Here is a 67,530-nt window from a genome sequence, read left to right on the forward strand (position 1 = left end):
TTAGATATAGATAGAATATCTATTCGGATACGTATAAGTTCTTCTTATAGCTCTCGAACTATCTAGCTTTCGTCCTAGCGTTTCCGCTATAGGCGACTTAGTACGAATATTAGTCGATTCGCTAAGTCTTATACTAAGTTTCGTAGAAAGTAGATAAAATCTTTCTATATTAGGACGACCTCTTTTCGGCGCGCCTATACTAAGGTAGTAGTATCGATTAGAGACGTAGCCGCTAAGTTAATACGATTCGTATTCGATAGTACTATCGAATTAAGTAGTATAGAAAAACGAATCTACTAATAAATATCGAATTTCTATAGGCTAGCTAGCGAAGTATTTATATATATCTTAGGTTTTCCTATCTTACTATACTTTACTAGACTATTTTCTTATAGGCTTACTAGACGCTTACGAAGAAGTAGTATCGTACCTAGGATATCTATTAAATTATTAACTTATTTATCTCGAAGCTCCGCCTCTATTCGTTATATTTTATCTAGCTATTTCTTTTCTAATAGTCTATATTATAGTTACGCGTAGCGATTTTATACTATCGATATAGGTACGATACTTAACGCTCTAGAGCTTCCTTAAGGAGTATCTACCTTAGTTCTACTAAGCGATAATAGTAGGTTACTCGAGTCCGCTCGAGATCCGCGTATCTTCCGCGCTTCCGCTACTACGCGTTAATTAAAGCCCGATAGCTCTCCTACTTAAGGCGATAGATTTTCTATTTACTCTATCCGAGTTAATAACCTTCTTTAAGTACGCGTTTTAACTACGCCGCTTATACCTTAAGTCTTTTCCTTAGTATAGTAGTTAAGGAAAGTTCTTATAGAATTATAAGAGTATAAGTAACTTAACGAAAATACTAAGATAATCGATTAATTACTATATAGTCCTTAGAACATCGACTATAAGAACTTAAGGAGTCTAAAAACCTCGCATGCGATCCGTATAGCCCCTAAGGTCTTATATACGTGCCCCTTAGTGTTTTAGGACTAGTCTTAGTATAGAATAGGTGCTTCTAGGTTCTACCGTAGTCCTATTCCGTAATATAGTCTATAGACCTATAGGCCTACTATATTTCCTAATTCGGGCTCTTAGTTACGTGTATTAGCCTTGCCTAGCCTTATCGGCACACCTTTCCGTAGATATCCCTCGGTAGGCTAAGGGTACCTATAAAACGACTCGTTTCTCGACCCTCGTAATATATAGGAGTATAGAAAAACTATCGATTATAGTATACTTATAAGGTAGAAAATAGTTACTATAAGAGCTTAGTTATAAAGTATAAGCGTAGGGAAAGCTATCCTTACTATACGGTAGCCCTAGGCTCCCTAGGCTCCTATAGTAAATTAGGTTACGCTAGGCTACGAGCTAAAATACCGATATAATTTCTAAGTATCCTAGGAGTAAACTCGTATTTACGAGTACTCGGCTATTACTCTCGTACTTACGAGATATTACGACGAAGTCTACGCCTATATAATATAGGCCTATACTTCTTTACTTAGATAGACTTTAAGTTATTCACTAAGATAGAAAATATCGATATATTCTACTCTTTTAGCTACTTCCACTATAGATCTAAACCTTATCCACCGGATAGGGTGAACTTAAAATCGTCGTCTAATAGGTCCTCGTTTTATTATAGCGCCTATAGATAAGCTTACGGACTATTTAATTAGGTTACCATCTCGTCTAATATTAAGTCCGATAATATACGCTCTACGGCGAAATTAATAGTTATTAAGTACTATTAGAAGTATAAACGTAATATATTACTTAGCCTAAATTAAGCCTAAGAATTCTCTTTTAACCTAATAGGTTATGAGCCCGGCTCGCGCTTATAGCGTAGTTAGCTAGTGCGTCTTCCACTACTTAGCATTAGCTTAGCGTTTTATATACAGTACATTATGAGATGGGCGCCTTTAAGTTAAGTTAGAAACGTATTGTGACGACTCCAAGAAACGGATGAATAATGCTCCGATTCGCAACATTGGCGCTACTTAGACCGATGACGGCCGAAAAAAACAGCGATCACCTCGATCTTTTCGGTTGAATTATGAAGGTATTTAACGATTCTAAGAAACGGACGAATGATGCTCCGATTTGCAACGTTATCGTTAGCTCTAAACCGATTCCTTCCCAAAAAAAACAGCTGGCACCTCGCGTAGTGTAGTTTAGCTGTTCAGCGATATAGCTTTCGTGCTCGACATCTATATATCGCAATTACTAAAGTACTTATTCCAACCACTACCTGAAATTCACATTTATTAATACACAAAATGTGAATAGACTTATAGAAATCGCTGCTCAATTCTCTATGCCTAAGCGACGTATATTATAGTTTACATACACTCCTATACACGCTTACACTCTTTCCCCCCATAGACATTAAGGCTGTCCAGCAACTTCTTCTCAAACTCTATATAGTCGATAGTTAGACACGAAGGTTTCAAATATGTACAGCCTAATAAGGGGTTCCCTGGTAGGATCCGAACCGCGTAGTAGTACTAACTAAGGTGGTTCCTTAAGGAGTAGGTATTAGAAGGGACTGACTAGTTATAGATCGAAGGGAACTATTCTCTTTCGGACTATCCTAAATGTAGGTAAAGGATTATCTACGAAGTTGACTACGAATAGTCCTATCTAAGAAGAGTGAGCGTATATATATAGTGCTAGTTTAGTCGCACTGTTACGCGGTTGCACTGCCATCAGTGAACCTCAGCCTCGTCTCCTGGCGACCTTTCAGTGACCTAGTTCGTAACATTCTCTTAATCCTGCCTTTTCACTGCAATAAAGTAATCGTTCTCTTTCAGGACTTTCCAGCCTCTTATGCCATGGTTAGACAAATCCCCACTCCACTGTTCGCCTTCGCCTTCCCATCGCCACCACTGGATTGCGACTCCTTTCAGTGGTGCTACTTGATCCTTATGAATTCCCAATGCCGGCTCATCCCTACTGTAAGTGACCTCAATATCCATTTCCCAAGTCACAAATTCGGGAGTAACCCCCGTCGTTGTAGACTTAACAATTTTAAGAGACGACATCATCCCAAAAGTCTCTATGAACATAGCTTTCAAGGTGATATAATCCATTCCAAATTTTCCTAGTGCTGTTTTCGTATTTAGTACTAGTTCAATGTTTGGAGTAGTTGGTAGGGATGTCCCCTAAATAATATGACAGCTCTATCCACTTACCAACATCATCAAAGCAAATTTCTCTGGACTGCCAAGACATGACTTGTTCAATGTCAGTTGTAGCAAATGCCTCCTCTAGAGCAGCGGTGCGAGCTTGAATAAGCCGGTGCACAGCTTCAGCGCTAGGTTTACTGGCCATACTCTTTGTTGTAGAAAGGATGTTATAAGCTAGCTTATATAGACTCGTGTTGTAGTTAGCCTCTATGCACACCTAATAAGAAATAGCACTAAGTCGCCGGGGTGTTCTAATAGGACTAAAGGAGATCCTTTAGATGGTCCTTTTCGAACATATTTATATTCAGAGCAATGCATAAGGAAAATATTAGGTTATTCCGGTTAATTCCGCGAGTTTCGAGCGAATACTCGAGCCAAGCGTATAGGTAAATTTATATTTAGGTTTTAGGCACGAACCGCTTACTAGATTTCACACTACTTACTCGGTACGTCTTTAGCCTATAAAGAATAGGGTGATTTCGGCCGTACTGGTCCGTAGCGCATTACCTATTATATTCGTATAGTATTTAGGAGACTCTACTATTTTTATAAAAGTCTAATTAAGAATAAGGTACTATAGTACCTAACCGTAGTCGTAATGTATATATAGGCCTAGCCTAGCCTAGATCGCATTTATTCACCCCGACCTCTTCTAATTTAGAATATATATATTCTACCTAGTAAGAATTAGGTTTATAAGTTATTAAGACTAAGCGATACTCTATTAACGTCTAGTTACGTAATTATACTTATATAAGCTAGGATTACATAGTATTCCTTAGGCAAGGCTATACTTAAGCCTTACGAAAGATTCTATAAAGCGCCATTCTATTCTATAGGATTAGAAATCACTCAACTTAATTTCTAAGCATCCTAGGAGTTAACTCGTATTTACGAATACTCGGCAATTACTCTCACACTTACGAGATATCATGACGGAGCCTACGCCTATATAAAATAGGCCTATACTCCTTTACTTAGATGGATCCTAAGTCATTCAATAAGATAGAAAGCGACTATATATTCTACTCCTTCTTTCTACGGTCTTCGGCTACTTCCACTATAGATCCTAAACCTTGTCCCCCGGATAGAACGTATTCTTAAAGATCTTATTATTTATATATTCTAATTCTTTTACTAGTTTCTTAAATTTCGAGTAATAATTTACTATAGATTCTATTTACTTAAGGATATATATAGTATAAGAGGCTACTATAGCCTCGCTAATCGTACTATAAATCCATTTAATTATTTCTTCGAACTACGTAAAGTTTCTAAAGTATACCTTAGTTTTATCGTCGAGGTTAAAGAACTCGAGGTAGTCGACCTATATTAGTTTAATCTAATAGAACGCTACTCCTTTAAGGTATATCGCTGCGAATATAATATTATCTTCTACTCGAGTATACTTAGTTAGATTAAGCTTAAAGGTAGTCTTAAGTTATATAAGGAAGTATCCTAGCTTCTCCCTATTTCCGTAGAATAGTTCTTATTAAGGTTTAGCTAGGAATTTAGAGTAATTCGTCTAACTACCGTATAACGAGAATTCTAAAGCTAAGGAGAAAAAAAGAAAAAGAGGAAATCTACCTATCGTACGAATAAAGGAAATACCTCCTACTCTCTCCTATAGTAGATTAATATAGTTTCCTAGGAGATAATCGATAGAGAGGAGTTACGTGGCTTCGGCTGTATAGTTGTACGGGCTAAAGGTGCACTACGAGTAATCGCTCTAGGGAGTACTCTAGAGCTTTATACGAGTTTAACCCGTAATAGTTCTACCTTAATTCTATTCCTAGATATATTAGTAAGTCCTATTACGTTAACTATATTTACGTTTAAGTCTTCGTTAGTACTACTATATTAGGAATACCCTAAGAGGCTTCCTAGCAAGTATATAACTAAAAGGTCCGAGAATACCTCGTACTTCGTGCGAGATTCTAGTCTTTTTAAGCGATCCTTAAGGGCTTACGGACCTATTGCCTGATAACTATAGAGGACCCTAGACTATATAGATAGTCTAGGATAGTCTATAGTCTATACTAGTATTATATATATATACTTCTTTATCTAGATAGAATAGTTTATAGTTAACTTTATTAGTAATCCTATACTTATATTTAGGATATAGTCCGACGATTAGATATTCTCTTTATTAATCTAGTTAATACTCTTATATCCGCTCTATTAAGGAACTCTATCTTAGTTAGAACTACTTATAGCTCGGACTATAATAATATATACCTAAAGATCTCCTCTATAGTAGGCTTATATAGCCTCGCTATTTTTTATTTCGTTAAAAGTAGTTATATATTTAATTTCTATATCGGTTAGTATAGGTAATGTTTTTATAATTATATATTTTCAAGCCTAATATTTTATGTTAGACTTACGAGCCTAATAGGAGGGTATAATTATCTTCCACCGGCTCCGGATTCGCGAAGAACTTTATGTACACTTCCTCATTAGACTAAAGTCGTCAGGGTTCACTAGATATCTATTAACCATGACCACTAATACGAAGGCAGCTTACTCTAGCACGGTTGAGAGGCTTCGAAGTATCTTGCTCTAATGCTGGATTTAATCAGCTTTAAGTATAACTTCGTAGTCTAGTTCCGATCAAGCTCAGATGGGATAACCGCATCGTTTATTCTTTGCCATTCTTTCGCACATTTTCGCCGCTTGTGGATCGAAACCTAGCTTACCCGAGCAGAAGATTCATTATTAATCTCTAAATTAATAGTGATTTGCGCCTAGGCTGTAGACTAGGGGTTAGGTCTCGGATTAGGACAAACACCCACCCGAAGGAGGTCGTACAAAGAGAGTGAACGTAACTTGCTGTACACGCTGCTCAACACTAAAGTACCTCTACGCGCTCAATTCCAAACTTCCTCACTGCAAGGAAAGGCTACGCTCAAACCAAATCCATGGCAAAATCCCGGGACCAGACTCAGCCGCCATAAGCGATGTAGTCCTCTATATTAAGGATCTAGAACAAGCTACCTCCAAACGATTGTCGTCGTCCGCAAGAGGTAGGTGAATGTCTTCCAACGCATGACCCTTTGAGAAATGCAGGAGAGTCAGGGCTACTATCTACGATTTTGACTGACTCACCGATGGAAGCATTTTACAATTCGGACTCAAACGCCCAGACGACAGTACAAGAGAGTTGGACAGCCTATTCCAAGTATCGACTTCGTCCTCAAGTGCTTGTGGATATGTCACAAGTAGATACCAGCACCATTAACTTTAGGCAGACCGTCAACTTTCCGCTTTATATCTCGCCAGCAGGGACTCAGGCAATGGCACACCCAGACGGTGAGCTCGCGACCACCCGTGCCTGTGCCAGAAGACGTGTTCACATGGGAATATCTTCCTTCTCCAACTATTCAACTGGGGACGTGAGAGCTGCTAGATTGGAAGTTGGCTAGATGCAACATACGATGCAAGTACACAGCCTAAAAGACCGCGCAAAGCAGCGAGTCTCGACGATGGAGTGTACTTGTGTGTTCGGATTGTAAATGAGAGGCACTCGACCTGCTAGATTCTTCTTTTTGACGTCCTCTCCTTCGACGCCATTCGAGCCGGCGTCAAACTCAAGAAAATGCGTCTGGTACGGAAGATGAAGTTCCTCGAACATCGTTACAGTCTTGCACGGATTCCGATCTTGGCCTACAATGGAGAAGCATCAGTTGCAAAGGCGAGCGGCGTTGGCCACAGAAAGCGGATTCTACTTACGGTGCGAGTAAAAGGCGAACGGCGTCATCTTCGGTCGACGGTGGGCGTTGATGAGTCGCGACGAAGGTCGAGAAAAGGGTTCGCAGGAGTAGTGCCGAATTCCGTTTCTACTCCCCGTTCGTCTGTACCGAGACGAGTCTGTTCTATATCAGATCAAGTATCGCAAAGTCCAGAACTCGTGCACACAAGGAAACCAGACCTAGATTGAATGGTCTGAGCGAGCACTTCCTTCAACCACGATATAAAGCATGGCCGCTTCATGCGGGCTGATGGAATCACGAGAGCAGCATTGGTCAGCAACGCCGCCTCATAACCAAATTCGCGAGTGCCCATGCATTTCCCTCATTAGGCTGCACTACGACAAAAATTCCGCACCAAAGCCTCCGTCGCAATCCTTGGCGAACCGGGAAGTTGACCCAACCCTTCTAAGCTGAAGCAAAGACGCCAAAGAACGTCTATGTGACGCGACCAGATCTGTTTATCCCAGCGTGCGCCGCGGGTCAGCCGGACCAGGGTGATCGCGGAAACTGCTCACATCGACGAGGTAGGGGCCGTGGTTGCCACTATGATCTGAGGCCGTGTGCTGAATCTTTGCGACAGAGAGAGCGAAGGACCGAAAATACACTCCGAAGGCGGCTGTTGATATGAGCCGCTTGGATGCCATCATATTAGGAATGAGAATGTCGGAGATGAAGAAGCTGTATTTATTGCAAATTTCATCATCGAGACGAAGAAGATAGAAGAGTTAGGCATCCTCCACGCCTTAGTCCAGGTTGATGCGGAGGAAGGAGAGAAAAGGGGGGGATGATCCTTGGTAGCAGGCGTGAGACTCGTTGACCAAGAAGGATCTCAAATGCGCAGATGGATCATATGAGTCTAGTGCCTGTTGAAACTTGTGTGGAGGATGGGCTTTTTAAATTCTCAATCATTCACGACCAATTTTTGCCACCTGCAGCAACGAACACCACTACCACTAAAATCTTGATGCTGCTGTATTTTCGCAGTTACTAAGTAATACCTTCACCAAAGATTAAGGGGCTACGGGAACTTTGCAGACAGGTATTGCCTGCCTCGTGTCTCTACCACTGTAAAATTTGCACTCTTTCAGTAAATAGCGTCTTGACCGATGGTTCGATTCTGGGTTTGTTTCCCACTTTGAAAGAATGAGTCTCTTCTTTAGAAACTAAGTTGACATTAGTCTCTGTCTGATTGTACCATGAGCCACTCCACGGCTGAGAGTTGCCAGACAAAATCCAATATTTCTCCTTGCGGGCCGCACAGCAGATAAGCGAAATGCGTGCCCAGGAACGACAATGACTTCCAAAGTCATTCATTTCCAACTCTCGCGGTCCGTGCAGAGGGATACTTGAATAATTAAAACTTATGGAACAAGAATAAACTAGTTGACTTCTCTTTAGGTTTTTCCATTTGTGGAAAATGATCTCATTCGTTTTCATAAGCTTTCTGAGCCCGAGATGCAAAGTTTGGAGATGTTTTTCCGGACGCTGAACGCGATCTTTCTGATGGCTATTAGATGTATTAGTTGAAGTAGCAGTTTAGCAAATTAAGATGACAGCTTAAAACGGCCAGCAATCTTGGAGTCCCTGGTTCTTTGGTGAATGCAAGATGTGATACCCTTATCCATGGAGGTGATATGGATGAAATAATTCAGAGAGGAATGAAATGCTTAGATGCTGGAGCTACCACTTTATTTGTCTGGGGTGACACTCGAAGAGGAGTTAGTTGACCAGATATTGAGAGAATGGTCAAAGACTTGAACGGTCGCTTGGACCGTGTCACTGAAATGCAGCCGTGGGCTTACTGTCAGCGAATTGGCCCATGTTACAGTCACCCGCACCAGCGTCGGGCCCACCACTCGGGTTTTGGCCATGAAGGGGTATACCAAGAACGCCCATGAACTTGGAACAGGAATGAAATGTAATTGTATTCTAGCGAAGCAGGTGATGGACAGTCCAAACATGAGTTAGGGTTGTCATGTAGAATATGCCGCAGAGCCACAGTCGCCAAACAAGGCAGAGAGCATAACCACCAAATTCAAACACTCTACTCTCAGTTTCTCGACGATGGCGAGATAGGAAAGTGCAATTTGATCATTCTAAATCCATTCAGCATGGCAAGAAGCGAAAGTGCTAAGGCATCTCTTTATCACATCTAAGACTCGAAGCGTCATTGAGTATCCTTGTGCTGTCGTTACCGAATTTACAGTGTGTACACCAGCACAGACAACCAGCATACTTCCTGTGGGCATCGCACCGCACAGCAATCGTCTCATTGCGTCTACACGCATCCAAGCACTCTCTGGCGACTCGGGAGTGATTTGTCGCTGAATGCCATAGATTTCACGTTTGCTGGACTCCATAATTTGGGCTAATTATCCACTAAAGTGACATAGTCTGTTTGTAAGATACTACTAAGTAGCAACTACCCAATTCGCGAACGGTACCAGCGAACTCAGCAACCAAGTCGAGGGTAGGGACATACTTCTGTCATTTCGATAATTGTTGCCAACGATTGAGTTAAAGGCATCGGGCACCCCTCAAAAGTTAGCACCAAAACGTTAATTGTATACTGTAAAGAGAGTGTACTGGTGCTTGTCCGGGCGCCTTCTTCCTGCTCTGTTGCCTATCCTGTCCTGGGTGCCTTAACGACAAAGCAATCGACTATGAGGTTGTTGAAATAAAGACGGTAATAGAGGCGCCATCAAACAGAATTTCTTGGGTGTCCAACTGATCTGCCACAACTAAAAGTACGCTGCGAGAGGCGATTTACCTTCTCCAAATAGTTCACCACCTGCTTCGATCGATAGTTTTGCGGCGCCAGAGGATCTCCTCTCTCCCAAAAAGTGACGTGCTCCTCCCATTGTCATTTTGCTATTCTCACCTTCACGACATTGGGGTCTTCATCGGGATAGCCGATAGCCAACCCACAGATGAAATATTTGTAAGTCTTCGGAGAGACTTATCTCTTCTTTGAAAACTTCAGGGTACCATGCCATAGTCATCTGAGGAATCGATCCCAAGCCTTGTTCCCACAGCAAGAGAATGACGTTCTCCAAGTAGATACTCACAGAAGCCACGTCGGGGGTTGCAAGTGCCTTGTCCATGCAAAAAGGAGCCATGAGGGGTGCTCCGTAGCTTTTGAAGTTCAGTTTAAGCACTTCGTGGCGACCGGCTTTGTCCTCCCGCCGCAATCCCGAAACCCTCACCATGGAGGACTCTTCCTTGCTTTTCAACTCGATCTCGAAATTTTGGAGGAGGATCCGTCATTTCCTTGGGCCTGCCACTTTCAAGGCTCTTGACGAGTTTGTTTTGAACCTTTAGCAACTTGTCATCAGTGATAACCTTGACCTCCCGTGGCTGTATGTTAAAATTTGACGCTGAGTTTTGCGCAACCTGAAGACTTCTTCTAAAGTTTCCCGCGGAACTGGTCGGTCGCGGACGAAGGCGTGGATACTGTGGCGCTGCGCAATTGCCTGAGAGACGGGCAGTGGGCGGGAAGCTCTGAGATTCGACATTTGCAGAGATCATGTTGTTTTGAAGATGGTATTGGATTCCATGATGGATCGTGTCTTAATATACTAATTTTTGACAGGAACAACGCTAAACTCGAATTTGTACTACACACTTCGCCGCGTGCGGCAGAACTCTAGCGTAGAGCGGATTATTTTTCGCCTTACATGCGAATTAGTCACACTGACTGAGTACTGGACTTGCCATGGTAAGTCATTAGGTTTTCTGAGATACATAACCACATCTGTTCGTAAGCTACCAATCTGTCAACAGAGCGTAGATCTTACCTAAACTAGTCGATATCGTTTCGAAGGAAACGCTTCCTTGTAGGTCACTACGCCACAAGCGGAAAGGATGGAAAGGACCCTGGCTCAGTTCTGGACCTCCAGATTTTACTTGGTGCTTTCTACATTAAGCATAGCTGGTTATCAATTGTCAGCAGCGCCTAGATGCTGCGTGCTCGTAAGCAAGATTATGCTTTTCATGTCAGTGCTATTATCGTGGAAACCCTTGAATATGTGTAGACGATCGCTTGATTGGCAAAAGATCACCGTCGATCGCATAATCCACGATGAACAGGACGTCAGTAATAGAGACCATATTTTCGCGCAAAATTCGCTGTTCGACCGCTTTGCTCTCCTTTTACCGCTCCGACAATCTAAATCTTAGTTAATGGATTCCGAACTAGAGTGATATGTCATTCAGCGACATGCTGAGCGAATACGATACGGGGAATATTAGAGCACTGTGGCAATTACATTTTGAGTGTGGACAAGTGCTTTGCCGCTCTTGACACCCGAAATATCACTAGTTCCGTTATGGCTAGCCTGACTAAACCACACGCACAATGACGTCGTGCCATTCCTAATGCTCACGCTTAAATCCACTTCCATTTGGCCAAAGCTCGGTATCGGTTATTGCGCAAGGCCTAAAGCAGCTCACAGTACTTGGACCTTGTCCCGGGTCGGGTTGCGATGGCCCCAACAACAGGGAGCCTGGAGTCACTGTGACCACAGGAATATCTTCAGAACACCGTTCTCTATTCCTCTTAAAGCTCATGTTGGAATTACACTGTCCTATCGATTGCCAATAGAACAGCGATTGAATATAGGATTTCGCCCGCGCAGTTTCATTCGATATATCGCGAACAACTAGAGGACACATCAAAATCTACAGTGAGTGTTCCGAAGATGCAAAACACCACTCACCCGTCTCCTCCCTTCAAGAAGATGAAAGAAGAAGTTACCATGTACCTGAGACGGCTAGTTTCTCCATGCCGGAATCGCTCTCCCTTGGGATTTCAGACGCTCATGACATTGCTCGCTTCAGACGTGTAGTGCTCGGGATCAACGATCTCAGCATGAACATCTGAGGTCAAAATTTCCTTACCTTGGTCGCGATCGGACTGTGAATGATGCTTAAACATGTTCCGTGGCGTTCGAAACTGAAAATATGTCTCATTTATGCGGAACCTTATACGTAGAGACCAGTTTTGAACCACTCTTCAACGGAGCTCCGTCAAATTTTATATTCACCTTCTCCTGAGACCATGTTCCTCTTTCAACGGGAACTTTTCTGTTGGAGCTTTATGGCTTCGGCCTACTTCCATTTTTTTGTTGGCCATTTCAATCACCGTTTGAGCTCGATAAAGTCGGAGCAATCTCTCCATTTCAAGGCTGGGCGACGTAGACAAACACAGCAGATGCGTCAGATTTAGCCAAGGAAATGCGTTCGTGTCGAAGCGATGAAATTATCGCTCGTCAAAATTTTGCCTTTTTCTTTGACCCACGAAGCAATGGCTGTTTTTACCATTGAACTATTTATGTCTATGAGGGTCGCACTCCTTCCCGATTCAAGGCTAGTGTCAGCCTTTCATTGCCGCTCACTGACCCTGCTTAGTCGCCACTGGGGTTCAGAAGGACGGCCTAAATCTCCATCAATGTCGGAAAGCCGGCGACGGCATACCGGAGCCTGGATACTCGCACCTGACTAACGATTGCTATCGTGCTTGTATGAAGGAGATCTCATGCCTTCCAGCCGGCGAGGATTGCACCAATCAGTACTCCTTCAACGTAGATCACCCATTGAGCCAACGCGACATAGCTGAACTCGGCGTTTACCCAGGCTCCAGGAAACATGGAGGCAACAGCCACCTCCTTGACGTGGTTGCGCTTCCGCTTCGCTGCGGCCAAGGAAGCCCGACGCTTGCAACATGTGGGTCGGTGACACCACCCTACAAGATTGCAGAATGATCGGCCATTGCCCGAGGAGTCGTCCCATTGCGCCTGTGAGGCACCAGCTTTGCCTTCGACTTCCGAGAAAAAGCCCAGGAGAACTGCCCCGGCTTGGTACACATACATGTGAGTCAGAGGATTTCTTCAGTGCGCATCTGTGATCGCAAAGAGCCAACTTTCATTTGTCATCTTAACGCAGAGACTATCATCGAATCGCAATTTCTGCGAGTTCTTGATGCTGGAGTTCTCCGGACTGCTCGGGCTCCGTATTTGTTTCGCGACCGGCGGCGAGCAGTAATGTGGTTTCGTTGATAGCCTTGCCGCCAGAGAGAGTCACTTCAAAGGAATCAATGCCTATTTTGCGGAACGACATATCGAACAAGGACAGATGTACTACAACCCCTCTAGCTTCAAGAGCGTTTTGAACTCGCTTTCCCGCCTCTCACCCAAACTTAGGAAGAAGACCAGAACTTGAGCAACCAAATAGATCATTTCCTTGGAAATTTGCTGATGTCCTATCTCTAATGTAGTGCTCTTTGACTATTCGAAGTGATTAGGTGAAAATTCAAAATCAAAAAGAGTATATTGCTAATGCATAGAAGGCGGCTGGAACGCAGAAAGCTCACATGTCGACTCCGACAACCTCATCCCTTCCATCATCGAAGCCGAAATCGACCACGTTTTTGAACGCTGCGGCTTTATTCTCAATTGCCCTGGCGGGAAGAGCTGGTCACAGGTATACAAGGTAGTCACGTACGTGGGCAGATTTGCAGGCTGCGCATGAGAAGGTCGTTCATAATCTGAAGAAGTGGACGCCGGGAAATAATCCGCTTTAGACGGAGCTAGGTTACTAGAGTTAGCATTGAAGGGATGAGATTTGAGGTTGATGTGGAAGCATATTATCCTAAGCAAGAACATTCCTCAGTGCAGCACAATGCATTTGTATTCGGCCAAACTCCATTCGAAGAATGAACTGCATGAATGGTGGTACATTAAAAGGCAGATTATATGTTGATAAAACAAGTCATTTGAGATTTATGAGAATTTTCGTTTTCACTAAAACCATGATTCAACAGATGACTGAGAGACGTCTATCTCCAAGGCTTGTGATTGTGATCGATACATTGAGGGAGAAATAATACCTATCTTCTGATTTGACCTATTCGTGCTATAATTTATCACTAGATGGAAGAAGGAGAAATATCTCTATTTCTTGTGCCTCGCTCTTCTGGTTTGAATACTAGCCGTGCATGACTAGGATTTCAAGATCGTGCTAGTCACGAATCACACTTGTCTGTATTCTTCATTGCATCAACCTTATCTCGCATCGATTTGAATTGTTGGGCCATCTCCTCAGAAGTTCGGCTGCTCCGAGGAACATTTACACCCTTCAACACTGCCGGGCGCTCGCCGATCCTCTTCATCCATTTGTCCAACCCAGGCCATTGGCCAACATCTATATCCAGAAGCAGAAAAGCAGACCTCAACCAGGCATAACTTGCAATGTCAGAGATGGTGTACTTATCGCCCGCCAACCAATCGTGGGTGTTCAACCGAGATTCCAGCACATCGAACAGTCGTTTTGCTTCGTTAACATATCTGTTTATGCCGTAAGCAGAGTAAACCCCTGCCATCGCTCTGAAATGTTCCGCTTGTCCCTAACATAGTTGATCAGCTTAAGGAATATTATCTTCGCATCGAAATACTCGCTAGCGCTGGGCCAAGGCCGCTCATTTGCCACATCAGCCACGACACCATTTCGTGATACTCTCGGCTGCCGTGGGAATAGCTGATCTTGTGATCCTTATCATAGTGATCGGTCAGATAGAGCATAATAGAACCGCTTTCGAATATATTCAATTCACCATCCTTCAAGGCCGGAATACGTCCATTAGGATTGAGAGCAAGAAACCAATTTTCTTTTTGGATATTTTTGGCGATATCAACGGCTTCGGTCTTGTATTGAATGCCGAGCTCTTCTAGTGTGATGGAAGCTTTATGACCGTTGGGCGTTCCCCAGGTGTATAAAGTCAGGTGGTGATATGGTGGTGGGTCAGACATCTTGCCGTAATAAGGAGAGAAGGAGGTTGAAAGTGATGCTCTATAAGCCTGTTGTATGCTCTTTAAGCCCGTAGACTGTCGGATTGTAGAGCGACAAGTCGGGCCGGAAAGATACATGGTAGGAATGAGGACCGTTGGATAAACAGAAAATAAACTCCCGATGATGCAAGGACTACTCCACAACCTTCGTACAGCAGTAGCTTAGGAAACAAATATCGTTAGGTACATCAGGTAAATATTCTTAGAAGGGTATGCGAGTGTAACGGAGGTACGCCACAGTGATGTTACGAATTTTCCAATCAAGCCGTCGGATTGGCTGGCGAAGCTCTACCGTCAACTTTTCTTCCAGTGCAGCTTAATAATTTTACTCGTAAGCATCAGGAAGGTTTCAAACTCCTTTAGTCCGTGTTTTACTTGTGGATGTGTTTTCGGAAATCTGTCTTCAGATTGACGACAGAGCTTCAGTCGCGGTTCAATGTTTCATTCAAGTTCAGAGATTCCGCAGATCATCCGGCACCTGTCCCATCCGGCCAACGTCCTCAACGCCTAGTTTTCCGCTGTAGAGGCTCATTTCTTCAAGTGTATAAACGGCAATGGATGTGATCACAATCTGCGATAGGGACAGAGAAGTCTAGTGCTTGTGATACTGATGTTACGGTGGGGTTTAAGCAGGTCTCACCCGACTAAGAAGCCGTGCCACCCTATCAAAGTTGGTTGAAGGAGTCCAGAAAGCAGCTGCGCGATGTGAGGCGATTCCATACCTCCACTTTGATACAGCGGGGCTGTCGTCCGTCCTTAACCGGTGGCTCCGCGAGCTTCGCCTGCTTCGGGATTCGATTTCTCCGAGGGGGCTCGCCGGCATCGAATCGTTCTAGGCCAAACAACAATGACTCTCTACCGGAGGATAGAGTATTAGAACTCGTCCGATGAAAGGACTATTACATGTGGCTGTATGAGAACTCATGCGCCGTTTACCTCGAAACTAGTCTCCGTTCCTGACCATTATTAACAACCGAGAAGCTGATCTAAGAAGCTTCCCTTAGCCCCTGAAAATGATTCCGTAATCCTGGCAACAACGCGAAGCTACCCATCATTCACCCCTCTCATTTTAGTAAGCTGGGAGGCCCACCTTGCGATGCTGACACGCTCTTTTCCTCGTTCTCATTGATATCCTGACGAGTCACATTTCCACCAGTCAGCTGTAAACATCACGCGTCTTTGCATCATTACTTTCAGCTGACCAGATCTTGATAAAAAGTCCGTTCCAGCTAAGATAAACTGCGTCCTAAACCGTAAATTTTGAGCTGAACTTTCTGAATAGGCTTTCCAGGTTCGAATCGCTCTTCTCTGTATCCTTTCGGCGGACTAATCTTCGACTTCTTTCGATTGCCCACTCCCACCTCCACAAGTGTTTCGTTGGTCAAATTCAAGGTGACGCTAACTTACAGCTTTCGAGGGCGCAAATTGAGAAGCGAAGACGGTGGTTCGTATGGGGGCGGGAAAGTACAAGAGACCGTACGCCTCCTGTATTTGACTAGGAACGCTCGTAATCGTGATTTCCTTTAGCAATACGCTCAAAGATCAAGAAAATCCAGCTATAAACTTGTCCTAGTCTGCTAGATATGAGCATGATCCCCCAGCTGAACTTCGCTATCATGGAGAATGAGCTGTGTATTTCCTGACTGTCTATGGACATATTTTCGACCCGCGGGAGATTTGAGAGGGTGGTCAAATGCCGCTACAAGCGATAAGGTCTCGAAAGTCATCAGGGCAAGATGTGCGCGGAAAAGGCTATGGTGCGAGGCAATTACAGGGTAAGCTCAAGATTAAAAACCGAAGAGCCAAAAACAGCAATTCGAAGTTGCGTGGGAGCTCCTTAATACCCCTGCAACAAGATATCCTGATACGCTAAGAGTGCTACCGACGACAACGTCCAACGAGCTCACGTATGAGTACACATTCGGAGGAGACAGACAAAAGGAGCTATTGATCGACCAGATAAACCATTGCCCAGTGTTATACTATATACGGCAAGAATAGTCTGATGGGCTTGGCCTCGTACTCAGGGTATACAAGCAATAGAGAGCGCTAACAACTAATGAGTATTGCTCTCGCAAATGGCTCGGCCACGCCGGCCCAGAGTAAGCGACAGGGAAGTGAGGAGAAACTTCCAGTCCTCGCAAGGCGGAGACTGGGACTCGGACCATATCATTGCTGTAAACAGAAGTAGCTTCGAGCCCCGATTGCAGTGAGCACCAAGTTGGTCTCTCACTACCGCGTTAAGTGGCTATTCCCACCGCGGTAGAACGTCGCCATACCACCTGAGAACATATCACTACGATCGAATGTGAGTTTAGTTGGACCCTAAATCCCCTAAATCTCCTAGTGATTACTATACCTGGTTTTCCCCAGCGTCGTTAAATGGTAATTTATCGCGCTGAGCCGCCCATCCATCGACGTATGTAGTACCCAACGCCCGGCTCGAAATGACAATTTAGCCGGGCTCACTTAAGGTCCTCAATTTCGATCTTGGCATGGCAGCGGGTGCGTCCAATCGTTTCACAGGATCCCCACCACCGCCTATTGAAGGAGTACGCAACCTTGCAGATTCCAGTATCTCTTCCTAAATTTAACCTCGACGACATCTATGAAGTACGAGTACTCAGAAATCAATCGTCTCTCTTCTTACGGGGCGTATTTTCACCTTGAAAACAAAGGTGCGATCAAATAACGAACGCAGAGAGACGGCTTGGCTGGGTGCAACGAGTGACGAGTGGTGGGTGCATGCCAGACTTTCAAGGGGTCCATCACCTACACACTTTTCGGCTCTTGGACTACCTCCATTTCTGCCAACTCTGGTCGAATCGTAGCCTCAATTTCTTGTCTTCACTTTCGGCTGGGTCAAAGCAGCAATAACGACTGGCAGCACGCTGACGATCTCGCCGAGACCGGCATAGGCAGGTGGGATACGGAATCTGACAAACGCACCGGCCGCGAGCAAGATTGCAAGCATGTTATACACGGCTGACCAGATGAAGTTGAAAGTGATGCGTCGGAAAGCAGCCTTCGACACATCGAGCAAATTGACTACGCCGTCAAGGTTGCGGAGGAGGATAACGTCGGCCGTGGCACGGGTCACGTCCGAGGAGGATTCGATCTGGACGCCGACGTTGGCCTGAGCCACGGCAACCGCATCATTGGTACCGTCCCCACAGAACAATGTGATCTTTCCCGCATCCATAAGTGCGCGAATATATTCCTGTTTCTGCGCCGGACTGCTTTCGAAAGCGACGTTCTGCAGAGGGATAGTCATCTCAGCGGCTACGTTCTCCACCACTCGGCGTGCGTCGCCACTGACTAAGTGGACGGCGATGCTACGGCGATGAAGCTCTTGAATGACTGAAGTTGCACCATTACGGACCCTCGATTTCAAGCCAAAGATTGCAATTAGCTCATCATCGATCGTCGCGAAGAGCATGGTCAACCCCCGTGCTGTGTGGCCGAGCACCTGAGATCTTTGACTGACCTTGAGCCATTTAGCGTTGCCAGCTCGAATCACCGCGCCTTGCCATTCACCTCTGACTCCGCAGCCAGGAATGGACGCAATGCCCTCCATGTCGACTCCACATACTTGCTGCATTTCGAGTGCTTGGGCAACAGCTTCAGATACCGGGTGCTTGTTGCCTTTTGCTAATGTCATGATCAACGAGAGTATTCTGTCCTTGTCAAATTTTTCATTAGGGAAAAGTTCCTCCTCCACAAGTTCGAGATCTGGCTCAGTGAGGGTTCCCGTTTTGTCAAAGACAACATCGGTGACCCGGAAGCCGCGCTCGATAACATCTGCAGTTTTGATTATTATGCCCCCGCGGGCAGCCACGCCGCCAGCAACCACGAGAACCATTGGCACTGCCAGACCAAGCGCGCAGGGACAACTGATGGCCAGCACAGCTATGCAATAGCCGATCGCTATTCCAATAGCTTCGCCAGCAGGCTGATCACGGATTTTCAAGCCGATCAACAGCCAAACTATGAATACGACGAGTGCTGCTGCACATACAACTGGTATAAAGTATCCGGCGACCTTATCAGCTAGGTCTTGAATGTGAGGTCTGAAGCTCTGCGCTTGCTCCACCAGGCTTGCAATATCGGTGATGGTGTTTTTCCCAGGCAAGCGAGACACGCGTGCTGTCAATCTTCCGCCGCCATTGAGGGTGCCCGAAACCAACGGGCTCCCCGTAGTCTTGAAAATCGGCAAGCTCTCTCCCGTGAGCATGGACTCGTCCACCTCACTGGTTCCGTCAAGCACATCGGCATCTGTGGCTATCTTCGAATAAGGCAAGATTGCGATGGTGTCCCCGTATTGAAGCAATCGGGCATCGATTTCAGCAATAGCGCCGGTTCTTGGATTGATGAGCATGGCTGTCAACGTTTGTAAAGACCTCAGAGAAACCGCTTTCACTGCTCGCTTGCGAGCCCACGCAGCAAGAAGTCGGCCAAATAGCACCAGCGAGATCAGCAGGGTACTCGTCTCAAAGAATGGTTTGGTCTCCAACTCGATGTTGGCAAAGAAGAGACCAGCTCCTACGAATGAATAGACATACGCAGCTGTAATGCTAATGACCACCAACATGTCCATTTCAACGACCTTGTTGTATATCAAGGACGAGATGGCCGGGATATAGAACGCCGGTATTGCAATTGCTTGAACCATTGTGGCCAAGACAATTGCCACAACCAAGCTGGTATGCTCAGAAACGCTAGTTGGTTTTCCCCATTCAAGGGCAACGACTGGCGCCGTCAAGATGAAGGCTGCGGTGGTCAATGTGAACACTCGAATGAGCCTACGTTTTCCTTCATCGAGGTGGGTATCACCGTGCGGAGCCGCAAGTTGTGCATCGATGCCCGCGAGAATTTCTCTAGCACCAATAGTGCACGGATCATAACTGATCACATATGTGGTCTTGGAGAGTTGCTCACATCGTTCGACACCACGAGGTAGATTGTCCCGAAGGACACTCGCTGTCGTCGCACTCATCTTGACAACGATAGTCTGGATATCGGACGAGAAATGTGTCAGTTTATATCCGGTGGCTCGCTGGGCGCTACGAATTACTTGATTGAGCTCGTTCATATTGGTGTCCAGGTCGAATTCGGCAGTACCAGTTACAAAAGTGACTTTGACATTGTGAGTTCCCTGGACAGCTCGAATTGCTCGGGTCAGGTTATTTGCGCATCCCGAACAGTCCATTCCGGTGACATTGAGAAGAATATGGGATCGGCCTCCCGCCTTCTCAGTATCGATCAATGCGGTATTGCGCACAGGAGCACGCTCGACTTCGATCTCATCGAGACTATCGTAGCTGTCACAGCATTTGATCTTGGCCTTTGCTGCTGACAATGCCTTTGGCGAATTCTTGTGGCGTCGATTGCGCGTCAACATAGTTCCGTGCTCTTTCATGTTCAGATGATGGCTGTGGCGCGGACCGGAAATGGTCAGACTGGAGCCCACAAGCTGCCCCTGGAAAGATTGGATCGTGCCAGCGGAAGCCAGGATGGTTCGACAGATGCATCGGGCCGAGTCGAGGTACGTGGAATATTCCTGCATGGCAGCAGCGAGATGGGCATTACAAGGTTTGTCAAGGTGCTCTCCATCTTTGTCATGAGTGTGCTCGTGGTCTGAGCTAATGTGAACATCTGCACTGGTCTTCAATCCGTGACCGTGATAGTGATTGGCCAGTACATGAGGATGCTCGCGTTCGGGAACCCGATCGTGATCATGGTCGCAGCAATGGTCTTGCCCAAGTGTTTCATCCCGCTCGTGACTAGTGGTGATTGTGGAGCGGCTGTCTTGCTCGTCAGCGCAGGCCATGGAGCACTCGATTGCAGCAGCAGTTTCAATGCAATTCTCTGCGCACTACTGTGAGTGAAACATCTCAGGAGGGCCTGATAATCACTCACCATCGCACTTGTCGTCCTCATTGCACTGCTCGATGACACCTTGATTCACGTCTACTTCTCCTTGAGCGGGGTCCAATCGACTACCAAAGGAATGACGATGGGCGGATTGCGATGGTTCTGCCGCCGAACCACTGCAGCAGTTACCGGTGCGGTCAGGTTTCGGGCCACAGCAAGAAGGGCCCATACTGAAGGAAATGGTATTGAGTGTTCTTTTTGCAAGTTGGCAGCAAAAGTGGGATTGTGGTAGGGGTTTTGAATCAAGTGTGCAGAGCGATGCTTTTCGTCGAATAACTCTCAAGGCCCAAACCCCCACTCGACAGTTTTAAACGAAGTGTGCGCAGACCACGTGGTATTCCACTTCACTCTCCACCAAGATTATAACGAGACCGCAGTTGACGCAATGGAGTGTTACACCGCCTTGCCGGGTAATGACATCCCTGTCGACAAAGGTGTGAGAGGGCAAGCGCCAGTCTGAATTATTGCACAGACTCTCGCTGTTCAAGCAAAGGCAATGATTGGTATGCGGGAAATCGCTTATGGCTCCGGTGAGCGATATTGTTTTACCTAATTCAAGAACCAGAGAACATGCACCTGACACCCCTCTTTGCTGGCGAAATCGGAGAAGCGGGCGAATCTTCGTGTTCAATATATCCAGGCCGAGCCCGACCTAGTTTGCTCGTTAACGCCCATGCCATCACGTGATGGCGGCTGGTAATGTCGATTTCAAGAAGTACTTCTACTTGAAGTACTGCATTGAGCCGCAATAATTGCTTTGGCCCGGTTCTGGACCCTGGTGCACCCATCTCCTCAGCACAGTTTGTTATTACGAGTTACGAGGCATGTGCAATGGCTACGTCTGCCAAAGCTGGGGTCTCTCTCGTCGGCTTAGAGATTGCCTGAAATTTCCGTGCAATTGATCCTGGCGATGTATAGTAGTGGGAGGATAACAAGAGCAATGCAGGCTGGAAGAAATGCAGGCTTTGGTACTTGTTCTCCTCAAGTTGAGAGTGGCTTGGCTTTTCAGAGCGTGTGGTTCTTTGACACTCGGAATAGTAGTTAAGGGGTATATGCGTGTCAATCACCACTTATGTTGAAGAAGCAGGACTATCGATTCATTTGACAAGTCCAATAGTACTGTAGGCAGGCTTTGGTAGCTGCCAGTTTCTATGCCTGGAGAGGGAAGCGATGACGAACAGCAGGAAACCACGCAAGCGAAAAACGAGTGAAGTGGCCACAAGTGCCTTTGCACGATGCAAGCCAGTGGCGGTCTTCCATCAGACTGTGATGGAGTGCTTTTTTTCGCTCCCTTTCCTTTCTCAAGGCCTGAGGCATAGTATCCAGCCAGATTGCCTCGGTAGTGGAATTAATAGTAGCATATTGGCGGCTTCGTGGCTTTTCGAGGAGAAAATGGCGTCCGAGGCCTGAAAGATCCAGATTTACACACAGTGCAGGGACCAATCAATGCCTGTGGCACTCATCCATAAATACCTTCGTCTGCAGGCCTTATTGTGGTCTCTTCTGTTGTTCAAGTTTGGAATTGGTGAGAGGGCTGTTTGCGCCCAGAACGCGGGATTATCCTGCACGGATTTAAGTCCCGCCCATGATAGAACCCGCTGTCAACCAGTTGACCAGCCACACATGGCCGGTTTTATTACTTGATTGATACACCTCATGATAACTTCTATTATCCAAGCGAATATTTGTATTTGTCACTTGTGAGTATATCTACGCGGGCTTGGAATCGCGTCCATTGTCCTCGCGGCGGCGACAACCGCTCTGGTGGTACGTCCTGATTCCGACCGGTGACATCGCTCCTCGTGTTGCTCATCCCTACTGTAAGGCCCAGACCGTAACCATATTCGCGTCCGCGATTGTTCTCAGAAGCCTTGCGTCTAGGGGAGTTCGCATATGCTTTCAAAGTCATTCCACATGCTCCAGCAGATTTCTCAGGATACATAGTACGAGTCGTCCTTCTTACGCCACGCTCCTCCTATCATTGTCTAGAGCCGCAATGATATCCACGATGGCGTCTTCCTTCCGACTTGTGAACGCATGAGCAGCTGGACCCGGGTCATTCAATAAGAAGACCTCCCTCCAGCGATCCGGATGTGTAACTTCGAGAACTGTTCCGGCTGGGAACTTCTGGTCGTCGAAGCATACCGCCATCATTCCACGGCCAATCTCATCCGGAGACGATAACTTGTCCTTCTCCGGATCTACGAATCGGATCGCCTCAGGATGGTCGTACATCAAGGGCGACATGGTGGGACCGGGGGCAACGGCGACGACCCGAATGCCTTCCATCGACTGCAGCTGTCCCATGCAGCGGGCGAAGTTGCTGATGCCTTGTTTGGCTGCGCCGTAGAGAGGGGTCAAGATGCTGGATTTCTGTGCTCCGGTACTCGATACGAGCACGACTCGGCCTGGTTGTTTCGCTTGGACCCACTTTCGGATAGCGATACGGGACATTTTGATGGGGTGTTCTAGGTTAATGCGCAGGATCTTGTAGAAGGAGTCGTCTTTGTCGTTCCAGAAGTTTGAGACGGACTTGGGAAGGGAGAGTTTAGCACTGCATTCCAATGGGAGACGGGAAAGGAGGGAGTCATACTGGCTCGTAAACTCCTGCCCCTGGGCAAAGCACGTGAGGCAACCCCCCAAACTCTTGACTGTAGACATCGAAGGCCCTCTCAAGTTGCTTCCAATCGGTAACGTCTGTTTTGGAAAAGACAATTCTTGCATGAGCTGAACCATTTGTGCCACTGCTTTTGATTGAATCCAACCATGCGGTCGCTTCATGGTGGAGAGCAATGTCACAGATCAATACATTGGAGCCGGCTTGGTACAGATGCTTGACGAATGAAAGACATATCCCTGGGTTGGTCAATAAGGGAGATGAGTATTGTGAGAGATCATGGCTTTACCAGAGCCACCACCGGTGACTATTGCTCCTTTCCCAGTCAGGTCTGGTTGAGACATTTCTTGGGGTTTGTGTTGGTTAAGGAAAGCTTCGACTCTTACTGCCATCCTTACCTTTCGTCCGTACCCTGGGCTTTCATATATCGACACTGCCCACAACAGAGCCGGTCCTTTGCCATGCCAATTCGGGTTGAATTCCCCGCATTGTCCCACAAGCCAATGCATTCATCCACCGAGTCGACATAGCCGGCTGTTCATGCCGTTTGCAGTTTTGATTACCGTGATAGCCGGGGGCGACAAGCACGTGATTGAAAAATGCTAGGGCAGATCATAAATCCTTTGAGAGGTAAGTATAGAAATGCTCGACAGTAGTAGCAGGAGAGGAGCCCTCCACGATCTCGATCTCATCTTGCCTTGCATGGGAATGATCTCAAAGATCGGATCGACGATCGGACCGGATCATGGGTAGCAATAATAGTAGTTCTCGCAATCACAACAACAGGATTGAGTTGTAAGACCAGTCATCCATTGTGATGTTGTTGATCGTCCTCCGGTGGACCGCATTCTCACAGGTCTTCAAAGCTTGCGGGGGCAAAAGAAAGAGCAGTATGGCTTGTTGGCCCGCCATACTCCTCTTTGTGGGCACTTGTTGTGTAAACATGTTATGTATTATTGTCGATGGGCCTTAGTATACCGGATTCTCGGTGGTACTCAACGCTCGTGGAGGCAAAAGGGAGGCATGGCCAGGAGTGGGTGCGCACTTCAACCAAACTCCTCTTTATGGATACTTGGAGTTGTAAATATGCTGTGTGTTGTTGTCGATTATCGTTAGTATACTGGATTCTTACTGGTACCAAAAAGCCGTTGGGCATCCGAAGAACGTTATATACAGTTTCCGTGAACGTTGTTGTGGTTGCTGGGGCGACGCGTCACGTGGGGCAGGAAAATCATCATAATTCCATTTGTGGTTCTGCGCCTGATTGACTGCATCCAAGTCCACATTATGTCCAACAGTCTGGAACACCACAACCATACGTTTCGAAGGCGATCCAGCCCTCACAGTATCCGTACTATAGCATTCATAACAGCGCGCGGCTGTTCATCTCTTTGACGCCTTTTTCGCCTTTTGCCCCAGTTATGCTCCACCACACGCGTCCATGAAAAGTTTCGCGAGTCGCATCAACACCGCAGTCTCCCCTACATATACTGGACTTTCCCCTCCACGAGGACTTCCACCTTTTCCCATACTCGTACGCATTCCAACTTGACTCTCTATACTGCTCGATCAAGCATACTCATAGCTCAAACGCAATCTCATTCTCACTGCTCACACCCATTACTGATTCTCATTGCTCGCACCTCATACCTTTACACTTGCACACACTTGCACACACCACTTTGAACAACCTGAACAGACTTGAACAAACCTGAAAATCTTCCACAACTTCAACTCAATTACCAACACACCCGTCCTACAAGATGGACCCGTGGTTGGAGTTGGCTGATGAGGAATGGGTCTCCCAAAAAGGCTCATCATCCCCACCTCACTCAAGCTCTTCGCCATCAGGGTCTCGCTCACCACCCCTCCGCCGCAAACGTGGCAGCATCTCACTTTCAGGCTCGGAAAGCAGCATCCCACACATTACTAGCAACATGCGTAAGGATCTGCCTTCTCCTAGCGGGCACCTCAACTTGCGCTCCTCCCGTGGCAGAGCTGCCCAGGCTGCCCAGGCTGCCCGTGCTGCCCGTGCTGCTTTGCAAAAAAGCTCTGCTTCAACTCTGAACGCTCTTGGCTCTGCCGAGATGCAGAGACAACCCAGTACAACGACCAACAACTCTTCAAGCGTGTTATCTGATTCTCAGAATTCAGTACTACGCCACTCTGTGCGTGAGCCTCCATCAAATGCTGAGACACCTGAGTGGAAAAAGAGACTGGAAAAGGGAGAAGAGCTCACTAGCGATGGATTCGATCTCTTCTCCCCATCCAAACTGGAAGGTGTTTTCAAGGAGCGAACTCCCACCCGTGTTCACTTCGAGGACGAGCTTGACAAGCCCGATGAAAAGTCTCGAAGACCATTCACACTCCCAGCAGCGCGCAACTCCTCACAACAGTTCAGCAGCTTCCGTTCTGCAAGACAACGTGCGAATGACTTGGAAGTCGTCCACGAGGAAGATGAGGAAGCCGTTTCTCTTTCTTTCGTGCGAAAACGACCTGTTGATCCCAACTCATCATCTCTAAGTCCTTCTAGCAGCGTTTACCCAATGAAGGCTTCATCCTTCCGTGACCCTAGATGGAGAACCACCAGCGGCCAAGAAGAGATGAAGAATGAAACAATCAGCCCTATCACTATGTCGAAGCAAGATTTGATCTGTGAAGCTGCTGTTTTCCAGACACTCAATTCTCTCAAACAGGACGTTGAGCGACTCGAAGCGAAGATAGGAATCGCGGCTCCCAGTACAGATGCTCGTCCTTCATCTAGCTCTAGCGACAAGGAGATCAGCTATGGTCATATCAGTCCACCAACTGACCAAGACATAACGTCTTCGTCGCTACCAGATGACCTTTCCATGGGTACTGAAGGTTTCTCAACCTACAAGGCCATCCAGAACCACAAGAAGGCCATGCTTGCTGCAAGTGACGTCTCTACACTTGGACAAGATGTCAGCTCCAATGACGAGTCCTCCCAACTTGTCTCTTCACATTGTGCTCCCATCCGCATCAATGTCTCTGGAGGCCGTGCCTCAATTACCATCAACAGCTCGCCGCCACGGTATTCACGCCTAAGCGATGATAACATTGATCACGGTCACAGCAGCAAAAGTGCACCGGGCACCCCAGCAGATACAAGTATCATCCATCATCTTGACGCACATATCAACAGTTCCCCACCACAGCACTCAGAACTGCGAGATGGTAACATCGACTCCAGCCACAGCAGCAAAGGTGCACCTGACACTCCAGTAGATGCAAGCGTCATCCGTCACGTAGATGCGCGTGTCAACAGCTCTCCACCACCGCATTTACGACTGAGCGATGGTAAAATCGATCTCAGTCACAGCAGCAAAAGTGCACCTGAAACCCCAGCATATGCACGTGTCAAGCCTTCACCATCTGGAAGTCCTTTAAAGCTGTTCGGAAATCGCGACACATACACTAACAATAAGTTGAACCGCATCCTGAGCAAATTTGAGGAAGACCCAGACAGTACGTTTGACGACCTCGGCGCTAAGCTCGCCGCAAAGGCCGCAAAGGCAGATGCTGCAATCAATGCGAGTCAGTTTGGTGATGGTGCTTTGGATGATTTTACTTTCGAAAAAGAGGTTCCTCGACCCTCGTTGAACTTGCCAGAGTTTATGAACCCAAATGTTCGCGTCTACAGAGCTCCAGAGCCAAACGTTGTTAGTGCCGCAATGGCTGCTCTTCTAAAGGACTCTACAGATGCAATAGGGTTCAAAGTCGATGTGTCACCGGAGCAAGTCGCTGCAGCTCCAAAAATTGACAGAACGACCACAAAGAGGCGTAAGACGCTTCGAGATGGTCAGATTTCTGTCAAAAACCAAAACATCGAGGTCCAGGTGGCAGCACCGACCACCAAGCCCACACATGACATGGAGTACGACTCCGACTCATCAAAGGAGCCTTTCGAGAGGCCGCCGTCAAGAGAAGGCAGCCGTCGTCCGCGTCGAAACCGGAATCCTAACATTTCTAAACACACTCCTGAGGTCGCAAGCTTCCTCAACAAATTCAGGGAACCTTCCGGTTCAGACTTTAGGGATGTGCTCCTGGAGACCGCCCCTGAAGCTAAGCTTCCAGAAATCAAGCTCCCTGAAGTCGAAGCCAAACTCCCTGAACGACAGGAGGCCGCCGACATCACCGACATGAGTGTAGTGCCCGTGTCAAAACCAGCTATCCAAGTGACACCAGCTCCAAAGGCAAGCATCCTGTCCTTGACTCCCCTTTCGGAGTTCACACTCCATCAAACTGATTCTGGCAAGAATCAAAGTTTTGTTCAAGAACGTCACCATCCTTCAGCACTCCGACAAGCGCATGGTTCTATGGCTCTCTCCGTTGATGCACTTGTGAAGGTCGTCACCGATGCTGTAGGTGATACCTTGTTTTGGGATAAGCTCCGAAAAATCAACATTGCACCAGGAAAGTTGGCATCCGTTCACAAGTTGAAGGAGTACCTTCCACGTGTTACAGAGGTTTCGCTTCCTGAGAACATGGTTGAGCATGTCGAAGGTCTGCCTGGTTGTGTCCGAACCTTGGACATGCACAACAACATGTTGAGCGACTTGACATCTTGGAGTCATTTGACTAATCTACAATATCTAGATGTGTCTGGTAACAAGCTTGAGAACCTCGATGGATTCTGCTCTTTGACACATCTTCGAAGTTTGAAGGCAAACAACAACCACATCACCAACATTACTGGCATTTTCAAACTCAGAGGCCTTCTCCATCTTGAGGTTCGTGACAACAAAATCTCAGCAGTCAATTTTTCAGAGGCCAAGCTACGTCGTTTAAGGACTTTGGATCTCAGCCACAATCAACTCAAAGAAGTCCTAAATCTCCACAAGCTTCAGGATCTACAGGAGGTTGATATTAGCCAAAACGCAATTGAGAAGTGGCTACCTGAGAAGTCAGCTCATCTCTATGGTCTCCGCAAACTCACAGCATCAAACAACATGTTGACAAGTATCAACTTGAAATCTATGCCTATGCTCAAGTGTTTGGATCTTGACTTCAATTCTATCAACGAGATTCCAGAATTGTCAGCTGCATTCCATCTCGAATTGTTGTCATTACGAGATCAAGCTGATGCTCCAAACATTGTTGATTTCATTTTATCAACTCCCAACGAATGCCGTCAAATTCGGCTTTCATCCAATACAGTAGTGGATGGCTCATTCACTCTACCGAGCCTGCCACACTACAACCTCCGAGCATTGGAGCTAGCAGCTTGTGGCATTTCAGATCTTCCAGAAAAGTTCGGATCATACTTCCCCAATTGTCGTCAACTGAACCTGAACTATAATGCCATCAAGGAGCTATCACCGCTCCGAGGCATGCACAAGCTGACACACATGTTTGCTGCACAAAACCGTATCTACAGAATGAGACGAACATGTGTCTTGCTGGGAAAACTCCCTGCTTTGCGAGAAATTGACATGCGCGAGAATCCCCTGACAGTAGGATTCTACTGCCCTGCGTCTATGGATGGCATCTCCCAGCCAGCCAGAGAAGACGCAACATACCGTCTACCCCTAGGGTCTCCAAAGAGCGACCCTAGCTGGCTCAAACGACTAGACGACACAACATCTATGAGAAGACGCGCCATGGAAGCGCTCCTGGCAGAAAACTGCAACAATCTCGTGCAGCTTGATGGCATGCAATTGCGTCGAACAGAATTAATGACCAAGAACGATAAAGAATGGACAAGACTTACGGAGCGAGGTGTCCTCGCTGTTCCATGCTTTGCATGATTGAATAAATGAATGAATGAACGGAATGAATTGATGAATGATGAATTGGATCGATGGGTATTGGTATAACAATGGGAATTGGTGGGTATTCGTTTTTGTATTACTACAAAGGAGATTGGTGGTTGCGGCATTATTAGCATTATTACCTCCTGTACTATTACTACTATGGGTTATGAAGAGAGAAACAGGGCTCTCGCTGCAACGCAGATGGTTGCGATTATTGGGATTAGCGAATAGAACATCGATACATTTTCACTCACACACAAACACACACTTTAAGATATTTCGTGCCGTAGACTTATGACTGGCGTGCTCGATCAATGACCCAAGATTCATCCGAGCAGGATGTGCAGAGTTAGATCAAACCATCAGAAGGGGACCAGAGAAGCACTCGTTACTCCTAGGCGGCTCCTTGGGAAGGGAAGGAAACTGTGCTAGGTGTAGTAAGAGTGGGTGTATGGCCAGTTGACATTGCTTATCCACTATGCAGACGGATTCTATCTACCGGCCATCGCGACCGTGACTTCTAACTGTCTGAGGCCAGGCCGGGAATCGAGAAGAATGATCCAATGCTGTGTGGTGCTAAACTAATTGTCTATTGCGAAGTCACGTCTCCCGCAGGGCTACAAATTCAACTGTGAGATGTGCTTTCTCGGTCCAAGGCTGAGAGGATATGGTAACCTGAATCATCGGCTCTTGACAAGATATTCAGGTAAGGCTGTCTCCCTGAACCTCCTATTTTTGCTTGCAAACTTGTTGTCGAGGCTTTTCTTCTCTGATAACGAGCATGGCCGCTCATGCACTTCTTGCATTTCTCTGTGGACGCTCTCCCTCTTTGGTTTCTGTCTCATCAAGTTCAGAAAGTGGAAAGCCGCGTTGAGCGCCTCGCGAGTCGTCTGAGTCCTTTCAGAATCTTATTTATCCGCCCTCGCAATCACTGTTGCCATTTCAGGGGCAGTTGCTCGTGCTGTTGTCAGTATCACCAAACTTGACGTGGCAATCACTTCTCCAATGACGCTAGCCTGTCCGTCCCAATTCATATGCAGCTTTAACCAAGCTAGAGATCATGTCATGTGCACTGAAGTGCCTATCAACTTCACAAGGTCGGAGTTCCATTGTTCTGACCATATTTTGGTGGGATATACAAGATCACGTACCAATTCCGCTTGTCCAAGCTTGAAGAAGCGACTATCTTTTCCAGCATGTTCGCGAACCCAGACAAGATATGACAGCGGCATTTCACGAGATTGGAAGAACAGCTAGATGTAGCCAATGAGTCTGTTCTGCCATACAGGCATATAGATTTTGTCGGCTAAAACCCAGCCAGTTATGAGAGCGAAGACTTCTTCGTAATTGTCTGCTGTAGGAACTGTTTTGAAAAAGACCCATCTGAGGAACAGGTCGGAGGCCAGACAATTGTCATCAGGGAGCTTCACTTCGTTGGTTTGTTGCTCCTCCAATTCGATACTGAGACACTTCTCAAAGAAACGACAGGATGTCATAAGCACCTTTTTTTTTTGGAATCGAGGAACTGTAGCGCTCCGGGTCGACGAGCACTGTCACAGAACTTGTTGACGCGAAACTGCGAATTGGTTGATTAGTGGTATTAGCTTGAAGACTGGATGATACGAATCAATCTGCCGGAGGCCTCTTAGTCAGCTCGACCAGATGAGGCAGCTCGGTCAGGCCACACGGATCTGTTGATGGAGACATTTGTAGGTCGAGAGACAGGTGTGTCTCACCCGCACTGTGACCCTGTCTTTGTTTCGAGGTTAGGAAACAGTGTAACTTGTGAGGGTAGGAAAGTTTGGTTGAAGTTCAGCAAGTTCCAAACGCAAATGAGCGAAGTCAGAGTAAATGAAAGCAACTTCGCTCAGAGTGAAGAGCAAGTGCCTCATTTCCAGTGAACTTTCATCTCGTGCGCTGCCTGTTTGTCTTCACTTGCGCTTCAATTGCCTACTGAGAACAATGATAAATGCCTCGGCGAAAGCGAGAGTAAGTTGGACTTGGGGCACTTGAGTCTTCCAGTCGTAAAGCAGCAGAGCGAGAATGGTAATTCACGCGACACGTTATGGGGGATAATAGAGCAAGTCAGGATAGAGCCCGCGAGCAGGACAACATGATCGATACTTATTCACGAGCACGATAAGGGATCTCGAGATCCCTATCGATCACATTTATTTCATAGCGTCGACAGCAACACTTTTGATGGCTGCAAGGGGAAGCTTGTAAGGCACATTCCATGCGGGCGTCAGGCTGCCTGCCAGCCACTTGTGCCTTCAAATGACCGTCTGACCAAATCCAGGGTCTCCTACTATTTTCTCACCCGGTCCTGGCTCCCTTTCCATGGCAATATCTCTCAATATAATGATCAGCTACAGAGCGAGCTTCAGCTTCACACCAGCGACTGTATCCCTGTCTGTCCTCGAGAAGGACTACCTCGTTCCCTCGGCTGATGTGTCCATGAACAATGGCTTCCAAGGGGAGACCAGCCTTGTCCCAGGCTCGCATTCCTGAGAGAGTTGGGATGGGACGCACGGCTTCTCCTCCAGTCCCAGTGAACCGCATCTTGGTTCCAAGCGATGGCTAGTTCTTGGACTTGGACATTCTACAGCACACTGGTATGAAGACACCAAGTGGAAATGATATATGAATGGAAATGTATGAAAGAGGCTTGTCATTTTGTCTCATCTTCCTCCCCAAAACACCAGTCCTTCTCAAATCATCGAGACGATACACTTCATCACACGCAAAAATCACCCCGTCCTAATATGACATATACCATCATATCATTGCTCTTGTTGGTTGTGCATTGTCAAGCTTCTCCTATACCCATACCAGTCCCAGCACCACAGGCAGTAACAGCAGCAATTGCACCCTCTGCACTACCGCCTCATGGCTGCTCAGCTTCATACCCCCGTGTATTTGGGATCGCGGTGGTCAACATTACAACTTTCGCCTTTCCGACCAGATTGATAGGGAGGCAGGTGACCAGCACTTCCCAGTGAGTATGCTCCTTAGTCCATGACTCCTCTCGAATGGAACGACGCTGCTCACGCATATTCCTCCAACAGGCCAGCACCGGTCCTGACAGTGGCACCAGTGTCTCAAATTGGCGATGGCCAGATCCAGGGCGGAATGCACACCGTGACCATGGCGCCAGTCACACAGATAGGCGATGGTCAGATCCAGAATCCTGCCATAACGACAGTGCCTCGCGCAGCCGTGCCGGGCACGGCTTCAGCAACCCCCCACGACGCAACGGGAGGAGGAGACGAGCACCCCTGCGGGCGTCCAACAGGGTCAAGTCCATCCCTTGGAGATTTGGATGTGGATCTGGAAGCTACCCCAGCCTTGCCATCGAGCACGATACTTACCGGCAATCCTCGCCTACCTGCTACCCGCTCTCCGACTCCCGCGCCAACCACATTCTCAATCTCCACCACGACATCCCAATTACCAAGCAGTACGGTCGCGAGCACCGCCCCAAAGCTCAGCCTGGTGTCCTGCCTGACGCAGTCGACGCTACAGCTGACCCTCTCGGACAACAACCTCTACGACGCGCTCAACCGCACCGGTTACATCGCGTCCAACTACCAATTCCAATTCGACGGGCCGCCCCAGTCCGGCGCCCTCTATACGAGCGGCTGGTCCGTTTGTCCTGTAGTCTCCGCCGACCCCGACGCCGACATCGGCACACCACCAGCAGCAACAACAGACAGCGGCCTGATGGCCCTCGCGCTCGGAAACTCGACTACCTTCTGGCAGTGCCTCAGCGGCGAGTTCTACAACCTCTACACCGAGAACTGGGCCGGGCAGTGTAGTCCCGTTGAGATCAGGGTCGTTGGTTTGGTGGACTGTGATGATGATGATGCTCGGTGATCGACGATCGGTGATGAAGACTGGTGTGGTGGATGGTTTGCACATGAACTTTTGGGATAGCGGATTCAATCCGCTTTGTGCGTATACACACTTTTCTACAGGTCTGTACGGTTGTTCTTTGCGCAGTAACGTGGTCTTGCTCCCCCCTTTTTGAGATTTCGCTATAGGTTACAATATCCAAAAAGTTACGCAAGAGATGATGGTGATGGATTGGTCCTAAGACTCAAGATTCTCTTCATTGATACAAGCAGATGATTAGTGCGGTGCCAGTCTTAGAGACAACAGCTGGTTTCATCGATATAACGAGCTACCCGTATAGCTAGCGAGCTGAATTCCATCCCATGTCCTATGGATGATTTTCCCAATCCCTAGCCCTTGCGTACAGTGCAGCAATGAAGCAGTACCGGAAATACAAACAAGAAAACACCCAGCCATAACTTGCTCAAAACCAAAACCCACTCTTCTTGTCCATAAGTATTTCATTTTGGACTCGTGAAACTTGTAACGTGTGCGCCATTGGAGATAACTCGATTCTTCTATAACGTGCATTGCCTCTGTCTAGTCCTGGCTCTGGATCTTGTTATCGCCCTTGACGACCTCGGAGTAGCTGGGCGGGGCGCCTGGCTCCTCACCCCCAGCACCTACACTTGGACCCTCGGCAGGCTGAGGAGGGGGGGGTGCTGGTCTGCTGCTTCCTTGGCCGTTGGAAGTGTTGCTGTAACCGCTATAGGTAGGCTTACTCTTTGTATTGGGAGGGGGCGGGGCGGGGCGGTTCTGGCCTTGGCCTTGCTGTTGTGCGGTGCCGTAGTCGAGTCGTCCTGGCTCATGTCGCACGTAGTAATATGTAACACGCTCGCCGTTCTCGGCGTTGGGGATCGCCTCGTAGTCGTAGTCTTGCTCGGGGTTGCGGGAGATGATGTACCATGCATGGATGAGACCTGGGATGTAGCCCAAGCAGCACAGGAGAATGTTGATCAGGGAATCCGCAGAGCAGATGCCGGACTTGATCCAGACTGGATGGAGTATTCGTGTTAGCCTATTGAAAGATCCTTCTCCAGGAGGATTGTGGATGGGCGAAAGATTTACCTGCAATAGGAGGGAAGAGGATGGCTAGGAAGCCGAGGAAGATATCGCCGCAAGTCATGCTGATAACAACCCGATCGCGAGGGGAAATTCGTCGAGAGGGCATAGATTGGATGGGAGGATAGAAATCACAGAAAGAAGAGTGGGAGAGATATTGCAGTTAAGATGACGATAGGTTGGTTGATACGGCATAAGGGTCCTGCTTCTCAGTTCAAAGAATGGTGGATGCCTGATGATGGCAAGAAAAGGCCTCTCACTGGATAAGGTACAGAGTACTCGGACGGAGGCGCAGCTTCAAGCGTGGCGGAACGGGCTTGGGATAAGTGGCAAGGGCGAGGCTGAGGAGCGGATGCGCAATGACGTGACATTGGTGGGATGGGGCAAACGCCACGTGATTGCACGTGGCTCAGGTCATTCCTCCGCGACGTTTGTGTGGATTATAATCTGCCGTATTATTCCACCTCTTCACGTGACATTTCCCCGAATTCGGCCGCCGGAAATAGTAGTAGCAGCCGCTGGCCGTCAAAAAAGACCTCGGCTTTCCGAGAAGCGAAAGTGATCGGATATGCGGATCCAAGGCCATTCGACAAGACACTCCCCAGCTTTGCGGTCACGTAGACTAATCCTGTTTCTAGATTGCTGTTCGCTTTTGTGATCATTCGCAGTTCCATTAAAGCTCTGCTTCTTTAAATTGCACTATACCTAGTCATACGAACTCTGCCTTGCGCGGCATCGGGCCTACATACATCTGATAAGCCACCGACTGCAAGACATATATTCATTCCACTCTACTCCCCCCTTAACATTCCCTCGGTAGTTTCCCAGCAAAGAAACAAGAAACCCTCGCCAACATGTCCAGCACAGAGGCGACTCACCCAGACCCAGCTGTGGTCCCGCAGGAACCTTCGGCTCCAGAGAAGCGAGGTCTCGAGCCCGTCAAGCCGCCCCAGAATCTGCCCGGTGCAGTTTCGACGACGGTCTCCAAGGCCGATGAGCTGCTAGTACGCTTGAGCAAGTACGTAGACAAAGATATGTCATAACCACTTTCAAGGAGCAGTAGGATTGACATTTCCTGCAACTGGAATAGAATGATCAAAACAACCGCCGGCTTGGGCGCGGCCCTGTCGACGCTCAACTACTCTCTCTACGTCGCTGCATACCTCCACGCACAGTCGCCCACCCGAGCTGCCGTCATCGCCTATATCTCACGCATCGTGGGGCGGGCGTCCAAAGCGCCCATCGTCGCGGCACCAGCAACAACTGCAGCAGCAACGTCCTTCCTCACACCGCTCGGAGCCCTTATCTCCGACACCCGCACGAGCTTGCGCCTGACAGGGCTCCTCCCTCTCTACATCTGGATGAAAACGCTCCTATCTCGGAAGACATCCAAAGAGATGGACCCCGCTCTCCACCGCATCGCCCTCCTCCAATGCGCAGGCTACATTGGGTTCCAACTGATCGAGAACATCTACCATCTGGCGGGCAAGGGGATCGTGCCGGTCTCTGTGCTGGAGAAGCGCGGCGGCGTCGCGAAATGGGTTGCCTGGAGCTGTCGCGCGTGGCTCGTCGGCGTATCGTCGGATTTCCTGCGCTTGTGGCGCGAGGCCGAGCTAGAGAAATCGCGCGCCTCAACCAGGTCTGCGAAGGAGAAGGAGGAGTTTGATCGCAGGTGGTGGAATGAGTTCATGACTGCTGCCTACTGGCTTCCTGTTGCCGTGCAGTATAGTAATTACCCTGAAGGTGTTGGGTTGAATACGGGTGTTATCGGCCTCTTGGGCATGATGGCTGGTCTGACCAATTTCAGGAATGCATGGGCTGCTACTGCTTGAGAGGAGATGATGTGTCCATGGCTGACGTGAAGAGGGGGGAAAGAACAGCAAAGAGCTGTGACCAAATTGAAAAAGAAAATCTAACATTGGGCGTCAAAACATGAAGAGGATAGGTTCCCGAATCGCAATTTCAAGTTTGAGAGAATACACAGTGCGATGCTAGGAAATGAGTACCATTTGGTCCTCGAGCTTATAGTAATTTTCGAATCTCAGCAAACATGGCGTTTGTGAAAACGGGTGCGTCGAATGTTGACCCGAAAATTGTACCTGCAATCATAATGATCTCTTTCATAACTTATTCTACCGACGTTATCGTCAGTTCACAGTCGAACCCGAAACGTGGTAGAACTGTGTGTGTGCAGGCTGGGAAGGCAGCCTGATGGGCTTCTGGCATCAATTTGGAGCGTGGAGAATCAGAAAGGATGGAGCAACCCTGCTCTCGTTCTCACTCTCGCTTTTTGTATTTTATCTTCTTTAGGTTTATGTCTTAGACTTGGGTGGACTTAACGAGTTCCCGTGGGGACGCATCCAGCAGGCTAGGCATGTCGCATCCACTTGTCTCACCAAGACTTCAGCCTTCGTATCGATTCCACAAAATCAGATGTTGGCATTGATGATGTCGACAACTGTGAGAGGAGTCAAGTTAGCATACGATGCAAACGACAACAAACAGGTCAGCTTACAGGCAGGCTTGAGACTGGCACCACCGACCAAGAAACCATCCACATCGGTTTGCTTGGCCAGTTCTCTGCAGTTCTTCTCGGACACACTGCCACCATAGATAATCCTCGTGGCCTCAGCAACTTCTGGGCTCACCGATTCGGAGAGCCATTTTCTGATGGCTGCGTGGACTTCTTGTGCTTGTTCTGCACAACGGACCTCTGATTAGTATGCTGGACAATTGCGATGCTGAGAGATAGAATTCAAGGATTCACTCATACCAGTCGTGGCAACTTTTCCGGTTCCGATGGCCCAGATGGGCTCGTAGGCAATAACAACGTTCTTCCAGCCATCCTTGCCAATTGACTTGTTCACTGCCGCCAGTTGTCTGGTGACCACATCCACGGTAGTGCCTGCTTCTCTCTCCTCGAGGCTCTCACCACAACATAGAATGACGCCGATTCCACCGTCTAGCGCAGCCTTAGCCTTGCATGCCACGAATTCGTCCTCTTCTCTGAGAATGGTCCGGCGCTCGGAGTGGCCCAACAGTGTCCATGTGATGTTGCTGTCCTTAAGTTGAGCCACAGAGATCTCGCCGGTGAAGGCACCGTTGGGTCTGTCGAAGACATTCTGGGCAGCCACCTCAATGTTGGGCCCAAGGTGCTCGCGAGTCAATAGAAGGTAGAGGGATGGGGGAGCCACAACGACTTCGGTGTTCGAGTCTAGAATGGATAATGCCAGTGGTCAGTATTTGCTCGACTCCAACGTACATAAAAGATTGACCCAATTCAACTAGTGGAGTATCTTGCGTCCTCTTGCTTTTGTGCCTACGAAAAAGTAGCCGGAGAAAGGGAAATGGGAGGAAGGAGAGCCATTGAACATACCCAGCTTGGCGGTTGAGAGGTTATGGACGATTTCCTTGATGGAACTGATAGTTCCATTCCTGAATTGTAGAGTATCATCAGCACCAGATTTTGTTGGAAGTAGACAAGAAGATTTGTGTGAAACCAGGGCGAGCTTCAGGTACCAGTAACAACACATACATTTTGAAGTTACCTCCGACGAAGAACTTGCGGCCCATGATGGCGGTTGTTTGGGATTATTCGTTGAGTGTATGTTGTTTCCAGACTTCAAAGATCGAGGAGTAGAAGAACGTAAGCTTTCAAAGAATCGTTGGGAGCAAAATGCAGACGGCAAAAAGGAAACAGCAAGAAGCAAGCAACAGGATCGGATCAATACTCGTCCTGCAAAGCTGTTACAGCATCTGTTGACGGCGGGGCATCGAATCAGAGTTCGAGGGGCATTTCAACATAGAGGAATTGTCCCGAGCATGCCATCTTATCGATTATCGGCCTCCGCAAGAAACTCCGGTTTCTCGCGAAGGGCATCCATGTGAGCTTAAAGCAGCACTACACTCTTGCTCTTTCAGTGCCGCAACATCCTGCCATTCTAACATTCCGCTCCCAGCCTTGCCCACTTAGTATTCTAGCCTCTACTCCCGTTGCCCTTGTCCCATTAGCATTCAGATCAAACACCATCTCATCAAGGAAACTACCCCTTGCTTGGCGCGACTATCGGCTTTAAAAGCGACGCTCCATCTTGAATTCTACGTCAGTAGTGATTATCTAACACCCAATGTAATGGGGACGCTTTACCGTTGAACTGTTCTGCCTAATATATTGATAGAAATTCCGAGACAGCTATATTTGACGCGGTTTGACTGAGGTGCGTGAATACCTGAGCCGGAGAGGCGGGTGACGAAATGCGAAGCCCAACATTGAAGGTCACCGATCTGAAGTAACAGGTCAAGAGCACTTTTTCAGCAGTATTTTTCGGGATTCACCTTCGCCTTGCCTTGACACTCTCTGGACACAGGAGCGATGAAAGTGGATCTCTGCCCGTTTTGTCAAACCTCAAGCATCACCAATCTCAACGAGGACACGTGAGCTGTCGACAGTGCGAAAATTGTCAAAGTTGGTAGCATCATCGCTAATGATGCTGGTTGAAACTCGCTACAATCATATCTCGCTAAACAGACGCGCCCCTGAGGTCGGAGACTTCGCCCTGTGCGATCTCATTCCACACTTTCTCGACAATGGTGCTCGGTTATGACCACATGGCGAACCATTCCACCCAGCTGGCACCCGCTGGCAAGCCTCATCTTACGGTATTTGTTTCAATCTAGCTCGGATTGCGAATAGACGAACCGAAAATGAACCAGGCTTGAGTCGTTTACTACATAGTCTACTGATCTACGGTGTACGAGTACAGTAGCAGCCTTGTCGCAGACACTATCTGTCGAGAGAAAATGGCACCAAACCCAAGCTGGTCAAAGCTGTTCTACAAGAGTGCTCGATGTATTCCGTTTAGAGTTACTGAATGTATCTTGGAAGCGTCAATAATTCACCCTTGGAGTTTTCCGGGTCGTCCGTTCCTGGTGCAATACCCATATTGAGTTAGTTACTACTTGAACCTGTGGGATGAACCGGCGCAGTACTCGGTAACAATCGTTGTCAAAAGGCCTGGGAGAACCCCCTTTTAAATTAAGAGGCTAAGATTGTAGGTTGTGACTAGTTAGGGAATCTGCAAGCCAGGTACCGCGACTCCACTGTTTGCGGCGTACGGTCCAAACATAAGTTTGTGGTTTCCAGAATTTCCGTTAGAATGCAGGTCAACTGTTTCCCGAAGCCCCACCGTCTAGGCGAGGCGTTCAGGGATCAGAGCCTTGTCGGGCAACCCCCCGTAATAAATTACCCGGCGATGAAATGAGCTGGCTGGCTGTCTTCCGCTCCTTTCCGAATTCCTCAGATTGTTGGAGCCGCGCCCTAACACAAACGACAAGCTACTAGACTCATTGACTCAAGAGAAAGGGGTTGATCTCTCATTCCTGCGGCGCCGTTGGCTACTTGGTTGTAACCTGAATGACCGAGCGGGCCTAACCACTTTGCCGTAGTTCGAGTCGGCATTTGCCGGTTCATCATCCGGCACCTCGTATGCGTTTCCCTATTTTTGGGATTCCAATTTCTCGGGGCTCGAGTTACGCCAAGGCAAATACTCAATATGTACTCAATTCCAAGGCATGCACGTACTGCTCTCCTGCCAGCCGAGAGAGTTGTCTGGAAAATTCGGGGGTTCTCGTCGGAAAAAATAGCCATGGGGGCTCGCCCCGAGACATCGGATGTGTGAAGCGCATAGCCACTTTTTGGAGGTGACCTGCAAAGCAAGTTGCATGCCATGGAAACAGGGATCCTCCTGTAAAAAATATTTTTCGAAGTGGTCTTATGCTTGGATGTTAGCGGTTTCGCGAATCTCTGAGTGACAAGTTACAAGAGAACAGAACCAGGTCACACCACATACCACATGTACGTGGTGGAGATGTCCACTTTGCATGAAGAAGGCCTCAGAGAGTCGAAGGTTATGCATCGATCCACCACATCACTTCTCATTCCCGGCGGAAGCCCGTACGAGTAAGATCGGTGTGAAGACTGATCTCAGTATATAGCAATGGATCCCCTCGTGCTTCCACATGGCTCGGAGGATCTTTGATTGAGAGCCTCAGGAATATTCGAACCACACCAGGGTCCACTACCGCATCTCTAAGCATTTTAGAGCAACCGATTATTCAATATGGCGGCTCTACCAAAGAACATGGACCATGTTGACAGAAGGGAGCTGTACACTTCTTTGCCTGTCAGGGTTCAATATCTGCAGCAGTTTCTTGAGTTCAGCGCAGGTGTGTATTCCATTAAATACATTCCCTGATGAATGTCTAGATCACTGACTCAAGGTCAATGTAGACGATGTTGTGGCTTTGATAGACGGGCAAAAATACATCAAGCAAATCATACCAGCAATTGTGAATATGGTCTACAAGAAGCTGTTGATGCACGATATCACGGCACGAGTTTTCACTACGAGAGACAGCAGGGTCGAGGAAGACCCTGATGAGTGGGTAAAGGAAGAAGGCTCCCAGATTCGACATCGAAAGATGTTTCTAAGATGGTATCTCACTAAACTAAACTCGGACCCAAGCAAAATGGAATACTGGCAGTATTTGGACAAAGTTGGGTATGCTACCGGATTCCGAATCTCCATCTCCATCTTTGCCTAGCTGAGCTAGCTGACCCTTGACAGTCTCATGCACGTTGGAAAAGGGCGTAAAAACCCTTTGCATGTCGATTATATCTTTCTTGGTGCCTGCTTGGGGTACATTCAAGATGCTATGACCGAAGCCATCCTCTCACACCCTCGCCTGGAGCTGACCCAGAAGATTGCAATCGTGAAAGCAATCGGCAAGGTCATTTGGATCCAGAATGATCTATTGGCCAAATGGCACTTAGAAGATGGGAAAGAATTTGAAGACGATCTCGACGAGGAGGAGATACAAGCCGAGGCAGCTGAGCCAGAAGGCTACATCAAGGGTCGGAGGGTGTTGGGGAGCAACGGAAGTGATGACGATAGCTTAACAGATCGTCCTTCATCGGTTTCATCAGGGAGATCCGGTAAAAGCACGACAAGCCTCGGAAGAACGGTTGAGCAAGTCAACCAGGCCAACGAGGTCAGTGGATGCCCATTCAGTGGAATGGTGCATGCTCCGAAAGTCTTGGAGACGCAAAGAGCTGCGACTTGGAGGCCACGACGTGAAGACTCACTCCCGATGTCTGCACCAACAGGCATTCCCAAATTACATCTTGTTGATGGCAGAACCGTTTGCAAGGAGAACCTAGGACCAAATCCATTCCAGTAGGCTTCTCGAAAGTTCCTGGTTGTACAAAATAGACACGACATCTACATAATTTGAAAATAATGATCAATCTTCACCTATGACGGTATCAGAGGTAGCATAACCACCCTGCATACAGTAGTATTGCAATGGCCGTCCTTCCAAAACCAGAACCCAGTCCACAGTATTCAGTTCCTCGAGCCTGCGTTTGATGGTTGTAAAGCTTCGCCGTAAAATACCAAAAGAGGAAAGTCATCCATCGATAATGAATGCTTCTCCGTACTCCACCGACAATTTTCTTATCTTCGAAACTTGTGCCTAGGTTTGTTTGCGCAAGGCGCAAACAAAGTTGAGTTACGACTTACGTGGCCTACTTCTCCTTTCACGTGGTGGTGATTCCTACCAAGTCTTTTTGTATCGTCTCCAGCGGACGGAACCTCCCCAGACCGACTCCCAAATCGTCAATCGGAAGTCCACCTCTGCAGGTGACTTCATTCTTCACAATTGACAAAAATTCGATATCATGGCTGCGAAGAGATCGGACAACTTAGACGGTGCTCCTGCGAAACGACAAAAGACCTCGAACGACATGAATCCCCAAGATAATCCGTATCTCGCACATTGGTACGACAATGGACCCAATGGCAACAGCAATGGTCATTCCACCTCACTATCAATGTCCGAAGGTCCGCTGGCCAAGTTCCAAAGACACCAAACCACTGCTGCTCTTGCACGCGAGGCAGAGGACAGCAAGTTCAACCCCTTCACAGGGCGAGCGCTTTCGGAGAGATATTTTTCCATCCTGAAGACAAGAAGAGACCTGCCAGTACATGCCCAGAGAGATGAATTTCTTAAACTGTATCAGAAATCACAAATACTGGTGTTTGTTGGTGAGACGGGTTCTGGAAAGACTACGCAGATTCCTCAATTCGTGCTATACGACGATCTGCCTCAGCAACAGCGCAAGCTAGTTGCTTGTACCCAACCTCGAAGAGTCGCGGCTATGTCAGTTGCAGAACGTGTGGCACAAGAGATGGATGTCAAACTGGGAGATGAAGTCGGTTACAGTATCCGATTCGAAGACATGACCAGTCAAAAGACAATCCTCAAATATATGACTGATGGCATGCTTCTTAGAGAAGCCATGAACGACCACGACCTGACCCGATACAGCACTATCATTCTTGATGAAGCACATGAACGTACCTTGGCCACAGATGTGCTGATGGGTCTTCTCAAAGAGGTGGTTCTGCGAAGACCGGACCTTAAACTGATCATCATGTCTGCAACTTTGGATGCTCAAAAATTCCAGCGGTATTTTATGGATGCGCCACTACTTGCTGTCCCTGGGCGAACACATCCCGTCGAGATCTTTTACACTCCTGAACCAGAGCGAGACTATGTTGAGGCTGCAATCCGAACTGTACTACAAATTCATGCCACTGAAGCAGATGGTGATATTCTTCTTTTCCTCACAGGTGAAGAGGAGATCGAAGATGCGTGCCGAAAAATTTCCTTGGAAGCCGATGAGATGATCCGAGAAGCAGATGCAGGACCTATGAAGGTGTACCCCCTGTATGGTACGTTGCCGCCAGCACAACAGCAGAAGATCTTCGAACCCGCGCCTGCTCCTCGACGACCAGGTGGACGAGCTGGACGCAAATGTATCATTGCCACTAATATTGCAGAAACTTCTCTGACAATTGATGGTATCGTCTATGTGGTCGACCCTGGATTTTCCAAGCAGAAGGTCTATAATCCACGCATTCGTGTTGAGTCCCTCCTTGTTTCCCCAATCTCAAAAGCCTCTGCTCAGCAGCGTGCCGGTCGTGCCGGTCGTACACGTCCGGGAAAGTGCTTCCGTCTCTACACAGAGGGAGCTTTCAAAAAGGAGCTTATCGAACAAACATACCCTGAAGTTTTGAGATCGAATTTGTCGTCGACAGTGTTGGAGTTGAAGAAGCTTGGGGTTGATGACCTGGTTCATTTCGATCTAATGGACCCGCCTGCTCCTGAGACTTTGATGCGGGCACTAGAGGAATTGAATTATTTGGCTTGCCTTGATGATGATGGAAACTTGACAACTATGGGTCGATTGGCCTCGGAATTTCCTCTGGATCCTGCCCTTGCTGTTATGCTCATTTCTTCGCCAGAGTTCTATTGCTCGAATGAAATTTTGAGTCTGACAGCCCTACTGTCCGTCCCTCAAATTTTTGTTCGTCCTGCTTCTGCAAGAAAGCGTGCAGATGAAATGAAGAATCTATTCGCCCATCCCGACGGAGATCATCTGACTCTACTCAATGTATACCACGCCTTCAAAGGTGCAGATGCGCAAGCTAATCCACGACAGTGGTGTCACGATCACTTCCTCAGTCTCCGTGCTCTTCAGTCAGCCGACAATGTTCGCCTCCAATTAAAACGCATCATGGAACGAGAAGAACTCGAATTGATGTCTACACCGTTTGAGGACAAGAAATACTATGAAAATATCCGACGAGCTTTGGTGTCTGGATTCTTCATGCAGGTGGCGAAGAAGGAAGCCAATGGAAAGACATACACTACAGTGAAGGACAGCCAGACTGTTCTCCTTCACCCAAGCACGGTACTTGGCCAAGACAGCGACTGGGTCATCTACAACGAGTTTGTTCTTACTAGCAAGAACTATATCCGCACAGTGACAGGTGTTCGTGGGGAATGGCTGCTAGATCTTGCACCCGGCTATTACGAAATTGACTCTTTCCCGAAGGGTGAGGTCAAAACGGCACTTCTCCGGCTCAGCGAGAGGATCGCTAGGCGGCAAAAGATCAAGAGGTGAATGAAGGTCACCGTTGTATCGGTTTTAGCAGTACTACTCATACCCCTTGCATATGTTATGAATAGAATACAAAAAGGTGACCAGGGAGGATGCGTTCGTTTGCGTCCTTCGATGTTCCGCTGTTTGGGCATAATGGTGGTTTTCCTATTGGTTCACGTGGCATCAAAGTGATCATTTAAGGGTTCGTCAGCGGTGAAGATACTTCGATAACTCTACCCGTCGACTAGGAGTTGACCTGTCAGCAAGGGTGCATGAGAACCTTGCTCTCTCTTTGGCTCGGGATAAAGGGATCAAATGCAAGTACTGGCTCCAGGGTTTGACAAGAAGGGGCCTGTATAATTGTCAGAGCAGCATATTTGCGGCGAACTGAGACCTGTTTGTAAGCAAAACTTGAAGTGGCTGTTGCCGGAATCCCACTAGACAGACACTAGCAGATTAGTAGACTCACTAATTAGCGATTTGCAGGTAAATCCTGCTTTCTTGTTGACTAGTAGTTAACTAACTGGTACTGGTTTGATATTTGCTCAGCAACAGTGCATTGTAACAATTCCTCTCCCATTTCAAATAACAAGCCCAACACCTTCTCCTCCAGATCCATGGGTGCTTTGCTGATAAATGGAACAAAACTTATACGCGTCATGTCCGAAACTCCTACCAATGATCGCTTTCTTCTCGCGGATCGGTTAGGGGCACAAATGACTAACTTACCTGTTACAAGTCCATGAGAACACAGCTGCGATTCACCACCCATTTTAGCCTCACCTAGTTTAAAATCGGACCCCGGCTTTCTTCGCCTATGCCTATGAAGTTTAATCGTCTAAAGCACAAACATCAATAGCTGCAAGAAAGCAGGGGCTTGCTAACACGAGCAACAGGGTTTTATATGCGCTATGCAAGACTCAGAGCATAGCCACCCTTACCACAGGGGGTTGGACAGCCTAATTTTCCATTTGGCTTCGAATATTTCAGGTTGGCGATTTTCAGGCAGGACGGAGAGGCCGTGGTGGCTCAACCGAATACACTATACTTACTGATTAGTTAAACATTGTCTTCCCATGCTGGTAGTATGGATCGATCATCGTTGTGAATGACTTGTTTGCCCAGCCGGTGAAGGTATGTATACTTTCGGTCTGATTTGTTCGTCCCTTCTCACGTACTTGGTTCTACGATTCTCTCCTCGCCTTCATAATATCTTCCTTTCCAAGACTTTCCCTTTGTCTTCCATCTCAAGCTTCGCCGTGTGCACCTTTATCATCTATCAGTGGATGCCAATTCGAACCGACAGAAGCAGCACTTCGTTCGCTGGGGACTGAAAACCAGAATTAGCCCGGGTGCTTCAAGCGCTTGATGGCTACGCTTCGATGTGGAGGCAATATTGAAGGCGCCGAGCGCATAACCTGTCCAGATGGCAGTGAATGGCGGAAGTGCGAAAATTTTGACGGTCCAGAGATCCTTCGATGTTGTTCCAGCAAGCCCTGTTCTGAAGATATGCACCATCCAGAAATTCTAGATCCAAGAGGCCTAGGGTCAAAGAATATCCCAGTGTTACGGGACTTGACAATCACCACTTCTGCTGGATCGACTTCATCATCAACATCAACAGCTGCATCTGCGACATCCACCTCGACACGTATGGTGGCTGTGGCTGGAGGCACAGCCGTAGTAGCGATAGTGGTGACCGCTTTTGTCGCAATGCTCATATTTTATTGCCGGCGACGAAGGGTAGCTAGAAAGCTTCAGCCTTATATGCAGATCACAACCTCTTCGAAATCTAGTTTTCGGTTGAGCCGGAAATGCACAGGTTAGTACAACTCCCACTTGCCCCCATTGAGGGCATGACGATTACTAAAAAACACATTGAAGACTCAAGCACCCTTCCTCTATACAATGTCACGTCACCACAGCTCTCATCCCCTCGAATATTCTCTCCAGCACCCGCATACATGCCCATATCTCATGAGAAAGCCGAGTCGATAGAGCCACAGGAGATCATGGGCGTCGGGTTGACAGAAGGCGATTACATCCGTCGCTTCAAGTCGCGAACGCCAGCTAGCGCATTCGGCGGTCCGATAGAACTTGCCACTTTGCGATTCTCTGCTGTTAATATCTTTGCGAAAGCGGAAAAGCAGCTTTTAAAGCCGAAACAAACGACCAAGGCGGAGGCAGACCCAAAGCGAAAACCCGAGGAACCGGTAGAGAGGCCGTCCCGGTTGCGCAGCAGTCCTGCAATTAGCGATCTACGAGCGATGGCCTTGTCCAGAAGCCCGTCGATAAGTCCGGCGCGCACTGATAATCTCGGGTAGGATTACATGGTTTGGGTACAGTGGTCAGCAATTTAGTCGGGTTGTACAAACCAACAAATCAAAACACTTTTTATTTCTTTGAAGCTCTCTCCTCGAATATTAGTAGTGAATGAACGCAACACAGTCTGTAACTAAGCTGAGCATTTGTCCCTGGCTAGGTATGGATGATAAGTTATTGGACCCCAACGGCCAATTATGTAAGCCAGGACGATGTAGAATATTGGGTGCTACCTGTCGCCCAAGTATATGTATGCTCGGCCAATCAATCTAATCTGATTAGCTAGTTTGGAGCCCATTTACATCACGTGCTCAACTTTTTTTCTTTCGAATCTTTCGCAACTTGAGCCAATCCAAGGCCCAGGTTACGTGTTCAGTTTCACTTTTGCCAAACCTCGCTTTCTACCCTCATTTGAAGCCATATTTATGTTCGGAGGTCGTCTGTTGCGAACATTTGAAATCTCGGCAGGCCGAAGATTCTTTTGTTCGACGGGAAAGTCTCAATATCAACATCAGAAGAGGACCAGACCCAGGGAATCGCGGTTCGCAAGAAAAGGGCCACGGTCCTCCCCATATAAGGCCAGAGAGGTCGGGGAATCTGTTTTCCATCCATTACTTGCATCAGGAGAGTATGATGCTCATTTGATCGCCATGAAAAAGTCCAGGCTCGTCACTCCGGAGACCGATTACCGGCGGGGCAACAAACGGCTTTTGGCGTCACTCCCCATGCGCTCTGAAGGCCTTCCAGCAGAGGTCATCGCATTTGAGGCGAGTGATCTACTAGAAAAATATCGTCCAGAGGCAAATGGTGATGTAGAAGAGAAGCCTGCCTTAACGGAGCACTTAAGTCGCAGTACCATCAGAACGAGAAAGCGAATCGACCCTGTGGTGCCCGTTCACACCGAGATTGAACTCGAGATCGAAGAATTATCCTCGACAGGTGATGGACTGGCGTATTCACAGGAGCATGATCACGTTTTCGTTGTCCCTTTCGCCGTTCCAGGTGACAGGGTGCTCGCGAGGACTTACCCACAGATCCCCAACCGACTGTACACCTTGACCGACAATGACAAGCTCCTGCGGCCGTCTGAGAAGCGCGAGGGCGTCACTCCCGGCTGCAAATACTTTGGCAAATGCTCGGGCTGTCAGCTCCAGATGCTTTCCTATGAGGATCAGCTGCGGCACAAGAAGAGCATCGTCGAACAAGCATTCAGACGCTTCTCGAACCTTGAACCGTCACTGATCCCCCCCGTGGGCGACACCGTCGGTTCACCGATACAATACGGTTATAGAACCAAGCTGACACCACACTTCGGCAGTATCAACGGCGTTCACAGTAACACGAAAGATGGCATTGACAGGCCTCCCTCCATCGGATTCAACGAGAAGGGACGTAGAGCAGTCATGGACATCGAGCAATGCCCCATCGGCACACCGATCATCAACGAGGGAATGAAAATCGAACGTCGAAAGATCCACAGAACATTCGAGTCCCGTAAGAAAGGCATGACAATCTTACTCCGGGAGTCCACTCAGCGAACTGTGCTCCCATCTTCTGCCACAGGAGCCGCGGCGCCGACGGAGGAAAGCTCGGGTAAAGACGAGAACACAAGCGAGGAAGCTGTGGTGGCGCCAGCACCGGAGAAGACAAACGACACAGCTACATTCGTGATACCATACGAGCAACCATTGACCAGCGAGCTCACCTACACGCCAGCGGAGCCAACCCTGACACTCACGTACCCGACACACAAGGACGTGAAGACATACACGACACGACACCTGGACACCACGACCGAGTACGTCGGCGACGTGACGTTCCGCACGATCGCGAACGCCTTCTTCCAGAACAACAACTCCATCCTCCCAACCTTCATCAGCTACGTGCGCGAGCAGTGCAGCCCGCCCGACTCCGCCACGTCCACCGACCCACCGATCAAATACCTGCTAGACGCGTACTGCGGCTCCGGTCTGTTCGCCGTGTGCCTAGCACCGGCGTTCTCCTCCGTGCTAGGCATCGACGTCGACGCTCAAGGCATCGAAGCCGCGCGCCACAACGCGCACCACAACAAGGTGCCCAACGCAGGCTTCGTCGCCGCCGACGCCGGTACGCTGTTCCTCGACGTCCCCTTCCCGCCGGAACAGTCGCTCCTCATCCTCGACCCGCCGCGCAAAGGCGCGTCCCACAACTTCCTGCAACAGCTGTGTGACTTCGGGCCCAGACGGGTTATCTACATCAGCTGTAATGTGCACACGCAGGCAAGAGATGTCGGCTTGCTGGTGCAGGGCTTTGGCGGGAAGTGGAGGTACGAGGTCGAGAGCCTGAGGGGTTTCGATTTCTTCCCGCAGACGGGTCACGTCGAGGGTGTTTGCGTGCTGACCAGGGTCATGGATGAAGTTGGGCTTGCGGATACGACGGACCCGTAGACACTGATGGGGGTGGATGGATGCGAGATAGCTGGTCTGGTCTGCGCACCGCTGTACTGGCTTCGTTTCTGAGGCTGGATGCGCGTCGAAAAGGCGCCGAGCTCTGAGTCAGATAGGTGCATACTTATTTGTGCATCTACCTGCCTATTGGTTGCGAACAGTGCCGATACTTCTTGACACCTCGATAAGGAGTGAGGACATGCGATGGTTTCCAAATGTTTCTCTAGAGTGTATAAATAAAGGGTTTTATACTAGATTCCTACGCCAGGGATTGGACGGGAGCGTTCGTGTGAATTTTTTATCCGCCGGTCATAGAAGTATTCTCAAAAGTAGTCTCATATGATTCTACCTTTGGTCAAGTGCAACGGCAAAGTCTAAGTGCTACCTGGTCCACCAAGAAGAGCAAATCTCCTGACAATGCTAGGACCTATCTCATCGTACTCTGCTTTTGTGTGACAGTAGCTTCTGAACTCCGGGGTCTGACCAAGTAAACTGCCTCCGAACCATGGCCCATGTCGTTGTCGTTTGTGCGTTACTACTTGGACTTCTAAACCACCACTCCTGGCTCCTCCGCTTCGTGTCTCGGATGCCTTAATACGGGCGTCCACCAAGTGTCGGATATCTCTCTGCAACCTGCGGCCGAAGTCTTTGTATAAAGTCGAACCGCCGGAAAGAACAATGTTCTTATAAAGTCCTCGACGGACATCGATTGGTGAGGACTGAATAACGCCATCAACCACGGTTGGTAGAGGTGTCAGGAAGTCAGAGGAATATATTTCTGGATTGAAAAAGATTTCAGGGGCGAGAAAGCGTTCGTAGCCAACGTCGATGGAAACAGATCTCCCATTGGGAGCTGTGACGGTGTGCTTGAGGAATCGATCAGGCTCCCGATCGTAACGAGCGAATTCCTTAACCATGTCTGGACAAACATAGCAGTACTCCTCCTTGACCTTCTCTGCTGTTTTCAGACTGCTGTCTGCTTCACCTCGGTCTCGTAGAAGACTCTGAACAAAATAGGTGATGTCCCGCCCAGCAATCGGGATGCTTTTGATCGAAGAGCCAATAACATAACCTTCGGCCACTGGAATAACATGGGTGACACCATCTCCGGAATCGATGACTGTGCCTGTAAGCGATCTGTCGGTCACTTTTGACGAAGTCCAGGAGGCTGCTAGTGCCAAAACAGCTTGTACAGCAATGTAAAGACCAGCGCAATTGAAGGACTCGAACATAATTTCTGCAGTATTTTCACGATTTTCTGGGGGGTTGAGAGGCTGTGGGACAAGTTAGGCTCAGAAGAACAATTGACACTCCAGAAGGCTTACGGGTTCTGTCAGGAGGAAGTAATGATCTTCAGGCTCGACTCTCAGGTATTTGAAGATGGAGTTTGACCAGAAGCGTTCCATATGATCCCAATTCTCGATTTGGCCATGGCGAATTGGGTAATGAACTCCGTATCCGGGACCAGCACCCGCAGCGAGAGCTTCGTCTCCAATGAAGAAATCAAGATCTTCTGTCCCGCGCTTGCCTGCCAAGTTGGAACTGGCTCCGGCGCCGCCAGTCAGATAGGAAGGTTTGTTTGCAACCGCAGGTCTTCCAGAGCCGGTCCCGCCACCTCCAGCGGCAGGTCCTTTTGTAGCAATGGCAGTAGGGAAGACCCACGAAGGAGCATCGTTTCCGGCGAATCCTATATGCATTCGATGTCAGAAGTGTAAAGCAGGGCGCAGGCAGGAGGCGCACCGAGTTTGGAAAAGCCGGTTCCGCTGGAGACGATGTTAACGACAAATACACCGAGACTCTTTGAGAAGACCTACTTGTCCATGACAACGGCTGGTGTTTGGGAAGCCATGTTGGATTGAGACGGGGGCGTAGACTGTGGCAGCGATGACGAGGCGGTTGGTCAAGTGGGGGAGGAGGCTGCTAAATAAATTGGTGGCGGCCTCTTATCCTCATGGCCAGGGGGTAGGTTACAAATTGAAGAGGATGAGGTACTGTTCAGTCCAGCAGCAGGCAATTATTGCTTGTTGCTGGTCGCAGGCAGCTTCAATACTGCGAGATAGTTTGGGCGAGTGAGACAGACGATTGACCTGTCTTAGTGGGATGTGCTTTGGCATTCGAGGCATCGCTCGCACGTGATCAGTCGTCATCCAAGGCGGTGGGGGGCTCTTGGCATGCACCACGTACAGCCTTAGGCTACTGAAGTTGCGCCTTCCGTTCCGCTCCTCTCCTAGCTAATGATAAGGCAAGACCATGCTCGTTCCTGCCACCTACCCTGGGATTTGGAACCAGGGAAACTGCTTCTTTTGGAGTCATGAGGTTGATGAGGCGGTTGTCAATTGTATTTTTCTCAGTCGCGACTGCAGCTTGATACCCAAACCACGCCAAGCCCGAGCATCGCTGATGGATTCACATTTTCTGCGCACTCAGGTCAGACTGGTGCTTGACCTCGATTGACGCCTAAGTGACGGTGCTGGCTACTGCTTTCCTGGAAAAACACCTTCACTCCTTTCAACATCATCCCTCAGATATCGTTCTACTCTCACTGCCTTACAAGGCTTTCTCGGCCCATACGTTGTATTGACAGAACTCCCAATAACACTCATTTGTTCAATCCCATCCATCCCATTGATTATCTTACCTCACCGTCCTTGTAAGATCCCACGCACATCTGTTCTCTCTGTGACTTGGCTCACTTCGACTTCCACTCAGTACTCCTGATCTCAGTCAAGTACACCCTGGAAGGTCTCCTCGCCCTGACCTGCACTTCACTCCCTGTGGATCTGGGTATTTTGTCCTTCGCCATCAGTGATTGGACACATATGCCCATATATGATGTCCTGGGGCTTCATTTTATAGAACGGAATTTGATGTCTTCCTCAGCCTGAAGATCCGCAAATGCCACGTCGACCACGCCAGGAAGGTGGTGACCTCTGTGCCATCTTCATTCATGCTGGTGCCGGGTACCATAGCCATCAGAATGAACGAGTCCATCTCAATGCAGTCAATGATGCCGCCAAAGTTGGAATGGCTATTTTAAAGAATGGTGGTAAGGCCACTGATGCCGTCGAAATGGCTATTCGGATGCTCGAAGATAAGGAGATCACCAACGCAGGTTATGGTAGTAACCTGACAATAGATGGCCACGTTGAATGTGATGCCACCCTAGTCGATCACTTTGGCCGAAGCGGTGCAGTTGGTGCAATACGGCAGGTCAAGAATCCCATTGCAGTTGCCCGCCTCGTTCTAGACGAGTCTACCCGGCCCATGTCTTTGCAGCGTGTTCCACCGAATCTCCTTGTTGGGACTGGTGCAACCGACTATGCCGCTGACAAGGGCATTCCTATCCTTCCTTTTGACTTCCTGATCTCTCAATCTGCCTATGAGCGCTGGCACCGCTGGAGACAGGACCTTGAAGAATCTCAACGTCAGGACATGCAGAGTGGTGTTCAGACGCAATCCCTGCAGGCAAATTCATGGGGACAACCAGCATCTTCTCACAGTACGCCAACAACGAAACAGTCGCTCTTGGACTCGGCATCGCCTTCTACAAGCGGAAGCCGTCCTACTCTTGCCCGACTCCCGCCTCTGAATCGTCCATTGGTCGCATCGACTGCCGACATCCCCTCATTATCGCGTCCAAATGGAGAGCACAGGTCTGAGTCAGGCTCGGATGTGGGCGGGATTGATCCGCCTTTTCGTGACCTGAACAACGGGATGGAAAGCATGTCGAATGAGTTGAATGAAGATGCCATTGACGACAATTTGCCATGGGCAGCCTCTGCCCCGAAACGACAAAAGATGAGCGGGTCGTTTGATGGCTCACATAAAGATTATTTTCGCGGCGACTCCGATTTCCCATCTGACAGCACTGATCAGCTATCGGAAGAAGTTCAAGATGATCGGGAAGACGACATCACCGATACAGTGGGAGCGATTGCGATTGACTGTTTCGGACGGATAGCTGCAGGTTCATCTTCTGGGGGGATTGGGATGAAACACAAGGGACGTTGTGGACCGGCAGCACTCGTTGGAATTGGTACCACCGTGATTCCGATTGACCCACAAGATCCAATGGAGACGTGTGTTGCAACCGTGACAAGTGGTACAGGGGAGCATATGGCAACGACGGCGGCGGCGGCTACAGCGGCGGATCGCATCTATGCTTCTGTGAGGAAAGAAAACGGTCGGCTACTTGCATGCCACGAGGATGAAGCTATGCATTCAGTGATTCAAAATGATTTCATGAGGCACCCCGGAGTGAGCAAGAGCCATTGTGTGGGGGCAATTGGCATTCTTGCGGTCAAGAAATCGCGCGACGGGATCTACTTCTACTTTGGGCACAACACGGACTCGTTTGCACTGGCATCTATGCACTCGGAGGAACGCAAACCGGTGTGTACGATGTCTCGGAGCAAAGGGCATGGTGCAATCGCACAAGGCGGACGAGTGTCTCGGGCCAAAAACGCTCGTCCCGTACGCTGATTACAAACTTCTCGACGAGACGATGGCGTTCGGGGCCGTGCCTGAAGCGACGAGAGCTCGGCGCAGATTGGACATCTCGATGGCCAAATTGTATCTCAGCGAGCAGATAGCCACGATGCCTGGGCCTTAGCCCAGGTTAGGAGGGGTATTCCCATTGCGTGGGATCCGACGGCGCTGTCGGTGGGACAGGAGAGGAGCAAACGGAGCACAAAAGGAGTAAAGACAGACCTAGGATGGTGGAGACAAGCGCAGGGGCAAATATCTGTACTTTTACACTTTGCTGTGACCCTCTGGTTTTCAAGAAGAGAGCACACAACCTAGATACCCAACCTCATATTGTTGTACCCTAACCAATTGAAAACCGTCCTGCCCCAAGAATGTCCCATGGCAGTGCGCCGGACCCCCCTTTGATAGATCACACATATGCAGGTGAGAACAGGTTGTGCCTCCGCCCTCTCTCGTGCTCACCTAGCACGAGCCTTGCGCCTCCTTGCAACGACGGCTGGTCTAGCGCCGTAATTGCCCAGGGTCAGATGCGTGCCGCACGTCAGGCAGTCGCCGTTCTCCGGCACGGAGCAGAAGATGCTCAGACAGATGCTGCACACGAACCCCGTGGATACCACGTTGCGGTGGCAGAAGCACGCCGCGCGGAAGTCGACGTCGATGCGTGTCGGCAGGATCAGGTGCGAGGACCGTGTTGCGGGTGAGGGTAGGAAGGATGTCAGGAGGTAGGTTAGGAGGGCTTGTGAGGCTTGTGATGCTTGTGATGTTGAGGAGGGAGAGGATGGGGCGGGTTTGGGAAGCTGCACGGGGATGAAGATCCCTTTCGTGGCGTCCGCGGCTTGTTGGAGGAAGACAGTTGAGTTGGAATTGTCTGTCGGTGTGGGCGAAGCGGATGATGTAGAGGGGTGTTTTGTGGCCGGTGCCGGGAGTGGTAATGGGAGCTGCAGAACATCAATCGGGATAGCCAGGCGCTGACAGGCGAAGATGGCATTCATGATGGGGATATACTGATGAGCCAAGTCCGTCGAAGGCGAAGCCGCGACCAGTAGGATCCTCGATTGCAATGCCGTGCTGGTGGCGGCTTCGGGGGTGGATGAGGTGTTGTTAACGCCGTGGACGTCGACGCCTGAACTGGCGCCGATGAGTGATTCCGCGTAGCTGATTGACTCTCGGTTGATGTGGCTTAATGCCAGTGTCAGGGCGCCGGCGATCATGGTCGAGGTGCTGCTGGCGACGACGTCCGGGGTCGTGCTGGAGAGTAGAGTGGAGAGGTTCTTGATGAGTTCCTCTTCGACTAGGCGGAATGGTCGGTACTTGTTCCCCGCACCTTCAGAGGTCGGGGGTTTGAGGTTGAGCTGTGGTGCTGGTGGTGGACCATTGCTGAGTCGGAGACGTTTTGTCGAGTCGGAGAGGTCCTGAGACTGAGATTGGGCCTGCTGGCCGACCTGGCGCTTTTGCTGTCGGTGCTGGGGAGAACGATGTGGAGGGCGTTGTTCGGTGGAAGTTGGATAGAGCCATTGTGCCGTGTCGCAGTGCGAGGCGATGACAGCGACTTTGTTGAGGTAGTTTCCTGCGAGGTGGGCGTTTATGAAGACCAAGAGGTTGGCGACGGTTGAGGAGAGTGTCAGGGTCGGTGACAGCAGCGACCAGGCGGCTGGATTGGTGTCGAGGATGATTGAGAGTAGAGAGGGCGAGAGTTCTGATGGCAACGAATGAGTCCAGCCTTGTCACAGCGAAATGGCATATCACGGGATACAGCCTCGGGGAGGGAATTGGGAGCGTGATGATTGGCTGGGCAGAGAGGTTCCGATACTCGGAAGGCGCCTGGCCCAAGGTGGACAAAAGGCCGATGCGAAGGGCGGTAAAAGATACGGGATTCGGACTGGCTTGAAAGGGGGACTCACCGTGTGAAGGCTTCTCGAATTGGTCGGAGGTGGTGTCCAGAGAATTCATATTAGAACGGGGGTTAGACTGGATGTGTTATCATCAATGCCCATCTATGTTTGCTGGATGAATGGATGAATGAATGAATGAATGAATGAAAGGGCAGTGGTGAAGTGGGAGGACGGTGGAATTCTACACGTGGATGAAAAGTGGCGTTGAGATGTTGGGGCGCCAGTCGGGCCTTTTCGCCCAGGGCAGACAGGCAGGAGACAGGAGAGACGTGGGAGGAGCAAGGGAGGGCCAACCAGAACAGCAGTTGGGGCCGAGCTAAAGGTCAAGACTACCAAGAAGGGTGGACAGATAGGGACCGGCTTAACTAAGTTGATGCCTAAAGCCGCCGAGGCGTGAGGGTGTGAGGGTGCGGAGGAGCCGCTGGGCGCCGGGAGTTGCACCAAGCACGGGCACTTGCCTGGAGATAGAGCCTAATTGACATTGGATTCGGCGCTTGGTTGATCCGTGTGTGTCGTGCCTTGAGACTTGCGACGTGTGACTTGTGAGCAAAGGACGCTGGAGCCCGGGCATTTCTGAGCTCTGAGCTGAGGTCAGCGCCTCATCTACGGGAGAACCCAAGGCGGATATGTTCCAATCACCCAACAGCCTGGCAACGTGGGTTATTGATTTGATGGATGGGGATCAGCAAGGAGGATCGTATCGTTTGGGCTCGGTGTGACTGTCACCAGTTCACGGGGAGGGGAGGGAAGCTTAATACACATGTATCTTGTAGAACAGAGACAGCCGACGCCGGCGTCCGCAATGCAGCGGTCGGTGGTCACTGGCCAGTGGTGGCCTGCGTTCAGTATTGTAATAGTCAAGTAATTTGTGTGAGTCAGAAATGGAGCACATGCTAATTTCAAATTTAAGCATCGAAATCCACCACAACATCCGATTTTATCTCTTTGAGTCTCGAGTCTTGACTGTTACAGTGCTCGATACTCGATACTTGATACTCGATACTCGATACGCGGGACCTGGAACCTCGCTCTTACATGCGCTATCTGTACTCGGTGCCTACCTTCTGCTTTTCTCTCTGGCATTTTCTCTCCTTCCACTGCATCGAATTTTCCATCCCACGTGCCCACCGTCCGCTTGTTGTCTTCTCACTCCCTGCCTCCCACTCAGTTCCAGACTTCAATCCCTCCTGTGCTCACCTCATATCCTGGCTTCCCTCATTTGCCCCAATCTGGCCTTGTCGCTGCCTTCTGGAGAAGCAAATTCATCAGCACTCCTTCCTACTCGCTCCCGGGCCCTTTTAACCGAGCACACGGCTTTGGCACCAGCGATCCTCCTTTATCTCCGCCAGCCTCACTGCCTCGCTCTGTCACTCTTCGCCTCTCAATTCTCGACTTCCATATCTTGCAGTCCGCCCTTCTACTATCTGGCATCCCGTACCGAGTACTCGCTACCATAAACAACCTTCCAGCCAGCACACCATCCTGATCAGCTGACCGTTCTACACCATCTACCAATTTCCAACTTTCTTCTCTTCCCCCCCCGGCCTTTTTGCCTTCTCACTACAGCCACCATTACCAAGACACTGGCATGGCTTTTACTTCTTAATCTCACCACACCCCAACACCCGCCCTTGGATCTCACTACATCCTCCCCTTTCCCCTCCTCTTCCCCCATCCGCCTGTCGACCGTTACTGCCCGCCAATATCTTTCTTTCTCCCAATGTCAACAATGGCAGCAGTGCAGCGGATGACCCGTCAACTCTCCGAAGAGCGTGCTTCGGTCTTGGCCAGGGAAGCCGTCGAGCTATCCAATACCGGGAACAAAGCTGTATGTACTCCTCCGCCCTCACCGTCTTTCTATCTCACTAACCTCTCATTACAGCAAGCTTCGAGGAAACTTCGTGAAGCTGCTGCTCTTGGTCATGACAATGCAGATGTCCAGGCTGCTTTCCTCGAAATCCACAATGATCAGGATAATTCGCCCTTGCTGGATTTATGCCGCAGATATGCTCTCTATCACAACAATGCCGCTGGTTCCGAAGCAGTCGCATACCTACGAAGTTCTGATGCTCCTAAATCTGGTCCTGTCGCTCTGGAATGTCTTCAGATCGTCCTCGAATGCCGCCAGGCTTCAATGTCCGATGATCAAAATTTCATCATTGCCGAACTTGCCAGACAGAGCCCACAGGTGCGCCAATATTTCGCTTCAGAGCTCCAAGCCTCGACGACCGAATTCTTCGAAAATGTCTACGAGCGAGGCGATGACGCTGCCAATTGTCTTCGATCAGTCGTCCTTGACGATAAGATCTGGTCCGACGAAGACGCAAGACTTCGCGTTGAGGATGACCTTTTCCAGCTATTTCTTGCCAAGTTAATGGAAACTGGCCACGACCACGACGGCAGAGCTCTCAAGGGTATTGCCCTTCTCCTCATTGCCGACCCCCAACGCTTACACACCTTTATCGACGAGGAAGCATTCGAAGCTCTTATGGGCAGCTTGGATTTGAGACTTCCTTCCGATGTCCGTGGCCAAGCCACTCTTGTTCTCTCCAAATTCTTCTCCACCGACGAATCTGTTGCTCAAGCCCTCTTCACAAATTACATCACCTCACATGTCGCCCGTCAAAAGGGTGACGATCTCGTCCTCGCCTTCTCTGCCGCCGCATCTCTGTTCCCCGTCATTCCTAGCATTGCTGCTCAACTATTCCTGACAGAGGGCTTTCTAACCTCTTTGATGCCTCTGCTCGGACGCCAGTTCAGCAGCCCACTCGTTCATGACGCATTCCTCACCCTTCTGAATGCTGCATGTATTGACGGTGCATGTCGGACCGCAATCGCACAAAATTGTGCTTCTTGGCTATCCCACAAAGTCAGCAATGGCACAGGTAAACAGCCGTCCATTGCGGCCACTACGCTGGCAAAGTTGAGGACATCAGGTGTCAAGGTCGGAGAGCAGAGAGCCAACAAGGCGGATGATGATGTTAGTGAACTCGTTGATCTTTTCAAGAATACCCTCACTGTTGAAGAAGGAAGAAGCATATCTGACTCCATTGAAGGCCTTGCGTACACATCTTTGAAACCAGAGGTCAAAGAATCCCTTGCGAGCGATCAATCCTTTCTCAAATCTCTGCTACAAGCCCTCGATTCTAACCACGATTCTCCCGAAATTGTGGTTGGGGGTCTGAGTGTTTTCTCAAACATCACCCAGTATAGACCAAATCTTTCAGAAGAACAGAAGAAAATGTCTCAACTGAAAGCTTACGCAAATGCTGCCAAAGCGGTCGACCCAAGCCCTCTCGAAAACGATGACCATGTTCGAGCTCGATGCACAGCCGTGGTCGAAGCTGGCATAGTCCCCACTCTCTCAAAATTGAATAAAGGGAGATCACCAGCTACAGCCCAGCTTACAGATCGAATCCTCTTGTCCCTTTCCAAGAATTCGAAGGACAGAGGAAAGATTGCACAACAAGGAGCTGTGAAGTTGCTGATATTCCACGCCCAAAAAAATCTCCAGTCAACGGACAGCATCAACCAGGCCAACATTGACGCTGCTCATGCATTGGCTCGAATTCTTATCTCCTTAAATCCTGCTCACGTTTTTGCGGCTGGAGCTACTCCTCACATTACAGATGCTGTTCCGCCTCTTGTCTCCTTGCTCAAGTCTCCTGCTAGCGCGGGTCTGGCTGATCAACCAAGAGACTTGCTGCCAATCTTCGAAAGTCTTCTTGCATTGACCAATCTTGCATCAGCTCCGGAAGCAACCGCAGCCAACAGCATCATTAAAGGTGCATGGGATGAAATCGAAGAGTTACAATTGGGAAACAACAGTATGCTCCGACGTGCAGCCACCGAACTGATCTGCAATTTGACCGTTATCCCTTCTGGGGCCGAGAAATTCGCAGACGGTTCCAAACGGGCGGGTCAGCGACTTCACATTCTCGTTGCCATGGCTGACGTCGATGATTTGCCCACTCGACGAGCCGCTGGAGGAGCACTTGCTATGCTAACAGATCAATTTACCTCCGTGGTTTCGGCAATCCTAGAGCTCAAACGAGCGCCAGAGATCCTCTTGGAACTTTGTCAAGATGATGACTCGGGCGTTGTCCACAGAGGATTAGTTGTGCTTAGAAATATGGTGTGCGAAGAAGATGGAAAGGTGGCGTTGCAAGCGAGAGCCTTGCTCAAAGAAAACAATGCAGTGGAGAAATTAAAGACTTGCTTGAAAAAAACTAAAGATCAGGCACTACTACAGATCGGGGTCGAGGTGCTGAAGGTCTTGGTGGAGACTTCAAAGACGTGACAGAGAAAAATTTGTTTGATGAACTGGGAAATTCCGCCTTGGTCCGAGTTACGGCCGTCTGCTTACGAACCGATGTGTACGCGAAGAACGACCTGCCGCATCCGCCTTATACCCCCATGAATGTTCTGGAGCTCATTATTAGACAATTACAAACAGTCTTCCCTAAGGGCGCATGATTGTGGATAGATATGGATTATGATCCGGTCGGTGTTGGTGACGAAGTGTTCATGGATGGAATCAGTCGGGTGGCAAAGGTTGAATGAGCGGCCCCCCTGACATGAGGGCTTGTTGTTTATATTTCAATCATGCTGGACCTGTTCGACGGCACCTATGATTTCAGGAGTCTTTAGAGAGCGATTTAGGATTCACCGTCCCTTTTCAGCGTGCATGCTTATGGCGTGGAAGCGGCATATTTTGATTTTCTCGATGCAGCAGGTAGCATAGCATATATATTCCGTCACCGCAGCCCTGATTGAGCAGCGATTCTTCTATTATTCATCATATCGTCAACTAGCACGGCGTTGCTTTGAACCTGGCGAATGAGATGGGACATTTCTACAATACTCCTTTCATTCCTGCCGAGTCGCTTGCACCAGTTTCTAGTGTGTGCACATCATTCAAAGTCTTGGATGAAGTGCGATGCCGCCAGGTTCGTATTGGGCCTTCCTCACTACTTCATAGCTATTCGTCTCTCTCGGGCTCTCTGCCGCTGCCGTGGATTATCAAGGAGCCGTCTCTCATGCGACGATCAGATCAGCCTGCTGCACGCGGGCACGTAGGGTCGATGAGTCTCAGCGCAAGAGCAAGCGAGAGTTGGGGGTTAATTATGTAATACATAAATGGGTTCTTCTTCTATCTATACAAGCTATTCACTGAATCATACACACGCCCGTGCCGATGCTGCATGTCAACATGTGCCGAGTACCTAACTATGTAGCACTGCAAGCAAGCTAAGCTCAGCGAGAGGTGTTGCTTGCCAGAGCCAGAGCCAGAGCCAGAGCCAGAGAGAGGGCTTGCGTGTCGTCGTCGGGGGATTTCGAGGCGTAACCGTGGCCGCTGGGCCACAGAATGGACTATCCATCGAAGGAAAAAAAAATAGCCTTGGGTTTCCTTCGGATTTCAGGGGGAAGATTTCACAGACGGCTCCCGTATTGCATATCGTCCTGACTGACTTGGGTTGGGCCTTGAATTGACCACCGTCCATATATGCTGAGAGATGGTATTGGTCCATCACTCACTGCTACAAAAATACCCCCGCTGGCCATCGCCTGGGGCTGGAGGGGTGGAATGAGGCATGAGCCGTGATCATATCTGCGATTCATATTTATATCCGGTAATAATGCCGTCGAACCCTTGGAAGGGAATCATGCGAAGTCTCTTCTTTCTCAGCTTCGCTGCTGGTAGAGATTGAGTCCTTGACACCAGGTATTGCATGGCCTACTTTGGACAGATCGAGACGATACAGCGTGTCGACGCCTGAAGCATAGTTGCCCCGTCGTGACAGGGATTCCTGAATGTCCGAAAAAACATCAGGAAGGTCTGCACTTCCGCTGTGATCGGCCTTCGGCGCATCTCGACGGCTCAGATCAGGGTCGTTGTTGTCTTCTTGACTTGATGGGTTCTGATTTCTCTCGAACTTGGGCGGGTCATCTTGTACCAAAGAAGGATTTGGAGGAGAGTGAGAAGACCGTTGATATTTATGACAGAATCGTAGTCTGCCCTTCTTTTCAACGCCTGGTTGTTGTTTTGCTCTGTACTCTAACGCATGTCTTCGGTTTTGATTGAAATCGATTGAATATTGTCGGTTTCTTCTGGGAACTTTGCTGCCAATTGGAACTATGCGGAAGGCAGTAACTCTGCGGATGGGAGACGAATCTTCAACCGCCAGCTGCTTACGTATCATATTTGTTTGTGTGGAGTCCTGTTCCTTCGCTAGAGCTTGTTGGGGCCTCGTTTGGTTTGTCGGGCTCGTCGTAGGGACTCCTTGGAGACTCGCTTTCATTGCCGCAATCTCTGCTTGCATCGACTTTAGAGATGACAAAGTTGCGGGCAAGCTCTCCAACGCGGTCTGGGACTCGGCCAGCCGATTTTGGAGGCTGACTATGAGTCGACGCTGGTCTATTTCTCGTTTCTGTGTGGCATCGAGGTCCTGCTGCAAAGGCCGTATAGCCTTCCGGGCGAGTTCAATTTGTCCTTTCAGAGATAGGATTTCAGTTTGATGTTGTTTAGACAATGCTTGTATATATCTAAGCTGCGAACGCGTTGTGTCCCAGATGGCGTCTCCGTGGGTGGAAGAAGGTTGATCCGTTTTCGAGACAGCGTATCGAAAAAATTTCTTGTTCGGAGGATTTATCACAAGCTCATCCTCCGAGTTCTGACAGGTCTCAGATAGCGTTTCTGAAACGTCGGGCTTGTGCAGTGTGCATAGTTTCTGGAATTTTCGAACCCTTTGACGATCCGTGAGCAAATCAAGTTCGTTTGAAGGGACCACTAGGGACTTCCATTCCAGTAGAATATTGCGCGCTCTGGGTGTAAACTTTGACGGACGGTAGCGGTGAGCCGCAGGGGGGGGAATGCCGGCGTTGACAGCGGCATCGAGGATTGTGGTGTATTCAGGGAGTCTTCTGCAAGCCACGCAAAGATCCAGCATTCTGAAGATGACCCGGCTCAAAGCGTCGATAGATTGTGAGGCAAGCAAGGTAGCATAATGGACGCATCTCCTCAGCCACAGGAGGCCTGCGTCCCAGTGCTGGCCAAGAGCATAGGCATGCAAAAAGGATGAGAACAGATACGATGCATTGGGACTGGCGAAATTCATCTCCTCCAGAAAGGAGCACCATACCTCAGCTCGAGCGGTTTGTTTGGTCCTCAGTGCCATGTATATTAGGGCTTGTAAAATGAACGGATTTAAGTTTTCTGGCACGGGGATTGCACCATTTTTGGACATGTAAAGCTGCCATTTCCCGACAAGGTTGTGTTGTGGAAAGCGAGATTGAACAACTCCGCGAAGAAATTTGTCGAATTGCGTCGAGTCACGAGCTCTGCCAAATGAAAGTAGCATGTGGCTTACGGCTTCGTCAGTCAGTGGCAGCTTGCTACTGTTAAATGCAGCGATGACATAGTAGGCTAAGCTATCGTGTCCGGCCCTGCCCAGTGCTTTCAGCATCGAGACATATGTTTGAGTGCAAGGGACGTGCTTCGAACTCAACACGAGTTTGGCGTAGCCTTGCACGAATTCATAACGATCAAGTTTCTGATTCCGGAAGTCGTTGACCAAAGACAGAATACTCGCATGGAGAGGACTTTCATGGTAGAATTGATCGATCTGGCTTCCTAGCCCATTTAAATCGGGATAAGCACGCCTTAGCGAAAAAAGCTCCGATTTAAGCTTGTGATTCATTTCAACCAGCCAGGGCAAATCTTTAACGTCCGGAAACCCCGCTGTGCCTCTGGTGTCTTCAATTAAGTCGTCTGGCACTTGTTTGAGATAACCTTTTGTGACGACGTGAAAATGCGTAATGAGCCTGATAGCCAGCATTGTTGCGACGAGGCGATGATAGCGGTGCGCTGCTGACATGTCTTGATCAGAATATGACCTGGCAGACTCAGGGTCAGAAGGAGGTGGCTGGTCGGAGGTGGATGATGGGCTAGATTTGGTATTTTCGAATTCCGCTATTAAATCGTTCTCCTGGAGCCAAGGCGGAGCTTCAATCTCGTCCTCATCACCTTCACTATCAAGCTGCTCCCAACTAGTTTCAGGAGCTGCAGAAGCCGAATAATGTCTTTGTTGACGCAAAAGGCCGCCGGACATGGAGTGAATCCGCAGAGAGCTCCGAATTCGTAGCTCTCGGGCGTGGAGTTGGTCTATCTCATTTTGAATGTCGGCTAGTTTCTTATCCCAATCCTTCCGCTGCTTTTCCTTCCAGCTGGTGTCGACGACGAAAGCGGTGGCGAGGACAGGAGTGAGAAGGAGGGTGAAGGCATCGTTAAATGTCAGGCGTCTCCTGATGGGAGCCGTGGTAGTTTTGCGGACCAGAATGGCCGCCGCCGGGTCATTGGTGACATGGGTAGAAATGGATGGAAAGCCTCCTACTCTGGGTCGGGGAATCTGGGACCATAATGCTCGCATCTCCCTGAGCACAGGTCATGGCAATGCCGACAACCTTTTGGGAAGGAAAAAAGGTACGACTGTGAGACTGCACGAAGCTCTGGGTGAAGTGGTGCGATGTTCGTCCAATCCACGAATTTGGGGGGGAGGGTCTCACGTGCAAGCCACCCCCATCACGTGCCAAATGTGATCGTCACGTGGAAACTCGAACTTCGTTTCTCGTTCCACGTCCAAGTCTACGAGACGAGTATGGTCTAGGAAGTCGCGGGTAGCAAGGGCTTTACACGGGAGCATGGCACAGACGCGTTTTCTCACCCCACGACTTACTAACATCATTCATGACTTGATGTGACACCTCTACGCAATAATAAAGGTGGGAATGGCTGCCAGGAGCCGATCGAACCCTGACAGCCGGCTTCATGGAAAGAAACATGACTTTGTTCCAGAAGCCTCCACCACTTCAATCTCCCTGTTGCGACCCTTGAAATCGCTGCGGCGCAGACGCGTGTTCCTTGCCCTGCTGACGCTATGGCTCCTCTATTTGTTCTTCAAGCATATGCCCACAGATGTTCCTTCCGTTGGCCAACGTTACGACCCTCGCTATGGCCGTCTCTCCCCGAATCTTGCTAGACCTGACCAAGCGCACCCGGAGCCACCCAACCCTGAAGCCCTTTCAAATGATGAACAAGGTTATGAAGGCCCCATCAAGTTCCTTGAATTGGCACGCAGCTTGCGGCATGCAATACATAACCCGACTACCCAAGGCAACGTCCTTTATGCAATCTCTAGGCTTGATAGTGTTCCTCGGATCCTCCCTCTTGCTTGCACAATGGCCCGCAACAACCGCACGCGCGTGCATTTCGCGTTCATGGGTCGTCAGTCTGCGAAATGGGATGATATTAAAGCCCTGAATGGCTTTGCCGATAGCGATTGTGCTTTGTATTTGCATGATGCACGTCCGGACCATGCTACTCAGTCGTCGATTAACAGACTAGATGTCAGCGCCCGCGCGAGCTTGGGTCACATCCATTCTGCGATAGGGCTGAGTGCGGTGTTTGTGGGCGACGCAAGCTTCGAAGATGAGTACCTGGTGGATTCTTTAAGGGAGAAAGCTTCCTCTGAGGGACTTTCGATAATCGCCCTTCCAGCTGGTGGACTGGCGGGTATGTCCTGGATCTCATCATTGAATGCTCGATCAATGAGCTACCTCAACGACATTAGCATTGAGATCATTATACATGCGCACACGGAAGCATCGGCGAATGTGATGCGTTTGATACGCTCTATCCAAGAGGCCGATTATTCGGGCTGGAGTCTACCCAGAGTGACTATCGAACTTCCCGCACGCACCGATCCCTTCTTGATGCACTTTCTTTCGAAGCTCCAATGGCCGCCGAGCGAGTACGCAAGTGAAAGCAAACTCGTTTTACGACACCGAATTGATGCGCGGCCCATTTCGCCAGTACAGGCTTCACTGAGAACTATCGAGTCATACTATCCTGCCCAGCTCAGCGAATCCCACCTGTTGGTGGTGTCACCAGATGTGGAATTATCGCCGGGCTACTTTCAATACTTGATGTATACTCTATTAGAATACCGATATTCGAGGCAGCCAACAGGATCTCTGGACGACGTGATGGGCATTTCTCTCGAGCTACCCGGTGTTGCACCGGATAGAAAGACCAAGTCGCCCTGGACGGCATTGAAGATCTCGGATCCCCTGGTGCTTTGGCAAGCACCGAATTCGAATGCCTGCCTGTATTTTGGGGACAAATGGGTAGAGATGCACACATTCCTTGCGCAACGGCTTATGAGTGATCCGGAGATGGCCAAGAAGAGTGCTGCGTCTCCAGTTCTTTCACATGATTACCCACGATGGCTTCCACTCGTGCTGGAAATGATGCAAGCGAGGAACTACTATATGCTGTATCCTACATTTGCACAGCAAGAGCATGAGGCAATCGCAACGTTACACAAGGAACTCGTTCAAAAGCCGGAAGAATACATGGAAGCAGAACACAAGCGTCAACACTCGGCAGGAGAGCAGGCCTGGGGGGTTGTACCTGAGGCGGAAGCGCTCACGGCAGACGATGAGATCAAACAACTATTGCGACAAGAACGCAGAGTATTCACCGATTCCCTGGTGGCGACGCTGCTTGATCAGAGTGATTCGAGAGGGCCAGACCACGTTGTTGATCCGACGTCGAAGATTCCCCTGATCTCCTTCTATGGCGAACAGATGGCGGCGGCAGAGTCAGTAAAAGACTCGTGGAAGTTTGCGGCCGAGTTCGCTCGTGATGTTGGGAGTTGTGCAGGTGGTTCATTCGAACAAAAGCTGGATAAGGTGCCCAGTATCGAGTCCCTATTTTGTCTGTCATCGAGTTGATCGACGCAGCGGCGGAGGCACAACGAAATCTCAGTCTGAGGAACACAGGGCTACTTTATTTTTTTTATCCACCACAGGCACCACAGCCGGAGGTTGGCACAACTTCAACAAATCATGGCCAGGCCTATAGCGTGGCACAAGGGGTGTCCCATTCTGCCAATGGCTTGAGCATCAGTGCGTGGATCCTTATTGGGCATGGGTGCCCCTGTCACGCCCGGAAGAAGTGGCATGTCGTCCAGGGTCCAAGCGGCTGATGAAGAAAGTGATCGAAGATCGTGGCCAGAGTGTTTGATAAGTGATAGTCAGGGTGCGTTTGAAGGTGCGGTTCAGGAGCCCATGCCCAGACGATCATCAATCGATCATGCTTGAGCTATCCAGCTATCAAGGATGGACAGGACCCATAGTGTCTCTGTTGTACAGAGTACACCCGTAGTCAGATGAAAGAGGTAATTCTCTCGCCGCGGGGGCTCTTTCAATACCTACTAGGTGCCTACCTAGGTGATCCCCATTCGATCACCCGTAATCACATAATTCCTAGTAGTACTTCCTACTCCGTACTGTGTCAAGGTCAACCCCTCCAGCTCCCCAAGTTCTCTCTAGCTGGGCACTTCTTCACCTCGGCAGGCAGGGCCCATGGGGGAGCAATACAAGCGCATCCCATCCCATGGATTATTTCTTTGTGACTTGAACCTTCTGCAGCAGCTCCCGCGCTCAAGACTGCCCTTTGGGGGCGCGACGCCCAATAGGTCGCTTGACCATTGAACTTGGCCTGCAGGTCTGATGCAGCTCACGACGGAGTCCCAGTGGCCGGGGCATGATCATCACTGCCCCTACTACTCTTAAAGTACAGTACTCTGTACGGAGTACTACTACTACAACTACTACTACTACTACTACTACCACTAGTTACGAGTCACGACTCACGGCAGACTCCCCGTGCGCAGTGCCATGCTTTCCTCTTATTGCCCCGCCCTCGCTACGCTTATTCTTATTCTCCCCCTTCCTTTTGCCGATGCCGCTGAGCCATCGACGCCCATCGACGCCCGTCGGCGGGCATCCATGGCCACCCCTGCACATCCATGCCTATCAAATGCCCACTAATGCAGCCTCTGCCACCCACTGCTGCATCCCCGGCCCCCAGAAGCACCCTGCATCCAATTGCCTGCCGCCCGACAACAAGAGCCTTTTCTGCCATGACCTCAAGTCGGCTCATGCTGGAAACTCTGGGAGCTGGAGCTCTTCCCACCATCTACCCACCCTCAATCAACCTCTGCCCCCCTCCATCTCTGCTCCGCGACCAACTTAGTACTCGTAGTTATTCGTGCTACGCGTACCAAGCACGTTAGCCTGCGACAATCCAAGGGCGGAAGACTGGGAGACACGGTTAATTCTCGTACGGCTCGATGTGCTCGCTCCATCGCCCCACCACTCCTCGTCTCCCCCCAGACTTTCCAAATTCCAAAACTCCATTCCTTAACCTAGAACCTAGACAGACCTTAGAACCCACTGGGACCTG

The 67,530-nt window shown here is 49.1% G+C and overlaps 21 protein-coding genes across 21 annotated transcripts; 11 read left to right on the plus strand and 10 right to left on the minus strand.

The window, feature by feature from the left end:
* Window positions 1–6,289: 6,289 nt before the first annotated feature.
* Window positions 6,290–6,580, plus strand: A1O9_08368 (uncharacterized protein; the record flags this gene model as incomplete). Its single annotated transcript, XM_013402754.1, has 1 exon — window positions 6,290–6,580. A coding segment is annotated over one exon (291 nt), but the record flags the coding sequence as incomplete, so codon positions are not given.
* A 5,909-nt stretch (window positions 6,581–12,489) lies between these two features.
* On the minus strand, window positions 12,490–12,825 carry A1O9_08369 (uncharacterized protein; the record flags this gene model as incomplete). The annotated part of the gene is made up of 1 exon (XM_013402755.1): window positions 12,490–12,825. The coding sequence occupies one exon, from the start codon at window positions 12,823–12,825 to the stop codon at window positions 12,490–12,492; it is 336 nt and encodes a 111-aa protein (XP_013258209.1).
* Window positions 12,826–13,976: 1,151 nt separating this feature from the next.
* A1O9_08370 (glutathione S-transferase) lies at window positions 13,977–14,333 on the minus strand (the record flags this gene model as incomplete). The annotated part of the gene is made up of 1 exon (XM_013402756.1): window positions 13,977–14,333. The coding sequence occupies one exon, from the start codon at window positions 14,331–14,333 to the stop codon at window positions 13,977–13,979; it is 357 nt and encodes a 118-aa protein (XP_013258210.1).
* Window positions 14,334–14,385: 52 nt separating this feature from the next.
* A1O9_08371 (glutathione S-transferase) lies at window positions 14,386–14,760 on the minus strand (the record flags this gene model as incomplete). Its single annotated transcript, XM_013402757.1, has 1 exon — window positions 14,386–14,760. One exon carries the CDS (start codon window positions 14,758–14,760, stop codon window positions 14,386–14,388), a length of 375 nt encoding a protein of 124 aa, XP_013258211.1.
* A 2,872-nt stretch (window positions 14,761–17,632) lies between these two features.
* On the minus strand, window positions 17,633–20,629 carry A1O9_08372 (uncharacterized protein; the record flags this gene model as incomplete). The annotated part of the gene is made up of 1 exon (XM_013402758.1): window positions 17,633–20,629. One exon carries the CDS (start codon window positions 20,627–20,629, stop codon window positions 17,633–17,635), a length of 2,997 nt encoding a protein of 998 aa, XP_013258212.1.
* Window positions 20,630–22,692: 2,063 nt separating this feature from the next.
* A1O9_08373 (uncharacterized protein) lies at window positions 22,693–23,694 on the minus strand (the record flags this gene model as incomplete). The annotated part of the gene is made up of 3 exons (XM_013402759.1): window positions 22,693–23,265; window positions 23,327–23,589; window positions 23,640–23,694. The coding sequence occupies 3 exons, from the start codon at window positions 23,692–23,694 to the stop codon at window positions 22,693–22,695; spliced, it is 891 nt and encodes a 296-aa protein (XP_013258213.1).
* A 1,593-nt stretch (window positions 23,695–25,287) lies between these two features.
* Window positions 25,288–29,121, plus strand: A1O9_08374 (uncharacterized protein; the record flags this gene model as incomplete). Its single annotated transcript, XM_013402760.1, has 1 exon — window positions 25,288–29,121. One exon carries the CDS (start codon window positions 25,288–25,290, stop codon window positions 29,119–29,121), a length of 3,834 nt encoding a protein of 1,277 aa, XP_013258214.1.
* Window positions 29,122–32,145: 3,024 nt separating this feature from the next.
* A1O9_08375 (uncharacterized protein) lies at window positions 32,146–33,003 on the plus strand (the record flags this gene model as incomplete). Its single annotated transcript, XM_013402761.1, has 1 exon — window positions 32,146–33,003. One exon carries the CDS (start codon window positions 32,146–32,148, stop codon window positions 33,001–33,003), a length of 858 nt encoding a protein of 285 aa, XP_013258215.1.
* A 558-nt stretch (window positions 33,004–33,561) lies between these two features.
* Window positions 33,562–34,147, minus strand: A1O9_08376 (uncharacterized protein; the record flags this gene model as incomplete). Its single annotated transcript, XM_013402762.1, has 2 exons — window positions 33,562–34,016; window positions 34,090–34,147. The coding sequence occupies 2 exons, from the start codon at window positions 34,145–34,147 to the stop codon at window positions 33,562–33,564; spliced, it is 513 nt and encodes a 170-aa protein (XP_013258216.1).
* Window positions 34,148–34,937: 790 nt separating this feature from the next.
* A1O9_08377 (uncharacterized protein) lies at window positions 34,938–35,915 on the plus strand (the record flags this gene model as incomplete). The annotated part of the gene is made up of 2 exons (XM_013402763.1): window positions 34,938–35,101; window positions 35,174–35,915. 2 exons carry the CDS (start codon window positions 34,938–34,940, stop codon window positions 35,913–35,915), a joined length of 906 nt encoding a protein of 301 aa, XP_013258217.1.
* A 597-nt stretch (window positions 35,916–36,512) lies between these two features.
* On the minus strand, window positions 36,513–37,656 carry A1O9_08378 (triosephosphate isomerase; the record flags this gene model as incomplete). The annotated part of the gene is made up of 5 exons (XM_013402764.1): window positions 36,513–36,541; window positions 36,599–36,796; window positions 36,857–37,297; window positions 37,460–37,518; window positions 37,619–37,656. The coding sequence occupies 5 exons, from the start codon at window positions 37,654–37,656 to the stop codon at window positions 36,513–36,515; spliced, it is 765 nt and encodes a 254-aa protein (XP_013258218.1).
* Window positions 37,657–40,202: 2,546 nt separating this feature from the next.
* On the plus strand, window positions 40,203–41,322 carry A1O9_08379 (uncharacterized protein; the record flags this gene model as incomplete). The annotated part of the gene is made up of 3 exons (XM_013402765.1): window positions 40,203–40,308; window positions 40,373–40,643; window positions 40,710–41,322. 3 exons carry the CDS (start codon window positions 40,203–40,205, stop codon window positions 41,320–41,322), a joined length of 990 nt encoding a protein of 329 aa, XP_013258219.1.
* A 499-nt stretch (window positions 41,323–41,821) lies between these two features.
* A1O9_08380 (pre-mRNA-splicing factor ATP-dependent RNA helicase PRP43) lies at window positions 41,822–44,113 on the plus strand (the record flags this gene model as incomplete). Its single annotated transcript, XM_013402766.1, has 1 exon — window positions 41,822–44,113. The coding sequence occupies one exon, from the start codon at window positions 41,822–41,824 to the stop codon at window positions 44,111–44,113; it is 2,292 nt and encodes a 763-aa protein (XP_013258220.1).
* Window positions 44,114–45,906: 1,793 nt separating this feature from the next.
* A1O9_08381 (uncharacterized protein) lies at window positions 45,907–46,416 on the plus strand (the record flags this gene model as incomplete). Its single annotated transcript, XM_013402767.1, has 1 exon — window positions 45,907–46,416. The coding sequence occupies one exon, from the start codon at window positions 45,907–45,909 to the stop codon at window positions 46,414–46,416; it is 510 nt and encodes a 169-aa protein (XP_013258221.1).
* A 648-nt stretch (window positions 46,417–47,064) lies between these two features.
* On the plus strand, window positions 47,065–48,840 carry A1O9_08382 (uncharacterized protein; the record flags this gene model as incomplete). The annotated part of the gene is made up of 1 exon (XM_013402768.1): window positions 47,065–48,840. One exon carries the CDS (start codon window positions 47,065–47,067, stop codon window positions 48,838–48,840), a length of 1,776 nt encoding a protein of 591 aa, XP_013258222.1.
* A 374-nt stretch (window positions 48,841–49,214) lies between these two features.
* A1O9_08383 (actin-like protein 3) lies at window positions 49,215–50,689 on the minus strand (the record flags this gene model as incomplete). The annotated part of the gene is made up of 4 exons (XM_013402769.1): window positions 49,215–50,114; window positions 50,166–50,527; window positions 50,581–50,603; window positions 50,655–50,689. The coding sequence occupies 4 exons, from the start codon at window positions 50,687–50,689 to the stop codon at window positions 49,215–49,217; spliced, it is 1,320 nt and encodes a 439-aa protein (XP_013258223.1).
* Window positions 50,690–51,735: 1,046 nt separating this feature from the next.
* On the plus strand, window positions 51,736–53,322 carry A1O9_08384 (uncharacterized protein; the record flags this gene model as incomplete). Its single annotated transcript, XM_013402770.1, has 1 exon — window positions 51,736–53,322. One exon carries the CDS (start codon window positions 51,736–51,738, stop codon window positions 53,320–53,322), a length of 1,587 nt encoding a protein of 528 aa, XP_013258224.1.
* A 464-nt stretch (window positions 53,323–53,786) lies between these two features.
* A1O9_08385 (uncharacterized protein) lies at window positions 53,787–55,278 on the minus strand (the record flags this gene model as incomplete). Its single annotated transcript, XM_013402771.1, has 2 exons — window positions 53,787–55,048; window positions 55,230–55,278. The coding sequence occupies 2 exons, from the start codon at window positions 55,276–55,278 to the stop codon at window positions 53,787–53,789; spliced, it is 1,311 nt and encodes a 436-aa protein (XP_013258225.1).
* A 1,671-nt stretch (window positions 55,279–56,949) lies between these two features.
* Window positions 56,950–59,520, plus strand: A1O9_08386 (uncharacterized protein; the record flags this gene model as incomplete). The annotated part of the gene is made up of 2 exons (XM_013402772.1): window positions 56,950–57,048; window positions 57,103–59,520. 2 exons carry the CDS (start codon window positions 56,950–56,952, stop codon window positions 59,518–59,520), a joined length of 2,517 nt encoding a protein of 838 aa, XP_013258226.1.
* Window positions 59,521–61,522: 2,002 nt separating this feature from the next.
* A1O9_08387 (uncharacterized protein) lies at window positions 61,523–63,649 on the minus strand (the record flags this gene model as incomplete). The annotated part of the gene is made up of 1 exon (XM_013402773.1): window positions 61,523–63,649. A coding segment is annotated over one exon (2,127 nt), but the record flags the coding sequence as incomplete, so codon positions are not given.
* A 358-nt stretch (window positions 63,650–64,007) lies between these two features.
* A1O9_08388 (uncharacterized protein) lies at window positions 64,008–66,014 on the plus strand (the record flags this gene model as incomplete). Its single annotated transcript, XM_013402774.1, has 1 exon — window positions 64,008–66,014. One exon carries the CDS (start codon window positions 64,008–64,010, stop codon window positions 66,012–66,014), a length of 2,007 nt encoding a protein of 668 aa, XP_013258228.1.
* Window positions 66,015–67,530: the final 1,516 nt, after the last annotated feature.

The sequence above is a fragment of the Exophiala aquamarina genome, assembly GCF_000709125.1.
Source record: "Exophiala aquamarina CBS 119918 chromosome Unknown aczIA-supercont1.7, whole genome shotgun sequence".
NCBI classification, from domain to species: domain Eukaryota; kingdom Fungi; phylum Ascomycota; class Eurotiomycetes; order Chaetothyriales; family Herpotrichiellaceae; genus Exophiala; species Exophiala aquamarina.